This window comes from Cryptomeria japonica, chromosome 1 (genome assembly GCF_030272615.1).
Source record: "Cryptomeria japonica chromosome 1, Sugi_1.0, whole genome shotgun sequence".
Lineage (NCBI taxonomy): Eukaryota > Viridiplantae > Streptophyta > Pinopsida > Cupressales > Cupressaceae > Cryptomeria > Cryptomeria japonica.
The window spans coordinates 667,409,075-667,481,163 of NC_081405.1; the positions used below are offsets into that span (position 1 = coordinate 667,409,075).

The 72,089-nt window shown below is 36.8% G+C and overlaps 1 pseudogene; it reads left to right on the forward strand.

Annotated features, from left to right (window-relative positions):
* Positions 1–24,171: 24,171 nt before the first annotated feature.
* LOC131071943 (nucleobase-ascorbate transporter 1-like) lies at positions 24,172–27,891 on the forward strand (annotated as a pseudogene).
* Positions 27,892–72,089: the final 44,198 nt, after the last annotated feature.

Sequence of the window (72,089 nt, forward strand, 5' to 3'; positions counted from 1 at the left end):
CAGAGGCATTGAGGTTGATCCCGCAAAAGTAAAAGCTATTATGGAAATGCCTCCACCAAAAACTCTCAGATAATTACGTAGTCTCCAGGGAAAACTCCAGTCTGTCAGGCATTTCATTTCACAGCTAGCCAACAAGTGCCATCCATTTGCACATTTGTTACGTAAAGACACAAAATTCAAATGGGATTGCCTTTGTCAAAAGGCTTTTGAAAAATTAAAAGAATATCTAGCATCACCTCCAGTTTTGATGCCACCTACCCCTGGAAAACCCCTCATTTTGTACATATGTGCTACTACAGTGGCATTGGGGGCATTGCTAGCGCAAACAGATGATCAAGGGAAGGAACAAGCCATTTACTACATCAGTCGGACGCTAGTAGGATATGAACTCAACTACACCCCCATTGAAAGAGCATGTTTGGCATTAGTATTCAACACACAGAAACTACGACACTATATGCTAAACAACAAGACAAAATTAATTGCTAAAATTGATCCACTTAAATATCTCCTATCAAAAGCTGCTCTCATTAGCAGAACGGCTAAATGGGTCATGCTCTTAAGCGAGTTTGACATTGAATATGTGGACAGAAAGGCAATCAAGGGACAAGTCATTGTAGATCAACAGGCTGAAGCTCCAATTCCAGGCGACCATCCTCTTCTCACAGAATTACCAGATGAGTTCATTATGACTGTTACCACATCCTCCACATGGAAATTGTATTTTGATGGCTCCTACACTCAAAATGGATCGGGGGCAGGAATATTATTGGTCACACCTCAAGGAGATGGCATCCCCAAATCATACAAGATAGCCTTTGCATGTACTAATTGTGTGGGAGAAAAAGTGACACTAAGCAAACATGCCCTAATCTCACTTTCAATCACACATTTGTGGAATACGAAAGAGCCTAGAGGTATCACACAATTGGCTACTTCTTTTTGTGGAAGAGAGAGCCACGGGCTACCTATTAGGATTTCTATTCCTTTGTTGTAATTGAAAGATAAAATGATGCAAGTTCAATCCCAAACCCCAAAGTGCAAGTATGAACTAATAACAAGATTTGCAGAATTGAACTTAAATAATGGAAAGCTGTAAACACAAGGACAAGACAAGAATGTAAATGCGTACCCAGAGTTAAAATCTGACTGAAAATGTTCGGGACGGGGGTGTGGGCGCCACTGTCCTGATTTTGCCCCTGAAACTGCTCTGGAAACTGTTGTTTTGCAACCTGAAAAGCTATCAAAAATGCTGAAAACTGCTGTCTGTCAGGAGGACCAGGGCGCCCAGCGCCCCTTTCCTGGTAGGATCAGGGCACCCCACGCCCCTGTCCTGGTCTTTTGCTCTGAGATTTGGTGTGAAGTTCGGTCTCCGTCTACTTCTTCCGGATCTGTAACTTGCGGCGTCGTCCGAATTCCGAAACCTGCACTTATATCTGAAAAGGTGGGGTGGGCGGCTATATAGGGTTTTGCCTTAGTCAAACCCCCGCTTCGGTGATTTCCACCTCCACGAATAGCCAAGTTGTATTGTAAAATGTATTGTGTGTGCAGACCTAGTGTGTGTGCAAGGTCCTTAAATGCAAGAAAGCAAACTAGAGCAACCTAGAAAGTAAACCCTAATTGCTTGTAAATGATAATGTAAATGCTCTAAATCAAGATGCAAAGTGATCTAAAGCATGAATAAAGGATATATTGAAGCTTATGCAAAGACATGAAAACAACATGAAATCATACCCAACCCTCAAGGGAGGAGTACAAGCCAATCTTCAGTCGGTAATCTCCTATTGTTCTTCAATGTCTCCCAAGCCCTAAATGAATGAAATTGATGAATGCTTGATGGATGGATGTTGAATGTTATTGAAGTCTTCAAAGATCTGCTCTTTCGCTGCCTAGAAGGTCCTTGAAACCAAAATTCTCATCCCTTCAAATGAAGAAAGAGAGCTCTTATGTATGAAACCCTAGGTCTTAATTTTGACTTTTGGCCGACCTAGAGATTGAATATCCCGCCAATTTCTTGGGGTTAAGCTTTATTTTATGATTGGATCGTGCTCCTAAAATTTCGGGAAAAATGTCCGAGACCATGTTGCACTCCGGGCGCCATGGTCCTGACAACTTTTCACCAATTTTTCAGGGCCGTCGGATATGATGATTTTAGAGCGAATCCCGAAGTTACAGGTGATTTCGAGATGTTTTGACCCCCGAAATCAAGCCCACAAGTTCGAAATAGGACCTAATTAGGGTTTTTGATTAAATGATGTATAGGAGGAATAAAATGAAAAGGGCACACTTTAATGAAAGGGCCCAACTTTATGATGTGGGAGATGATAAAATAGAACCTTAGACCTAATTAATTTGATTAATTAAGTGCTAAAGGGGAAATGCAATGCAAAATGCAAAATGCGCCATGGCGGGTGCTAAACTAGGTGTGAAATTGTACCACCCTAGCAAGTGCGTACAATTTACGACGCTACATTTAGCCCCCACTTTAGTGGTCATATGAACACTACGTGCATATGCAAGCTAAAGTACAGAAAAGTAAACATTATTTGAAAAAGGATATATCCATAAGTCTGTCGAACGAAGCCCCCAGCGGCATCTGCAGTACACAGTTAGGAACCGCACCCTACAAAACACACGTTAGATCACAAAATCACCTAATGCTTACTATGGAAGGTGATGAAAATTCGAGGGTAGCTATATGCCCCCCCCTGTTTCGGCTTGCTAATTTTAGTGAGTTGAAACAGGGTATCATGTTTACCACTGCGAATTGTTAAAGAATATTGATGACAAATGCTCACAAGAAGATTTGATATGAGATCAAAAACTAATGGAGAATCATTTGGTAAGAAAGAGGACCAAATCTCAATTCCAACACAACAAAGAGTGTGAGGAATTGAGAGTTCTCTAACACAAGATGAATGATGTGAATGGAAACAAAATGCAAAGAGAAGAAAAGAAAGGAAAAAAGCATGAATACACACATTGGTGATCCATGAAAAGAATAGTGAGAGAGAAAACATGGACTTCTTCCCCCTAGATCTTGTCTAGGTGATCCATGGGACAAAGGACATGGAAAACTAGCCCCTAGAGTCTGTCTAGGTGATCCATGTAAGGGAGGAGAGTGAGAAAGTCTAGCCTTATGCCGCTAGTTCCACTCAACCTCGTGCATGTGTGTGTAAGGGAGGTTAGAAGCACCTCATAGGAGTCTATGCCCGAGTATGCTACAACCTGTATATGTATAGTACAAAAGCGTGACATCTCGCTCTAAGAGTCTGTGCTCTGGTTCCGAGAATAATCACCTTGCATAAAAGAAAAATGGAGACATCTCGCTCTAAGAGTCTGTGCTCTGGTTTCGAGAATGACCCATTGCTCAAAAAGTGTAATGTTTATGTCATAAGCAAAGTAGAACAAGGATACCTACCTTCATCACAAAAGAAGATACCCCAAAAATGCAACAATGTCATAGATCCAAGCAAGAGAGTTTTAAGCAAGGATAAGATAGTTGGAAAGGGATATCTTGTAGTATGTGTAAAGGAGATCCTTAGAAGAGAAGAGATCTTTGTACAAAAGACACCTATCCCCGAGAGGACAAATATAACATCTTCTAGAATAAGACAAAGAAGAGAATAAGAATGCAATACTTCCTTCTTTTGCGAGGTGAAAGTGATTCTTAATGAAGGATGACGCTCCTTTTAACCCAATTGGGAGAGTGAATTCATTATAGATGTATTTTACCAAGTGCAAAAGAGGTTGTAGTCAAGGACTTACACCTCTTGTAAGAGAGAATCCTTGAACAAACAACAACAAATGCATAGAAGGAATAACATCAAGTAATAAAGTTCACACCATCCACGAAATAGGAAAAAGTGGATCCTTAGATAAAAATAAGGAAAGATCATTGCCTCCCAAGGATAAGGTCAATGAGAAGGACTTACACAATCTTCCAGGGAGAGATTTAGACATAAGAAAAATGTACTACATACTCACATGAGTTCATGCAAGCAAGACATTAGTGTATGTAAAATGCTCCTCACAAGAAGTGGGTAGGATAAGAAAGAGAATACACACCTTCTCCCCTATCTAGGAAAAGAGGATTCTAAAGAAAATATGATCAATATTTCCACACTATTACCCCAAAGGGAAATTTTAACCAAAAAAAGAAGAGATGTATGAAATTACTCTTGTCCCCATAGGAACAAGAAAATTAGGCTATTATGTTGCTTCAAAAATATGATTGCACTTGAAATTGTACCATCATGAATGACAATGAGCCCCCAGTAAATGAGCTACCAATGTCACATAATGATGAGCAACATAATAGCCATTAATGTTATTTAAAGACATGATAGATTGAATGAGGTATTTGAATATGACATGCTAAATGCTCCACTATAAGTGAGATCAAAAACATGTATAAAATGACAAAAATTGAAGAAGAAAAGTCACAAGAAATCTTAGAAGAGGGATGAGTGTAATCTATTAGAGCCTTATCCCTAGAGGAAAGGATTTTATGATGAATAGGAGATAAAGATTCATAAGTGGGTTTAGAAATCTGAGGGGAGTCATAAAGAGATTTGTTCATCGCCAAGATTTCCTTATGAGGGGAATGAGAGTTGATAGAAGTAGAAGATGATTTAGTTGAAGTGAGATCATCATCACTACTAAATATAGCATTCACATTGAGAGATGGTCTTTTAGATGCTTTGGTACGTTTGCAGGGATTATAGCCAAGTCCAAAGGCATAATTGTGAAAATTAGTCTCTAGAGGAACTTTTATCCCTTGTTCATGAGCGCCACAACCATTTCCATGATACCCATGCTTAGCAAAAATGCGAAAGCCACGACCATAATGATCAGCCATTTCAGGAAGAGAAGGTGGTTTTTCATAAGACAAAGAATCAAACTCTTCATAATAAGAGGTGTGAGGAGAAGAAGTTTGAGAAGTGGCCACAAAATTATTGCTCATAGGTTCAAGTAAGATTGATTGATTTTTAGTTTCTTCCCTCTTTTTAACTTTAAACTCTCTAGGAGGAACCCTATACTCACCTACAAAGGTGGGATTAAAGTCAAGAGATCCCCAATCGTCTTCTGCAAGAACCTTCTCAGGATCAAAAGCCTTTTTATGCGTATATTCAAGTCGAGAAGGATCTTCTTCAGGAGCTTCAGACTCATCCAAAGAATTTTGATTATCAGAGGGTAAGGATTCATCCATAGGTATCTTGTTCAAAGAGTCATTACTAGAAGAGGAAGGCTTAGATGTTTGCAAACAAGCTTGGAGATTAGTGTCACCTATCAAGGTATATGTCTTATTGTTGTAAATGAATTTAACTTGTCTATGCAATGTAGAGGGGACAGCTTGCATACTGTGAATCCAAGGCCTCCCTAATAACAAGTTGTATGTTAGATTTCCTGACATAACATGGATAGGAGTAGGTAAAGTAATAGGTCCCACTGAGATGGGTAAGGTGATAATACCTAATGAAGACTTAGCCACATTATCAAAGCCTCGAATGGGATGAGAGTCAGGCTCAATAAGGGATGTATCCACATTCATCTTATGCAATAGATTAATGCTACACACATTAAGGCCAGAGCCATTATCTACCAGTGTTCGTCTTATAGCAGTGTCATTTATGATAACCACAATCATCAAGGGATCATATTGATGTTGAATTTCACTAGTAGGCAACTCATCTTGAGTAAACACAATTTGAGCTTTAGGATTCATCATAGAGTTAACCAAAGACACTATATTACTAGATGTATTAGGTGGAGGAACATTCAAATCTTTCAAGGCATCTTGTAACATTCCATGATGAGCGGAAGAAGTTTGGATCAAATCCCAAAGGGATATCTTAGCAGGAGTAGTTTTAAGTTGTTTTATGAGATCATATTCCTTACCAAGAACTTGTGAAATCCGAGGAGCTTGAGGAAGAATAGGTTGGGAAGGAGGAAGTGAAGTTGGGATAACTGGAGGAGGATTAGGTTTCCTATTGTTTCTTGTGTTATAGGTATGGGCAACCGCATGATAACTCTCTCTAGTCAGTTGCTTAGCATAATCATAAGGGCTCTTAGTAGAATAACCTCCTTGCACAGTAATAATAGGTTTCTTAGGAGTGCAAAAAGAATCATTAGCATAACCACCTTGAACCAATAAGATAGGCTTATTTAAAGGTTGAGAATTTTGAGAAGGACAAGCACCTTGGACAGTGAAGAGAGGTTTGTTAGGTGTCTCATTCACATGTATCAAATTGATTGAGGATGGTTTAGAGGAATGAACAAAAGTGTTGGAAGAATTATTGATAGTCTTCTCTTGCACTAAAATCTTATCACGGATCAAATCAATTTTAGGAGAGAGACAAGGGATAGGCATTGATGTTCTAGTAGGAAGAGTAATACTAGGAAAGGTCATATCATCCTTTATCATCACAGGATCTACATGGGGAATAAAATCTCTAGGAGAAGGATCAACACTACTCTCTAAAGTCTCACTTTTGAGAGGGAGATCTTTGAAAGAGATGTTAACCATCTTGCTTTGAACTAGGGTATCCTTATGAGTAGAACCAAATTGAGGAGAGGGAGATGCTTTATTTTTAGAGGGAGAATAATTGAGATTCAAGGAAGGTGAGAAACTATCAAGGGAGTTTTCAATCTTGATTTCATCCCCTTTGGCTAGGGGTAGAGAATAATCTATACCTTCTTCTAATGGTTCATCCCAAATAGTGAGGTTGTTGAAAGGAATGTTTGAAGTATTGTCAATTTCGGGAGAGGAGATAAAATTGTTTATTAATTCCTCATCCTTAGGAGGGAGAGCATCAATAGATGTGTTAAACTCATCCTCTTTCCTCAAAATATGTTCAATAGGGGAGAGAGAATTAAGGAAATTGCTTATTATTTCATCTTCTTTCTCTAAGGGATGCTTATGGGTAAGACCAACTTTAGGAGAAGGGTAAGCATTTATCATTAATTCATCATCTCTAGTGGGAATTTTGTTGGAAAAGGAAAGGCCATCACTAGGAAATGTAGGGATAATGTCATCTTCTTGCACAAAAGGATCCTCATGAAGGGAGTGTTTTCTAGGAGACACAAAGGCATCAAGGGCATCATTCAAAAAAGCATGATCATATCTATTAAAAGGTTTATCTTTTGATTCAAAAGGAGATATCTCTTCATAGAGGGGATCATTGAAAACAACCATGTTACTAGATTTAGTGGAAGAGCTGATAGGAATGTACCCTTGAGAGGAATCATTCGACTTATCTTTCTCATCACAACGAAATGGCATAGTAACAATGTTTATGAGTTTTTGGTAAAATGAAGGTTTGGTATATTTAGGTTTCAAAAATTCATCTAAAGCTTCATCTAACTCATAATCATCACAAATATGAACATCTTGCAAATAAAAATCTGACATTTTGAAATTGCATAAAATTTAAACACACAATGCAAAGAAACACACTTTTTTTTTTCTTTTTTTTCTTTTTAATGAAAATGAAATGAAAACACACTAAATCTAGATCTAGATCTAACAAATGCAATGCAAGAGGAAGCAATGATAGATTCACGTCGGGTTCACCAAAATGTGTGGGAGAAAAAGTGACACTAAGCAAACATGCCCTAATCTCACTTTCAATCACACATTTGTGGAATACGAAAGAGCCTAGAGGTATCACACAATTGGCTACTTCATTTTGTGGAAGAGAGAGCCATGGGCTACCTATTAGGATTTCTATTCCTTTGTTGTAATTGAAAGATAAAATGATGCAAGTTCAATCCCAAACCCCAAAGTGCAAGTATGAACTAATAACAAGATTTGCAGAATTGAACTTAAATAATGGAAAGCTGTAAACACAAGGACAAGAAAAGAATGTAAATGCGTACCTGGAGTTAAAATCTGACTGAAAATGTTCGGGACGGGGGCGCGGGCGCCACTGTCCTGATTTTGCCCCTGAAACTGCTCTGGAAACTGTTGTTTTGCAACCTGGAAAGCTGTCAAAAATGCTGAAAACTGCTGTCTGTCAAGAGGACCAGGGCGCCCAGCACCCCTGTCCCAGGGACCAGGGCACCCAGCGCCCCTGTCCTGGCAGGACCAGGGCACCCCACGCCCCTGTCCTGGTCTTTTGCTCTGAGATTTGGTGTGAAGTTCGGTCTCCGTCTGCTTCTTCCGGATCTGTAACTTGCGGCGTCGTCCGAATTCCGAAACCTGCACTTATATCTGAAAAGGTGGGGTGGGCGGCTATATAGGGTTTTGCCTTAGTCAAACCCCCGCTTCGGTGATTTCCACCTCCACGAATAGCCAATTTGTATTGTAAAATGTATTGTGTGTGCAGACCTAGTGTGTGTGCAAGGTCCTTAAATGCAAGAAAGCAAACTAGAGCAACCTAGAAAGTAAACCCTAATTGCTTGTAAATGATAATGTAAATGCTCTAAATCAAGATGCAAAGTGATCTAAAGCATGAATAAAGGATATATTGAAGCTTATGCAAAGACATGAAAACAACATGAAATCATACCCAACCCTCAAGGGAGGAGTACAAGCCAATCTTCAGTCGGTAATCTCCTATTGTTCTTCAATGTCTCCCAAGCCCTAAATGAATGAAATTGATGAATGCTTGATGGATGGATGTTGAATGTTATTGAAGTCTTCAAAGATCTGCTCTTTCGCTGCCTAGAAGGTCCTTGAAACCAAAATTCTCATCCCTTCAAATGAAGAAAGAGAGCTCTTATGTATGAAACCCTAGGTCTTAATTTCAACTTTTGGCCGACCTAGAGATTGAATATCCTGCCAATTTCTTGGGGTTAAGCTTTATTTTATGATTGTATCGTGCTCCTAAAATTTCGGGAAAAATGTCCGGGACCATGTTGCACTCTGGGCGCCATGGTCCCGACAACTTTTCACCAATTTTTCAGGGCCGTTGGATATGATGATTTTAGAGCGAATCCCGAAGTTACAGGTGATTTCGAGATGTTTTGACCCCCGAAATCAAGCCCACAAGTTCGAAATAGGACCTAATTAGGGTTTTTGATTAAATGATGTATAGGAGGAATAAAATGAAAAGGGCACACTTTAATGAAAGGGCCCAACTTTATGATGTGGGAGATGATAAAATAGAACCTTAGACCTAATTAATTTGATTAATTAAGTGCTAAAGGGGAAATGCAATGCAAAATGCAAAATGCGCCACGGCGGGTGCTAAACTAGGTGTGGAATTGTACCACCCTAGCAAGTGCGTACAATTTACGACGCTACATTTAGCCCCCACTTTAGCGGTCATATGAACACTACGTGCATATGCAAGCTAAAGTACAGAAAAGTAAATATTATTTGAAAAAGGATATATCCATAAGTCTGTCGAACGAAGCCCCCAGCGGCATCTGCAGTACACAGTTAGGAACCGCACCCTACAAAACACACGTTAGATCACAAAATCACCTAATGCTTACTAAGGAAGGTGATGAAAATTTGAGGATAGCTTTATATTGGATGTGTGAAGTTACAGGTGATTTCGAGATGTTTTGACCCCCGAAATCAAGCCCACAAGTTCGAAATAGGACCTAATTAGGGTTTTTGATTAAATGATGTATAGGAGGAATAAAATGAAAAGGGCACACTTTAATGAAAGGGCCCAACTTTATGATGTTGGAGATGATAAAATAGAACCTTAGACCTAATTAATTTGATTAATTAAGTGCTAAAGGGGAAATGCAATGCAAAATGCAAAATGCGCCATGGCGGGTGCTAAACTAGGTGTGAAATTGTACCACCCTAGCAAGTGCATACAATTTACGACGCTACTCTAATAACATAGCAGAATACAAGGCCCTCATCACAGGTTTATGCTTGGCTATCCATTGGAAAATAAAGGAATTACAAGTCTATGGCGATTCCTAGCTCGTCATACAACAAGTCAGTGATGAATACCAGACAAAAGATGATAAACTCCTTCCCTACCGTACCATGGTTGAAGATCTTAAGCAACATTTCACGGCAATCAAGTTTGATCAAATGCCATGAACAAACAATAGGGCTGCAGATGCAATGGCCACCATTGGCTCCCTCCTTCAAATGCCAGCACATAGTCAGAAGTGCGAGTTCTTGGTCGAGCAATTGTTTATACCGGCATATGACCTACCAGAATCTGAAATGGTGTGTGTTCTCGTTGGTCTAGAGTCCCCTTGGTACCAAGAAACCTTCGCTTTCCTCAAAGATAACACCATTCCCCCACATCTCACCAAAACCCAACAACAAACTTTCATCCGCCGATGTGCCCGTTACACCATCCTTGCAGACACCTTGTTCAGAAGGCATTTTGATGGTTCCCTTCTAAGGTGTTTAGATAAACAAGAAGCCAAATGGGCATTACGCGAAGTACATGAGGGCATCTGTGGGGCACACTCAAGTGTACTCACATTGGCTAAAAAATTTTTGAGAACATGATACTATTGGCCTAAAATGGAAGAAGATGCATACAACTATGTGAAGAAATGCATCCCTTGCCAGCAACATGGTGACAAGATTCATACACCGTCACAAGAATTGCAGCCATTCATTACACCATGGCCCTTCTCGCAGTGGGGGCTCGATCTCATTGGGAAAATCCACCCTTCATCTTCCAACGGACATAAATTCATTATCACCGCCACTGAATACTTCACCAAGTGGGTAGAGGCTATCCCTCTTACTTTCACCACTGGCAAGCAAATATCCAAATTCATCTTGAATTACCTAATCTGCCGATATGGCATCCCAAAAGTTATCATCACAGATAATGGTAAACAATTTAAAAACCAGGATGTCAAAGAACTCTGCCAAAAATTCAACATCCAACACCGCTTCTCCACTCCATATTATCCCTAAGGCAATGGCCAAGCTAAGGCTTCTAATAAAACCCTAATAAAAATCCTCAAAAAGATAGTAAATGAAGCGGGCCGTGATTGGCACCTCCAAATCCATCCTGCATTGTGGGCCTACCGCACCTCCATCCGCACCCCCACAGGCGCCACTCCTTATTCCCTAGTATTTGGTTCTGAAGCTATCCTTCCCCTTGAGATCGAGATCCCCTCTCTAAGGGTATCACTGCAAAACATCCTACCAGAGGAAGAATATAGAATTGCCCGCTTACAAGAGCTAGAATTGTTAGATGAAAGGCGCCTCAAGGCCTTGAATCATCTCCGGGTATATCAAAACCGTTTGTGCATGAGTTATCATAAAAAAGTCAGAACCCAAGAATTCCAAGTTGGTGATCTTGTCCTCATGGAGAATCAGAAAAATCTACAAGAACGAGAAAAGAAAGGCAAGTTCGAGCCTAACTGGCTTGGAACATATGTAATCACAGCAAAATATGGATCAGGAGCTTATCAGTTGGCTACTCCTGAAGGCGATCCTTTGGATGATCCGATGAATATCATGCACCTCAAAAGGTTTTATGCTTAGTCCTCAGAAAGTCTTAAATTGTCAAAAAAAATAAAAAAATGAAAAAAAAAAGATCCTGAAAAAATTGTCACTTTGGTGCAAACCTGGCAAACAGGCACCTTATGATACAAAAATTTTTTTTTTAAAAAAAAGAACAAAAAATCAAAACAAAAAAAAAAGAAAGAAAAACAATTTGTGGCGCTATGGGCAAGTATCTTGGTGAAAACCTCTGTGCAGGTGCCAAGGTAAATAACTAGATCCACTGTCTATCAGGTCGATACTAAAAATCATCTACCATCCAGCCCACCCATGCACAACATTCCTTCTTTTCCACCTCCCAATAAAACATGCGTATGATGATGAGTCTTCGCCTAAGTCATGAACAAGAAATGTCCAAGTGAAACTGAGCTTTCATGCCTCTGTAAGCTTCAAGAAGTCTTGAGAAACAATCCCAAGTCCATCCTAGTCCTACTCTTGGCAAGAGGTATCATTTGGTCACAAGGAAGAGACTTGTTAGATTTTGTTAGATTTTTTTTTTTTCATATAGGCTTGCATCTTTTGCCCTACAAATGCCACTATTTACGACTGCCTGGGTTCTTCCATATCTAGGTATGTTCTGATAGGTGCATACAGGGGGCATATTTCATAGTATGGCATGTTTTGGATCCTTCTTGTATAAACTGGTGACTTGGTACTAGTGTTTATCAACACTTACCTTCTCGTATACAAGAGGTATCAGTGTGTTTGAGGGTTTCCTTGCACAAACCCACAACTTTGTATTAGTGTTTCTTAACACTTGCATCCTTGTGTGCAAGAAATTCCCATTTGTCTACAGAGTCAGTCCACGCCCTGGGTTTCTCATGGCATCCTGATTTCTATAAGCAGTGGTGCAAGTCACTCAGGGCAACATCAAACTAGGTTGGCTCTCCACATTTGTTGTGCACAAAATCTCACCATCATTCCAGCAAATCCCAAACTCAATAATCTCATGGAGTTCTCAATTGCCCCCATTTTCCTCCGTGGTCTTGCATCTCTTATTCTCCTCTCCAAATACCTCATGGCTACTTCATATATCTTCCTCATTTATCCCTTCCACCCTAATTTTTCTTCCTCTATTTTTTTTTCCTCACATAATCAATTCTGATTCTAATCATGTCTTATACAGGATGAATCCTTCCTGAAACCAGACGTTGTGATCTGATCATGTCTTATACAGGATGAATCCTTCCTGAAACCAGACGTTGTGATCTGATCATGTCTTATACAGGATGAATCCTTCCTGAAACCAGACGCTCTGATCATGTCTTATACAAGATGAATCCTTCCTGAAACCAGACATTTGTTGTGATCGATCATGTCTTATACATGATGAATCCTTCCTGAAACCAGACGTTGTGATCGATCATGTCTTATACAGGATGAATCCTTCCTGAAACCAGATGCTCTTATCATGTCTTATATAGGATGAATCCTTTCTGAAACCAGACGTTGTGATCAATCATGTCTTATACAGGATGAATCCTTCCTGAAACCAGACACTTTGATCATCTTTGTCTTATACAGGATGAATTCTTCTTGAAACCAGACTAAATCTAGATCTTATCAATCGAATCAAATCAAATCTATCAGGATATCAATTTCGCAAAACTCCAAAGATCAAATACCTTAATTGATCTCCCGAGGGGGCATCACCATACCATAATTTAAAAATCAAGAGCCGAGGCATCCTATCAAACCAATATCAACATCAAAACAAGATTATTCTTTGAATCAATGCGTCATCACACCTCGCTTCAAAGAGGGGCAAAATGTAGACACTTAAAAATAATTATTTTAATTATTTTGTAATTCCTCACATAATTAATTAATTAATTATGTTAATTAAAATTCTTCTCAATATTAATTAAACATAATTAATATTGTCACTATAGCATATGATTGATTTATTTAATAAATCAATCCCTTTCTTTATTCTTCTAAAAAATCAAATCCTCACAAATCTTCCTCTTAGCTAATTAATTTCAATTAATTAGTTAACCTACATGATTCCTACAAATCATCTTCTTAATTCATCATTAACCTAATAAATTCTTCTAGAAACTCCCTAAACTCACTTAACATTATTCTTTTAGTCAAATTCTCCTACAAATATAAATCCCACCTAACATTTCCTCTAATTCCCCTCCTAATGAGTCGTTAATGGCTAATCATCATGATTCGCCACAAAGTCAACTCTTTGTCTTTTCATCCAGCCACTAGCTTTAAATGCTCTTTTTCTAGATGAATGTAAGATTTTCGAAATCTTACATTCCTCTAGGCATTTCCCTCTCCCAAGGAATTTTTAATTCCTTTTTATTCTACTAATCCCCATAATATCCATTTTTGGAGAATTTTTAATTCCTCCAATGCATCTTGTAGAGTGTGGAGATACAAAATGTCTGTAAGGCATATTTCTTGGTCTCCACACCCTCTCTTGGACCTTGTGTGACCTCACAAGTAAATCTTAGCCCTTCATCTTGAATTCATCCTAGCCATCCATTTTCTTCTCCTCTTCCTATAAAATAGGGTTCAATCCCTTCATTCAAAACTTCTTGAAATTCAGTAAGCTTATGCTGCCCTTTTGAGCCCAAGAAATCATCTTGGCAACTTGATCATCTCATCCTTATCATTCATCCTTATCATTTGTACACAATATTGGAGAGCCATCCACATCCAGCAATCAAAGGAGCACATCAAGTGGAGCATTATCAAGGGGCGCCTTCACTTCATCAAGCTCAATCCGAAGGAGAAGGTAAAATAGCAAGGTGAAATGGTCTTTTTATGATATTTTAACATTCTGCATGTTTATTTCATTGTGTTTTGATCAGTTTACCTTTCAAATCTATTTTTCCCTCTTCAGAGACATGTCAAAATCATGAGGTATCTTGGCTCCACTTTGTGCCATCATTTGTAAGAAGTATTGTCTATCCCTCCTCATTATTTCCTCAACCAATCGATTGAAATGAGGATTCATAATGGATTCTTCCACATCTGCTGAATGTACTGAAAAGTTGTCCATATTGTCATTATGTGTAGCATTGTTGTTTATAGTGTCCATGTTCTCAACATTTGGAATGTTTCTATAGGCATCCATGTCAGGTAATGTAGTATGATCAGAATTGAAAAAGATATCATTGTCATACTCATAAGAACTCATGTTTGCGGATTCTTGAGCCTCTTTAGTTTCTCTCCTAGATTTTTGAAGACGGGTTTCAACCATGAACTAGGTATTGACCAATATGTGTGAGACTGGATGAAAAATTGGAAAAAGTATGGAAGACCAAGAGTTAGATGGTATGTAAATGAATCTGAGGTGTACTTGCAATGTCCAAAGTGTAAGACCAAGTATGTATGTAGTAGAGTAGGTGTGACTTCCAAAGAGAGGATAGTTTCTCTTGATGAGGTAAGTTGACCTTGACTCTAAGTAAGACCAAATGAGACCCAAAGGTAAGAAACCTTGATGAGGGACCACTTTAGCAAAGTGTTGTTGTATGTAGTGTGTTGACAAAGTATGATGAGGACAAGCAAGTGACCTTTTGACTCAAGTTTAGACAAATGTGAATGTAATGAGAAGTGTAAAGCAATGATGGACTTCGTAAGACCCAAGGACAGGTTGAATGCTAAATGAAACCCTAGAGAAATGACCTAGGAAGGTCAAGAATTTTGAAACTGACTGTGTTTGTTTACTGGACTGTAACAGTTTTTTTCAATTCTAGACACAGGCATGGCTGTATACTTCACAAACGCGGTTTCCCGACATAGACGCTGCTCTGTTTAACACAGACATGCTTCTGAGATTTTTTTTGCAAAGTGTAATGTTGATTTTTGTGGACACAGATGCATTTCTACCCTTCACAGACGCAGCTAGACAACAAAGACACTATTATGCCTGACACAGACGCATTTTCGGCAAATTTTGTGCAATTTTTCCAATCTGTGAAGTTGTTTTTGTTGTGACCAAATCTGACTGTTTGACTGTTTGTGACAAGAGGACACAATGTTGATGAGGACTCAATGTTTGCAAGTGTCTAGACTCAAAATGACTCCAAGAAAAGTGTGTTGTTTGATGTAAAAATGTTTTGCATACACTTGAAGACACAAAAGACACAATGTTTTGTTGTTTGGTCTTGAATGTTTTGAATGTTTAACATAAGTCAAGCACAATTCTTATGGCTGGCCAAGACAATAGTTGTTGATCCCACATGGGGTTTTACCCCCGAGGCTACGCTATTCAGAGTGGATACTTAGATACTTGACCTCACTCACTCCACCCTCGGCACTCACTTCTCAGGTCAGCCAAGCATCAGTCCCCACGAAAACTCTCTGTGGCGAACTTTGTATCTCTACTAAGAACCATATGTGTGTGGGCTACTACCAGAGGTCCGACCTCCTGCCCCAACAACTAGAAGGATTTGGGCTTCTAAAACAAAAAGGTTCTAGTAAGGGCATCCGCTCGTGTGGTCATACATGCGGCACTTTCAGCTCTGTAAATACAGAAGGCTCCCAGTCGGTAGGGGTTACGCCCTACAAATGATCAAATAAATTTGATCAAACAGGTTTATGGGGAGACATAGTGTCGGTATGAACTAATCAGCACACGTTATCCTTAGTTTTCACCATGAATATAGTTGTTTATAGTGGTTCGGAAGAGGTGGGTTTTCCTCGCTACCACTTGGGTCGTTCTCTTCTCACTAGTAGTCCTAATGACCACACGAGAAGACAGGCCATCTAAAGATTTAAACAAAAAGAGCCTATTGCTCAAGACACAAAAGACAATGATTCAATTTTAGTGCACCAATTGAAGTGTTTGCTAGTCTATGAGAACAAGGCACACAATAAAAATCCAAAAACCCTTGCCAAGGACCTGCAACAAAGAGTTGTTAGTAGTTTGGATTGTTTCAAATGATCACCCCTTCCTACAAGCACACAAGTTAGGTAAATTTTAAACCCAAAAGACTTTGTGAAAATAGGGGCCTTCAACCAAATGATTTAGCGTCCAAGGCAAGCTGCACCAATTTTGTTAGCTAGATCTGAAAATGTTAGCTCAAAATAAACCAGATCTGAAACCCTAAATGCAAAATCCGAAAACTAAATCAATAAAAATCCAAAATTTAAAACTAGTAAACAAAGACACGATTACCCTCAACATAGACGCAGTTCTGTGAAACACAGACGCGACTACAGAACTCAGACACGCTTCCTTGACATAGAAGCGGATTAAAACAATGCAGATGCGACTTTACAACACAAACACGCTTTCCTGGAACCTGCAAAATAAAATATTGCCAATAACATAGACGTGATTCCAGAGGTCGCAGACACACCAGAAAATCAAAAACATGATCCAAAAGTGCACAGACGCGAAAATATCAAAATGTTGCCGAAAACATCAGATCTGCAACTTCAAAATACAAAATCTGCAACAAGATGTTAAATGCAAAAACGGACTAGAGTCCCACTAGGTGTGCCAAAATGTATATGGTGAAAATGGATAACAATAATAACAATATTGAAAGGCTAAATGAATTCAAGCACAAAACCCTAGCCTAACAACAACAAAGATCCACCATAACATATAAAGATTACCTAAGACAATGCAAATCAAATGAAATCATAAAGATTATACCATCACATGTCCAATAGGGTTTGGATCTCCATTTTTCCTATCTCCACTGATCTTGCTTGATATATTTGCTCTCAGATTTTATGTGTGCACAAGAGCTCAACAAAGAACGGAATGTGGCTGCAAGTAGGATCGTAGTGTAGTCAATTGATCAAGTCATTAGAATGCTTCATTAGGGTTTGATAATGAAGGAAGCATCTTCTTATATAGAAGACACTATATGAAATGGAGGGATAAGATTGAGAGGTGTAAAAGGAGGTCGGCTATGATTAGAAGGTAGGTAAAAGAAATAATAAAATAATAAAAGGGGTAGGTAGTGTATGAATTAAGAGATGAATGACATGTGTCATGGGTAGAAAAGGTTAATGAATTAATTAAATAAATTAATAGAAGTGGGATAATTAAATAAATAAAATATTTATTTAATTTAGGAAAAGGATAATTTAAATAAATAAATGTATTTATTTAAATGAGAAATAAGGCTAGAAGAGGATAAATGAATTAATTAAATAAATAAAGATTTATTTAATTAATAGAAGAATTAAGCTTAGATAATTAAATAAATAAAATATTTATTTAATTAGACATGACAATTTTGGGTGTCTACACCCATCATCTCAACCTCAATATGAGATGGGACTAGCTCAAAAGGAAATATTAAAAATAAACCAGATGATTGAGAAAAGAGTGACAGAAATAGGAGCACGAGGGCAGACAAGGAAGAAACAAAAATAGGGCATAAGGCCCCCTACAGCCCCACAACCCAAAACCAAGAAGGAGGAAGATCCCCCCAAGAACAAACCAAAAGGAGAATAAAAACATTGGAATTCAAGGTAGAACCACCTAGATCCCAAATAAGCCTGCTGCAGCCAAGCATGAACCCTTTTAAAACACCCCCTTCCTCAGCCACGAGCATCTCCATAAGAGAAGCAACCATTAGGCAGAACCAAGTCCTAGCACAAAAACACCTCCCCATGGGGGAGAGGAAGGAGGGTGGGAGCAACCAAATAGAAAAACCACCTCTCAAGGAGAGTGACCACAAACCTTCAAATCCATCGAGTAGAGCAGTGGAAAGCCAAGGAAGAAACCCACAAACTGCAAAAAGCACGACATAGAAGAAAACAAGCTACAAGACAGGCGTCCCCCATAGCACTGAGGTCTCCGCCCCTTGCCTACTCCCTACCCCCCCCACCATCTGCAGATGATAAACCCAGACACTACCACTGATCAAGAAACAAGCCCTGCAAGAGCCAAGGCACGTGGAAGAACACGACAAAAGAAATGAGTGCCTCATCCCTTGCATCATCTCCATCTGCAGAAGAAACCCTCTAACTCCTGCTCCCACTCATTTAGCAAATTAATTAAAGATGGTAAATGATTGTGACATTAGAGTTGTTATTACTAGTAACAAATACTCATAATTAAATGAAATACATTCCTTAGATCTCAAAAAGTAACAAATCATGTGGTGTCACATCAACACACCAATAACATATGACTTAATGTAGAACTAGTATAACTTATATTACACAACTAGTTGTCTTCCTTTTTCAAGGAGTCGCTTTGGATACTTTAACAAAAAAACATATTGATGTGGGCATCGTATTTGATGATGTGGACCTAAACATTGGTTATAAGTAGGGACCTTACCTAGCACACCATTGGAAAATATTGATAATGATTTGAAATCACTACATATGATTTTGAAAGGCACTAAGCTAGGGTTCTTAAGTATTGAACACTCCCCCAATATGATTTAAGAGAGAGTGATTCGTTGTGTTCTAAATGTTTGTTTGCACTTCATAATACAATTGTGATTAATGGCACACAAGATTTTTATACTTGGTTTATTTAACTGTTTGATGTGCTTCACCTAAGGGTATATTAAAATCCAGACCATGTTAAGTAGATATTTAAAAAAAATAATATATTATTAAATTATCATGAATAAATGATTAAATTTTGTTGCTAACATATATGTTGGTGGCAACTTTTACAAGATATGTCAATCATAATTTTTTTTTATAGTTTGTATTGACTATTATCAATATAAATAATTTTTGAAATTGATATCCTTTCAAACATTTCTTCACTAATTTTTCATTTCAAGTGTGATAGATAATAATTAACAATTTTTTATAGATTTAATTGTGTAATTTTATTTTACAACAATATTTCATACTACATTTTGTGATTGTGTGTCAAAATTAAGATTATAAATGCAATGAAATAAAAACTAATTATACTAAATGCTAAGAGAGAGAAAAAATAGAAGTAAAATTAAAATATGAAAAGATCAAAAGAAATAAGATTGGACAAGACTAAACTATAGTTGAAAAGGAAGGATAAAAAAGAGAAAGCAAGGGAAGTTGACTACACTTGAAAGTGTGATGATCAATGATTTATTAAATAATTTGTAGTGATTAACTTAATTTAGCTCCTATTTTATTACTATTGTAGACACCTAAATTGACATATTGGCAATTATCTAATTACTTGACTATTTCCTCCATTAGTAATTGAATAAATCTATATTTATATAATTAATTATCTCTTTTTTCATCCTTATATTAAAATTAAATAATATTTTATTTATATCCAAGGGGTTGAGCTTGATTGGTTAAAACATTGGGTCCTCATTGTGGAGACTCAAGTTCAATTACCCATAGGGACTTCAAAAGTGGAATTGTAAGTTGTGACTCTTTGTATTCCATAGGAGGTTGTTTCCAAATAAATGTGGATTTCTAACTAGTGACTCTTCATCATTAATTAATGGTCCTATTGTAATATAAAATCATTTACAAACATTAACCTTGATCAATCTTCTTTAAATTTTTCAAATTTTCACACGGGTATATAAGTATAGCTTTGTACATAAGGCATTTCCTCTTGTTCAACCCTATGTGGTACTCCAAAGGATCTCTTTTCCATCTCATCCATCCATTTTCTTCAGAATAATTTTCTGCCATATATTTTCCTTTAATCTTGGGCTCATGAATGGTCATTGTGTGAGAATACTTGTCCTTTCATGTTAGGATACTTTTCCTTTTCTCATCCTTCTAGAGCTTTCAACCAATTTGAATCTTTATTATACCAGAGGTGTTTCTTTCTTTGAGATTGATAGCCTATTATTTAAAATCAATGGTTGAAAGTTTACAAAGAGAATGCAATACAATTCAAACAATATGAACCATCTATTTTTTTTGCATTAAATCATTAACTTTTTCCCATGTTCATGCATGTTAGTCTCCATGCCATGCTCTGATGAATCCCATGCAGTCAAACTGCTAATTACCACCCTCCTCTTTCCTTGTGGTTTGATAGAATTAAATGATTGCAAACACTTTCTAGGATTCTTAGATCTCCATATACATCAAAGAATATATGGTGTGGGAGTTATTAATGACACACAATGCAAATTCATACTCTACAACTCATCATATTGGAGGCATCTCTAAATTATAGATTTTATTAAGTCCCAATGAGATGCTAATCATTAGTATATTATAGTATAGAATGAGTATAATGTATATTTTTATTTTTATTAATAATAATTATACTATAATATATAAACAATTAATTTTAAATATTGAGTGTATTGCATATATTTAATATAATTTTAAAGAAAGAAATGGGTCTCAAATCAATAAATTGAAATTTATGAATAAGAGAAATACATAATTTTTAATCATAAATTTCTATGAAGGTTAATACGTTTTAATGTATTTTAATTAAAGTGATCTATTAAGTGTAATGGTATTTATTTATTACTATCTTAAGTTATTAGAATTTTAAAAAAAGATGGTTATTGTGACCTTTTATTTTTATATAAGAAGAAATTTTGATAATTAATTGTGTTGTCAACTATAAATAACATGTTTTAGGTAAAATAAAAAATGAAGAGATAGATAACCATTAAGTGTTGTTATTTTAACACATCAACAAATTTAAACGATTTTTTGAATTACAAGCAGTATCGAGAAGGGAGGAGTGACCAAAATGGCTAGGGTTTTTTAATGGGGATGTAATAGATGGTTCAAAGGAGGATGATGGAAGATCTAAGGAAGAAGATGATCATGCTTCTTCCAAAAGCGGTTTTGGCCTATTTTTTGTGGTTTCCTTGCTTTCACCCTCAATCGATGTGCTGTTGGTTTGTGCGGGTTGTAAAGATTGGAAATAGCAGAGAAAAAAATAATAGAAACAGAAAAGCAATAAGAAAAGACAACACACGATTTATCATAGTTCGACAAATATGCCTACATCCACACTCAAAGCAGGGAATAACTTCTATTAATCAACTTTGTGAATACATGGCCTGCACACAACCATTATATAATCATATTCAGATATGAAATGAACAGTTGGGGGAACGCGAAGGGTCATGTGACCGTTGGACTTCACATTCCCAACAATCTCCCCCATGAAGGCCAACTGGCACAGCCATGCACTGGCATCCCTGCTTCCATTTTCGAAATTCACATTAAAACCAACCTACTAGATTTTAGCTTCACGAACTCTTGTTCACATACGCTTCAAATTAGCCTTTTCCAAATCAAAGTAGAGTTAAAAACTCTATCAGGCACAAACTCACCCATTATGCCAAAAACTGAAACACCACTTTGTCCCAGTTTAAAATACATTTCTTCATCACCATCACCTAAACTCCCCCGCAACAGAATATCTACCGATTCACAATTACTGGATTCTAATATCCAAACATAAAACTCAGACCTTACAAGGAACAAAACAATGACATTATTTTCATCATCAAATAACTCCATCAGATTGCTATCACGAGTTTGAGTTCTCTCACCGTCAGGTTGTTCATGATCGACGTTGGCACTATCATCCACATCCATCTAATCAGGTTGGTGAATGTCAATGCATTCTGGTCAAGATAAAACATCTCCTCCTCCATTAGAATAAGCATTAATAGATTCAATAACATTTTCATTCACTCCATGTGACACCTGAAACCGCTTGGAGCGATGCCCATTGTCCTCTGCTCCTGTCAATGGTCGCTTTCGCTTCAAACTAGAAAAATGACTTTTATCATTTACCATGTCATCTAGATCCATAGGCTCATAGGCTTCTATGAAATTATCTGCACAAAGGTTGTCATCATTATGGGAGTGCCTCTTTATTTTCGCCAAGGCCATGCCATCCGCAGAGCTCTTCGAAGCAAAAATTTCTCCTAGGCCTCCTTGCCCTACTACCTCACTCCAATCTGCACCCTCCTCATCCTGGGAGTCAACAACAGATTCAACTTGGGTCTCCAATGGCATACACTCTTCCTCCTGCAATCTCTTGAGTTCATCCTCTTCAACAACAACCACTTTTTCAACATCTTTCAGCTTAGAAATTCTAGCGTCTATACAGGGACTATCATGGTGTTCAACCTTCACCACACGAATCCCAACAACTTCTCGACCATTAACAATTTGGCCAATAAGTGCCAAGGCTGGCTCAAGGGGAGATCAAATAAGAATCCCAACATCCTTTTCCTTCGCTGGATTCTCCTCTTCAACTGAGTCCCCCTCTTTCTTCCAGCCATCCCACCAATGTACACGGCACTTGAAGCATAGTTTTACATGGCCATAGAAGTTATAAGTTTTACCTTCTCCTTCTTCCTCCATCTCTGCTCAAGCCAACATGGCTCTGATACCAATTGTAAAGATTAGAAATAGCAGAGAAAACAATAATAGAAACAAAAAAGCAATAAGAAAAGACAACACATGATTTATCGTGGTTTGGCAAATATGCCTACATCCACACTCAAAGCAGGGAATAACTTCTATTAATCAACTCTATGAATACATGGGCTGCACACAACCATTATATAATCATATTCAGATATGAAATGAACAGTTGGGAGAACGCAAAGGGTCATGTGACTGTTGGACTTCACATTCCCAACACGGGTGACGTGGTTGGAATGTGGTTGAGGACGATGGCTACTCTAGTTGGCCCTCATTTGGTGGGCTTCTCCCTAGCTGCTTCTTTGTGCTCTTCTCATGTGGCTGTTGCCGATGGGGAAAGAATCTTCAGGTCTGTCGCTTTCCTTTCTTATAGAGTTGTGAGGGCTGGTGTTGTTTCCAATGTAGAGGAGGATGACCTTATGGGTGCGCAGGGAGGTGGTGTCCTTATTTCTAGGTTCTCCTCAGTTGGGGTCGAAAGGTGGTTAGTGGATGTGTTGTTCTTTTGGGCTGCAGAGGCTTTTGGTCTACTAGATTGAGGTTCGTGAGTTCTCCTCTCCAAAAGCTTTCCTATTACTTGGTGGTGTGTTTTACCACTCTAGAGATAGATAGCGCTCTTTTGGTGGAGGTCTACGGTTGCATGAGATCCCATTTTGGGAGTTTCTTTTCTCTATTTCCCTAATCCTTAGTGTTGCAAGGTGCCTTCAGGGGTTTTCTGTTTTGCACTTTTGGTGGCGGTTTTTTTTGTACATCCTGGGGCTTGCCTCTAGGGTATGCATTCTCCATATGCTTATCTATTCATACCCTTTGTTGTTGCTCATGGCAGGGCTTTCGTTGTTTTCCCCTACCTTGAGTTGTTGGCTTTCACTCCTTGTAGAGCAATTTTTTTTTGTGGCTATTTGTTTTCGATTAAGGGATTTTTTTCATTTTGAGATGATGGCCGGCCTTGTGAGGTTTGTTGGAGCTTTGCAGTTTATTGTTTCTAGTTTTCTTATGTGAACTTGTGGTGGGCTATCCTTCGTTTTAATTCTATTGAGGTGGAGATTATTAGTTCCTACCTGCAAGAAACTATAGCGGAGGGGCTAAACATTAACTCCTGATTAATCTTTAACAGCTGCAACCAATAAGAGATTAGAATTTTGTTTTTCCTTTTTTGGTGCTATGTTCAATCTAAGAAACATGCGAGTTTTTTAAGTTTAAAATCTCAGAAAATTATTTTTCTGAGATTTGATTGGATTGAATACGGTCATAAGAGATTGTCAGAAGGAAAATGGGAAGTACGAGACGAGAGAACGCATGTTTCCCAAGGTCTCTGGCAGAGTGTTACAGACTGTAGATTTTGTAGAACCTCGAAAGAAAAGACCACAGGCTTTGGAAGGTGGAAATTAAGTGTTGTAGGTGGCACCTTGCAGGATGATTCACGTAGCCAAACTGCAGTGTGAGTGCCTTGTTGACAGGTACCTCAACTTCTTCCTTCGATTATCCTACATTTCTATTTCATACACCATTATAGACATTTTCTGAACAATGAGCTGGGTGCTTTGCTGCTATAGCCTGTCAACAGTCAATCACCCCACTGTGCTGCTGTTTTTTTGTTCTAGTAGGACCCGTGTTTTTAAAAGGAATGGATTAACAAATTGTAGAATATTTCAAGGTCTTGCAGGAAAGCCATATATAATTGAATGGATTAACAAATTGTAGAAAACTATTTATAATTGCACGGTTGTACCAGCACTTATTGTATTCATCGCCTTCGCTCTGGTATATCAGTGATCAAGGCTCAAGGGAGTCTCTTTAAATAAGTTTGTAAGGTTTATGAAATTACTTATCTGATTATAAGTTTTCACATAACATTTTAGTGATGCAGTATTTGTAGTATTTTGGTGATGCAGTATTTAAGGTATATGCGTGTAAAAGATCTGCTAGTTTTTGAACGTTTTGGAGTGCTTTTATGTGTGGCCCTTTTTTGGGCATATGCACATCTATTGACTGCGAGTGGAGCTTACAAGTGCAATTCTGATTTAACAAAAGTCCATTGCCGTACTGATCAATCACACCTATTATCATCCACTCCCTAGTAAGGAATTTTATGCTTTGATCTATTTAAAGGCCATGTTTGATGTCTTGATGAGTTTCTTCGGTATTTTATGAACTGCATTCAAACCTGTAATAAAGGTTTAAAATAAGAGTGACTTCAACAACTGCAGGGTGAAATTTCCCTACCCACTTCAATGGGGAGCCCCTACCTTTAATGCTGGCCATACATTTGGAATGATGGCTCCAGTTTTAGTTTTCATGATTGAGGTGATATATACTTTGCTTTGTATCATTTTTTCATAATTCATCACTCCAAAGAGGCTGGTCTATTCTATCATTTCTTAATTATTATTAGTCTCACACAAGTTACCCTTGTTTTATAATAATCTACTTTTTCAATTATAATTTCAGTCAACTGCAGCATACTTGGCTACATCCAGGCTTGCCAGTGCGACACCTCCTCCAGCATATGTTCTTAGTCGTGGCATTGGTTGGCAGGTATGAATTTAAGAATGTGATCTTTAGCTATATATCTTCCACTTTTTTCAAGTTTGTTGTCTTCCACACATGAATAACATAATGTTTTATACTATGGCTTCTAACAGGGCATCGGGATACTCCTAGATGGTCTTTGTGGAACAGGAACTGGTTCAACAGTTTCAGTGTAAGAAGGATAATGCTTTCATCTCTATTCTTTTAAATTCTAGAACGTGTTGTTTTTTCTAGGGCTTATGACTGGCAATCAAAATTTACAGCTTGGACCATGCCATCTTGTTTCAGTGAGAATGTTGGACTTCTTGGGGTAACTCAAGTTGGTAGCCGCCGTGTGGTGCAGATTTCTGCAGGGTTCATGATATTATTTTCAATCTTAGGTAGGGGGTGCTTTTGTTTGGGGATAGGGTGATAGAGCCCTAGGGGTATTTTAAAAATTTTCATGTGGCTTGCACAGGGTCATATGTATTGTTGTTTTGTCACATTTGTTACTGTATTTGTTTGCTGATACAATAAAATTTGGAGCCCTCTTTGCATCAATACCTTTCCCAATTTTTGCTGCTTTGTATTGTGCTCTATTTGGGCTAGTTGGTAAGCCAATATTTTTCAATCTCATTACCTAGCAATGGTCTTTGCACCCAGTTTTAAATATTTTGCAGCCTCTAAATATGGTCTCTGTTGCTGTGTTTGTTCCAGCGGCAATTGGTCTTTCCTTTTTACAGTTCACAAACATGAACTCTCTGCCGAACCTGTTCATTACTGGAGTTTCTTTGTTCCTTGGATTGTCCGTCTCTCAGTACTTTAATGAATTTGATACGGCACAAAAAGCCAAGTTGGCTATTTCTCAAGGCCTGATGGTATCTTCTTCTAAAGTTCCTTATCCTTTCCATGGACCTGTTCATACAGGGGCTAGATGGGTGAGTTTGACATGCTAATCCTAATCTGTCACAAAAACTGTATTCTAGCTCAATTTAGTAAGTAGCAAATGATTTTTCAGCTGCTCTTTAATGCTTCATTTGTCAGAGCAGTATAACTACTTATGAATTAATCTAATAAAGATCCAACACTGACAAGATCTTTCCTTTTTTTTAAATCTCCTGGTATTTCTTTCCAGCATATCAAGCCAAATATGGTTTTTTGGCTAATTTTAGTAAAGATAACCCATAAATATGTTAATGTTTGGTTGCAAACTTTCTGTAAATGGCATTGCAACAAGTTGGAAAAACTGATTTCTTTTTTTCTGTAATGATCTGGTCCTGTTTCTGTTTCATATGTACTACTAATGCCCTTTTTATGCCTGTGAGGAGTAACCATAACAAGAACATATCTCCTTAAATTGACCCCCAATTTTGAGTCCAAAATGAATATGGAAGAACAATGGACAATGATCTTATTTGTCCTTGTAGATGATGGCACTCAATGTATTTGTTAGATCCCTGCACAACCAAAGATGCTACTACATTATTTACAGGTAAGAACATGAATTCTTTGATACCTAGAACCAAGACCGGAACCATAAAAGTATGTAAACCTTCGACTGGATGCTACATTAATCCAATGCTTCCGTAACATTCCATACACTACTACATATTGTAGTCTAAATAAATGATTGAGATCATGCAAAACTTTGCACTTCATTCAATCTCACATAAATTATGACGCGTGTTAGACCCGTCATTACCAACTAGGTCACCAAGCCATCTTCGACACAAGTCTATGGTAGACCATGTGTTTTATTTTGAATTCCCTTCATTTTCTTGGATCGTAAGAGATTAAGTGTATTTTCTAAAATGGCAAATGATTCTCCATAATAATTTGTGAGGATGCCTGTTATTTGTATGTGGTTTGTGTATGATGTTTTTGAATTGTTGCTATGGGTAGTTAACAGTGCAAAATCAGCTCATAAATAGATGAAATGATGAATTCTTGTTGTATGTAATCCATTATATTGTAAAACTTAGATAACCACCTTCAAAGCTGTTTACCTTGGAATTCCTTGGAATGCTCTAATGATTAAGAACATTATCCCTCCCAGAATCTGCTATTTTAAGCATTATTTCAAGCATAATTTGCTTACACAGAAGCCGGAAGCTCGTCCCTGATTTGCAAAACTATCCTGCTGGCAGTTTGGCAGGAACTTCGCTGCAGTGCAGCTCTTGTTTCAATAGGCATGGTTGGGATTTGGTTTTCTCGGCTTCTTTTTTACCTTCTTGTGAATCCTATTGAGGTGGATGGGTTTCTGATTGAGGTGGAGTTTGGCTTCGTGAGTGTTGTTGTAAGTTGTCTTAAGGAGGCTTTTGTTGCCCTAGTTATGGTGGTTGGATACATTGGAGCTATTGGTGTTGTTCTTCTTTTTCTCTGCCCATTTTCTCATATGGAGGTGGAGATCTTGGTGGAGTTTGACATTTTGGTGTACATTGGCTTCATGTATATGGCTTTGGGAGCCTTTATAAAACCCATTGTTCCATATGAGATCCTTATTAAAATCCATTATTAAGGTTAAGGGAACCTTCAAAAACCCTTTACTCATGATTGTTTGAGTTGGCTTCGGTCTTCTATGTTTTAGCCGATTCTTTAATGCTTGGTTTGTAATGTTAGGGTATGGATGGGTTGCCTATTGCCTATATTTTTTTCTATTGTAGCGTTCTATTTGTGGGTTCTGAATCCTTCCAAAATTTGAAGGGTTCCAAGTCCCTTCAAAACCTTTTGTTTAGGTTTTGGGTCCCCTCAAAACATGCTTTTCTCTTAATCAAAAACCATTTAATGTTGTTATTTTATTGTAGGATATTTATTCAGTATTTTATTAAATTTGAAGAGGGAATCTTGTAAAATATCTCATTTCATTTACTTTGAGCTAGAAGTAACTTTTTAATTATTTGGATATTTCTATCAACTAAATATAGAAATTGAAAACTTTAATGTTATGGCAAGTCATTTAGGAAGTAGAAAAATTGATATAATACTATTGAATTATGTTAATAAGCATGAAATATTCAAAATTATAAAAGTACATTTTAAATATTAGTTTTGACATGGTACCATCATTTGGGATCTTAAAACATAATATTTTATTTTATTTTATTATTTGCATATTATATTTATTATTTTGAAACAAAAATTAATTTATATATTATAGCATAATAATTATTAAAATCCCCCAAAAAAAAATTAATATAAAAAAGATTCAAATGTCTACTATTTATATGAAATAATATAATTTATATATATCAAATAATAAATATAACTTATTAATTTTTTTATATTATATAATATATTATTTCATTTAATCTAATATACATCAAATTAGGACATTTTTAATTATTCTATACACATTTGAGATAATTTATTAGAGAAGGGACTAGTCATATAACAATTAATATAATTAAATATAGAATATAGACACATAATTAAATAATAAATATAATATAGTATATAATAGGAATAATAACTTTTCTATCAACTAAAAAGTTAATTTGTTTAATTTCTTATTTGGTAAGGAATAAATTATGTATCCATTTTTTACTAGACAAAGCAAACTATAAATACTTAGATACTATGCATTATTCAATATTTTATAAGACAAAGTTAAATTACACTGAATCTTATTTGATAATCTTGGAAAACACATTTATTTCAAGGTAAATGCAATTTAAAGAACACCCTATTCAAAATCTTGAAAGACTAACGTATTAGGGGAAGCATACTAGTAATCATTACAACTAGTTTATTGTACTCACAAATCTTAACTATATGCGACTTAACTACTTATAGCTATTGTTTTGGCTTCTATGTAGTAATGATGAATGTTATGTGCAAGGGTAAAAAAGTGGTCATTTCAAAGTGCCACCTGATACCTACTTAAAGATGTCTCAATAACTGTGCACTACTACCACCTCAAAAATGGCCAATATTATGCTAAAATGCCCTAGTAGTTGTGCACTATGGGAACCAATAAAGTTGCACAACTCCTCTTATTAAAGTTTAAAAATTCTAACTACTGGATATAAAGTGGGTGGCTATTGGTACATGTGAAATTTATTAATGGAAATTTAGTTATTATATTTCTAGTTTCTTTAAAAGTAGTAATTTTAAGGTTGGTTGAGCAAAGAATGAATGATAATGGAAACATATATGATAACTGATGCTCTTCCCACTATAGTAGAAAGACAAATTACATAAGATGAATAGACCCCTTTCAATAAACTATAATTTTAAATATTATAATAAAAATTTGATACTCTCAAAATATTATTTTTTTAATATTATATTTAAAACATCACTATTAATATTTTTAATCTACTTTACTTTGAACTGTTATTCTTTGAATTAAATAAATAATACTTTGAATAAAAAATTATTTTGTAAAATAAAATGAATTGAAACCTTTAGTAAGTTACAATATTAAATAGCCAGTCTGTATACACAACCATTGGCCCTCGACCTAATCCAAATTTCTCCAAGCCCTTTCTGACACGAACGTGTGGTAATTAAGGGCTATATGTTATTATTTTCTGTCAACGCATTTACTTACCAGAAGTACGTAGAAAGCCTTTTTCTTTTTACTATCAATATTGTTCTAGTACACAGTAAAACATCTGCTTCTAGATAACAGTATAAAGCATATAACTTTGAAAAGAATTATGGTGATACTAACTCTCTCGTAAAGAAGGGATGTTACATTAGTCATGAAAACTTAGTTTGAAGTGATTGCCTAAGTATGATTTATCATCAATAGATTTTAAGATTACATATCCTCTCTGAATTTAAAATATTTCAGAATTAACTATATGCATTGAATTTTTTTGAATTATTTTTGGTACATCTTTGTTGATTTAAAGTATTTGTCAAATGTGAACTTATTACTTGGTTTGAGGCTGAACAAAGGCAAAATGGCAGCACTGGATGGAAGCAGGATCGGAACTGGCGATAGGAGCAGGGTTACTGATGCACACTATTTCAGTGCTCAGTCTTCGAAGGTTGGATCTTGAAGCGATGAAGCAGACATTGCTTTCCCCATCGAGACAAGTAGATTGTAGGTTGTTTAGAAATCGCTTAATGCTGGGAAAGCAGATATGGTCCAGGGCAACAGACATTCCAGACCACAGTTAAACTTTGGAAACCCTTACTAAAATGGAAACTAGTGCCCGATTGACCCGCATAAGTGGAAGGAGAATGGTTTCATTTGCAATAACAAAGGCTAGTTTTGTAAGGCTAAGAATCCCGCATCTGAGGCGCCCTGAAATTGGTATCCACCCCCTGAACCTAGCATTTCTGTTGCGGCACCCGAGAGAAGCAATCCTCACACTGTCTCTTTTTTGGTTCCCTCAATTGATCATGGTAATCCCCATAAGCAGAATGGGCGCTTTAGGCAAGACAACTCTAGGGTAGACAAAGCCAGGTTCTGGAGATCCAATTTCTGCTCTAACAATCAAAACCCTTGGTCGAGCCAAGAAAGATGCCCTGACTATCAAAGAGTCGCCTCCCTCCCTCAACGACCCCATTTTCATAAACCGGTAATAAAAACCTCAAGACCCACCATCCTTTTGGATGAGAATAAAATTAATTTTGCTACGTCAAATTTGCTTGAGTCTTGCCTTTTCATCAAGCGGGGTGGTGGAAAGCGGGTTAAGGACAACTTTGAATCCTTGTGTAGAGCACAATGGGGTAAGGATATTAACATTAATATCCTCCCAAATGATTTCTATATGATTGAATTTATGAGCAATAAGGATAAATGGCTAGCGAAAAATAAAGGTTCATACATCTTAGATGGCATTGAAGTTCACACCATTGATTGGCAGCCCAATTTCAATCCCCGAACATATGTATTGCTGGACAACAAGGTATGGATAAGACTGTATAATTGTCCCTCGGATTATTGGCACATTGATATCATCAAGGATATATGCAAAGACAGTAGCACTTTTGTATCGGCAAATGATATCTTGGAGGATAAATTATGGGGAAGCTTCCTCAGAATTTGTATTAGAATGGATCAAATCACCAAGATTCCCCACGAAGTCAGAATTATTGGGTCAGGGAATATCTGGATTCAAAAGATTGATAGAGAAGATCAACTACACATTTGTCCTAAATTCTTTTCCTTAGATCATATCGGTATTAGTTGTGATGTTTTGGCTACGATACAATGAAGTTATTTCTATATGCAATCTCCTATTGAGGTAAATCTGCAATCGGAACCTCCTATTGCCTTTGACACTGGGGAAGCTATTTTCAACAACACTCTTGACAATGAGAATGTTCCACTTCTAGAAGCAACCCCTTTGATCATAATTGCTCCCTGCTCTGGTCAATGCGAGAGTCAACAAGATCTTCTCACCCTTTTGGAGAAGACCAAATCCCTACAGGCAGATATTGAATCCAAGTTAGCGGATTCACTTCCACCCTCCCCATGTGGGCCCAGGAATCAACTGGTAATTGAAGATGACAATCTTCACTCTTAGGATATGGAGACTAGCACTATTAGGGAGATGGGAGGGCAGATCTGCTCCTCGATAGGCATTGAGCTAGAAGATGGTGAAATTGAAACCTTCGCCTCGAAGGGGGAGGAAGACTTTGAACCAGACTCAGATCTTATACTGGAGGGTACTTTAAAAGGTTTTGGTAAATCGGATTCAACTATTGAAAAACCTAATTTTAAGCCAAAAGGTGTGCAGGGGCACAAGTCCAAAAAAGCTATGCTAGCAGTGGCTGGTGCTACCTGTGGTCAAACCAAACTTAATTTAGGGAAGGGAGATACCCTTCCCTAGGAGCAATGAAACTCTTATCTTGGAATGTCAGGGGCATCAATGCCCCTGACAAATGGTGCTTGATTAAGCGCCAGATTGATGACACTAAATGAGATATTTGGCTACTTCAAGAAACTAAATGGAGCAAGGCTGAGACTGCTGCTAAAATGAGAGTTTGGAAATAGTGGAATGAGCTTTTTAGGCAATCAGATGGAGCCTCTGGTGGCTTGGGTATCATTTGGAACCCCATGAATGTTAAGATCTCACTTGTAGGGGAAGATAAGTATTGGCAACACTGCTCGGTTACCATTCTTGGATGGAATGAGAATTTCAATCTTTTCAATGTGTATGGACCATCCACTGTTGGTGATAAACGGGCTCTCTAGGCTCTCTTATCCAACAAACTAAATAGTATTACCGATGGTAGTTGTGTGGTAGCCGAGGACTTCAATGCAATCCTCTCTAGCACTGAGAAAAGTGGGGGTATTTAGAGAACTGGTATGTCCCAGAAGGACTTTGTGGACTTTGTTGAGCAGAATCACCTTTTAGACATTGTTCAAAAAAATGGAGTAATGAAGTATCACTCAGCTTCCCAAGGTGGGTCCCATGGTTCTCTATCTTACAATGTCCCTCAAACCAATGTTTTTGCTCTCAGATCACTGAGCAAAATGGTTTAGGGATGGCAAATGCAAGAACGAGGGATGCTTTTGTGGGTTTTAACATGAGATGCATCCTAAGCTATGCATGACTCTAGAAATGCAATCAACTAACTATAAGATGACAAGGTTAGTAAACAAACTATCCTAGCATACTATATTAGTTCAATGATTTAAGCTAATGATAATAGAAAATATTCTAAACATGCATATTTAGACTAATTCCTTGTTAAAAGAGAGGTTAAATGATGAGCATATATGAAATGAAAGCTTGAATGTATTTGAGCATAAGTATGATACTACAAACTTGGATTCTTAAAATGGAGGGATGAGAGCTCTATTTATAGCAAAAATAGGGCAATGGATGGTCAGGATTGAAAGAGTTAATCAAGGGCTAAGGTTGAAAGTTGGGAATCCATGTTTGCAATTTGCACCAATGAAATGGTGACAAATGTCAACATAGGGTTGGTTTGAGAGAAGGGGTTGAAGGCATTAAATGCCTGAGAAGACCTTATGGTCATCTAGAGATAAGGGTTAAGCTTAAGTTAGGCTTACCCATTGGATTAAGAGTTAATCCAAGGATAAACTCTTGTGCAAATGATTAAGAAATAATCATGGTCAAAGCATTAAAGGCTTGAAGAGACCCTTGGGTTGGATGAAGGTTAAGTTAGGCAAAAAGTCTCTAACCATGTAAGAGGGTTGAATTAACCATTAATGGCTTGGGAGACTTTGGAAAATTAAGTGGTTGAAGACTTGAAGCCTTTAATGGTTATCAAAGACTTTAAGGTTTTGAGAAGTGACCTCCCCTTGTTTAGGGATGTGACAAAGTTTAGAAAATGGGTTAGGTTAATTTAGAAGTGATTAGAAGGGTCTAGAAGAAATTAGGAAGGGGTTTAAGAAGCAAGTGGGAGATGTAGGAAAATGCAAGTGGATGGAGGGATAATAGGATTTAATTGAAATAAAGTTAATTTAATTCAATTTGGTTGTAATTTGAGGAAATTAAATAAATTAGATTTATTCAATTTAGGATAAACTTTTTAATTAAATTTGAATTTAATTAAAAGTGGATAGAAGGGATTTAATTGAATAAAATGATTTATTCATTAAATGGTATAGTGAATTTAATTTAAATAAATTAAGTAATTTACTTAATTAAATAGAAGAATGTGGGTAATTTAATTAAATTGGATTTAATTAAATAGAGAAATGAACATAAAATATTCATTTAGGAATATGGTCATTTTTATACGTCTACATTTTGCCCCTCTTTGAAGTGATGTGTGTGCACATTTTATTTCAATGAAAATGATGCGTTATCGTGATTTATGATGAAATGAAATATTTGTGTCGCTCTTATTTCTCATGTCGTGCCCCGGATTTGATTTGATGCGTGATGCCCCCTCGGGAGATGAATCAATATTTTGAAAATTTTGTTGGGATTTGATGATTTTTGTGTGGTATGTATGATTTTGTCTATGTGAAATATTGAAATTGATTCATCTCCCGATAATGTACATTATGTAGGGTATAGGGGAGACCACGACAACATTACATGTCCGGTTGGCTACCCCTAATTTCATTTTCCTTCTATAAAAGGGGAAAAGTGTTTTAATTTGATTCATTTGTGCATTGTTGACTTTGGAGAAAGAGAATTTGGTCTAAAGTCAAAATGCCTATCCTGTATTCTAGGCACCGTTTTGAGCGTGTTCGGAGGTACCGGAGACCTGCCGCATATGGACCACTAGTAAGTTATTACTTTTGACCCCTTTTTGATTTTTGATTTGGTCGTTTTTGGTTATTTTTTGATTTTTGAAATTTGGTTTTAGCGTTTTAGCGCGTCAAAGTCACAAAGTAGCGCATACAAAAATTTAGGTAGCGCATGAAGCTGATTTTTAGGGCTGCGTCCGAAACAAAATAGGGTAGCGCATACGAAGTCAAGGGTAGCGCAGGGAGTTAAAATAGTGCATGCCGAACGTAGGGTAGCACGTACGGTCAGCAGGGTAGCACGTAGGGTAGACCTAGCGCATGGGGGTCGTAGGGGTTCGCATGGGTAAGGGGTTTTAGCACGTAGGGTAGACCTAGTGCATAGGATCAAACAGGTAGCGCCCAAGAGACATAGGTTAGCACATAGATAGGTTTTAGCGCATAGGGTAGGTTGGGTGGCGCATGGGGGGAAAAGATTAGCATGTAGAGTCAGTCTAGCGCATAGGGTAAATAGATTAGCGCGTAGGAAAAATAGCCTAACGCGTGGGTGGATTTTAGCACAACGAGAATCTGTTTTAGCGCATCCGAAATTTTTTTGCGAGATGTGTTGATTTGTGAAATTGTTGTGTTTTGCTGTCTTGGTTTTTATTGATTCATCCAATATGAGTGTTGATATAACTTGTTGTCATTTGCTATATGTCAAGTTATGCATAGATATCAATGTGTTGTCTAGATCAAAAGATGATTTGTTTTTGCACTCTGTTTTCAAGTTCAAATGTGTGAAGCCTGATTTGTGTGACAAGCTGATATGGGTTGGAAACTTGAGTTGTTTTACAAGCTGATATGGGTGGGAAACTTGAGTTGTGTTACAAGTTTACGTGATTTTGGAGACTTGAGTTGTGTTACAAGTTTTGATATGGTTTTTGATAACTTGAGTTGTGTTACAAGTTGATATGAAATGATAGGATTTTGAACTTGATGTAGATGAGCAAATTGTTTCATGCTGTTGATGTGAGTTTGATTGTGATATCTTTGTTTTGATGTGGAAAATGATATTGGACTTGTTTTGCTTGTTGACAGGAGCGATTGGGTGTGGTTCAGTCACGGGAGCGATTTTCGAGGCCATGGACATTGATACCGCGGTTGACTCGGGCCGACTTGGATATCATAGAGAGATGTGGGTTGACGTCCCTATTGGATATGCCTCGGTTCACTGTGAACCGGGGGCTACTTATAGCACTAGCAGAGAGGTGGCACAACGACACGAACACCTTTCATTTTGCCACAGGTGAGATGACAGTCACCCCAGAGGACTGTTACAAGATCCTGTGCATACCAGTAGGTGCACTACTACCATATGAGTAGTCAGAGGAGGGTGGGACAGAGGCACTTCACCGCATTTTTCACGATGAGACAGTCTGTGGATATGAGATCCCATGGCAGGAGTTCCTAGACCTAGATTATGCACCACTTCCATCATTATTGGTAGGGTTTATTGGTGGGTTCCTTTGTCCTGATCATAGGTCAAAGGGATTCTCTGTGGGATGGGGGCTGGTTTTAGAGGAGATGGTTACACAGGGCCGTAGGTTTTCATGGGGATCGGCTATGCTAGCCCATCTGTACAGGGGCCTGCATGATTTGGTATACCTCGGTTATGGCAGTTTATTAGCTAGCGTGACGTTGTTACAGGTATGGTGCTGGGAGCACATTTCGGCTGCTAGGCCATTAGCAGACAGAGATAGGCCCATGGGATGTGCATATATATATGGATACAGGGGTCTGGTTGTCTAGCGGAAGTTGGGCAAACTAGAGCATTGGAGGAGAGTGCTGGATGACATCGATATGGTCACATAGCGACCGTATACAGGGTGTGAGGTGTGGGTGGAGGACGAGCTAGAGATGCCTTAAGTTTTTATGATGAGACACCTGATTAGGAGGACCCCATTTGTGATTGAGAGGTTTGTGGTGACTAGAGTTTTGAGATAGTTTGGTCGACAGCAGGGTATGACTCAAAGGGCTTGCTTATATGCACGGCTGAGGTAGGACGTATTAGATTGGGGCTCGACTATTGATAGCGCAGTGGTGGTGGAGGAGTTTGTCAGTTTGGTGGGTCAGATATGGGATTATGCCCTAGAGATTTTGGATGCGGGCATGACGGATGAGTTTGCGAGATTGTTTGCTGCAGCCAACATTTGAGGATAATGATGAGGAGGGAGAGGGAGATGATGAGGATGATGGAGATGATGGAGGAGGACGACGAGGGAGAGGAGTTAGAGGGAGGCGGGGAGATAGAGGGAGGAGAGGAGATAGAGGTGTGGAGAGAGCAGTTAGACAGGCGGTGATAGACAGGGGGAGAGGTAGATTAGCTATTGGAGCCGGTGGAGAGGGGAGAGTGGGGGAGGTGCTCACTATGGTGGGAGGTACTGATGAGGTGATACGACCAGCGTAGAGGAGAAGGACAGATGTGCTCCCACCTTCAGCACCGAGGACAGGCAGAGCTAGAGGGGATGCCCCTGCATAGGTACCGCTATGGGTTCGGGTCCCTACTCATGTTGAGGATGCTCAGATTCGAATCCTGTAGGTGACTGTACAACAGCTGCAGGCACAGGTTTTGACACATCAGTGACAGATTGCGTAGTTGACCACTGAGTGGGATACAAAGATAGAGTGGAGGGGGCGAGCGGAGGAGCTTGCAGCCAGTGTGTAGAGAGCAGCGGCAGGTGGTCCGATGAGAGACACCCTGAGAGAGCTATCATTGAGAGCTCAGGAGGCGGAGTACTACCATCGGCATTATGAGGCTGCGGTACCTAGAGATCATCGAGTACAGAGCTTCACATAGTCAAGATCCACTCGATCTCGAGATACTGGGTCGCGGTCCGAGAGCCGAGGTGTGATAGGGCCATCGAGACAGGACCCCCCTGGAGATCTAGGGGTGGGGACATCTGGAGCTAGACCATCTCCATCAGGGGATAGCCATACTTGAGAGACGTGGTCTCTGTTGTATTTTTGATCATTGTATTCTTTGTACTAGACACAGTGATGATATATTTTGTACATTTTGATCATTTTTTGGAGATATAAATATATATATATATATCTATATATATATATATATACATATATATATATATATACGACATCATTATCTTTGATCATGTGGTGTGTTATATGGATGGATGTGCTTATGTGTTCTTTTCGATTATGTGATGATGTAATGCTTAAATATATGATATAATGTATGATGCAGGATGTATGCTATTAATATGTTTATGAGATGTATCGTGAAAATGAGATGTATGATTTTATATGCTATGAAATGTATTTTTGAGATGTATGATAATGTTATGCAACTAATTGTAAAATGATATGCAGCTATGTTAAAATGATATGCAATTAATTGTAAAATGATATGCAGCTATGTTTTTGGAGCATCCTCATTCTGTATTTGTCATCCGATATAGCCATATGTTATTTGCTTTCTTTGTAGGTATCATCATTGAGCATTGATTTGTTGAGGATATGTTGAAAATTTATACAAGCATAATGGTATAATTGAACCATGATGACCTGAGAAAAATTTACATGATGTTTTGATTTTGCAAGATAGCACAAGCGTCAAGGTATAATTGAACCAGGACGACCTGAGTGCGGTTTGCGTATAAACAGACAAGATTAAATCATTTGTATGCATGAAGTGGAATCATGCCTTCAGTGATATTCGATGTATCACGTCTCGAGGCAAGTATTCACACAGTACAAGTGATCGCCTCCCAGACAGAAGACTAAGAAAATATTGGAAGTTCCTCATGATCTCTAGCTTTGAAGCATTTAGTGAGAAAAGGAAGAGAATCCAATAATTTTAAAAAGTTCAAAAATGCAAAAATAGTCAAGATTTTTATGCGGTAATTCAACATTCAGTACTTCAGAAAATCATCCATCCTTGGTATTTCTGTGTTTCTTTGTTTTGCTTTACGATGAAGTGTAGTTTTGGTTGTTGGATGTAATGTTTTTGAGTGTTGCTTCTAGTTTTGACATCTTGAATGTTCGCAAGTTTTGATGATTTTAATGCCCCTAGCTGAGGGTGCCTCTTGATGTGAATATGTACAGTGATATCCAAGCCATGGTGGAATGTGGTAAGAGGATATATATGAATAAACCAAGATAGTGACTACGCTAAGTATGTCCTGAATGGATATGTGCCAAGTGTCGGGCGATGGCCAATAGTGTTGTTAAGGATAAAATGGTATGGAGATAGATAGAGGAGCCGTTCTTTCACAAAAGCACCTGTTTACTAGGTTTTCACCATTTGTTTTTATTGTACTTAGTGTTTTTGCTTTTTCTGGATTTTTTTTTTTTTTTGCATTTTCCATGTACTAGACTACTTAAGTGTAGTACTTCTTTAGATGGATGCTGTTAGTTGGTTCGTCGAGCACATCTCCTTCTGAAGTTGTTAGCTGATAGGCACCTGATCCATAGACTGATATGATGACATAGGGATCCAACTAGTTAGGTTCAAATTTCCCTTTCTTTTCTCGATCCGGCTGATTTCTTGGATTTTCTTTGAGGACTAGGTCACCAACTTTGAAGTTGAGAGGGATGACTTTGTGATTGTAGCTCCTACACATGCATTGTTGATATGATTTGAGATGAGTGTAAGCATGCTGACGTCTTTCATCTAATAGTTCAAGTTCTTGCTTTCGGTTAACTCGATACTCTTCATCTGGGATTAAATCTTTCAAAGAGACTCTGAGAGATGGGATTTCTACTTCCAGTGGTAAAATGGCTTCTGATCCATATACCAATGAGTATAGTGTTGCTCCTGTAGGTGTGTGGATATTGGTTCTGTATGCCCAAAGTGCTGGGTTAAGTTGTACGTGCCAATCTTCGCCGGCATCATTCACTGTTTTCTTTAGGATTTTCAGTATTGTCTTGTTAGATGCTTCTACTTGACCATTTCCCTGTGGGTAGTATGGCGTAGAGAACCGATGTTGGATTCTGAATTTTTCACATAGTTCTTATACATCTTGGTTTTTGAAAGGTTGTCCGTTATCTGGGATGATTGAACTTGGAATACCATATCTGCAAATTAGATAATTGAGGATAAAAGAGGCAATTTGTTTCCCAGTCACTATGGTCATTGGAACTGCTTTGATCCATTTGGTAAAGTATTTTGTTGCTGTTATAATAAACTTGTGTCCATTTGAAGATGAAGGATGAATTTTGCCGACCAAGTCTAGTCCCCACTGAAAAAAGGGCCAGGATGTTGTAAATGGCTGCAGTTCCTGTGTTGGTGCATGTATCAGATTGCCATGGATCTGACATTTAGGACATTTCTTGGCGAAGTGGTATGAATCTTTCTCCATTGTAGGCTAGTAGTATCCCATTCTTAGAAGTTTTTTAGCAAGAGTAGTACCACTTGAATGTGTTCCACAAATACCTTCGTGAAGCTCGTGTAAAGCAGAATCAAAATCATTACGATCAAGACAATGAAGAAGAGTACCGTCTAGACCTCGACGATACAAAGTATCAGTGGTAAGGGTATAACGGGTAGCTTGTCGGATAAAGTTACGTTTTTTATTACAGGATTGGTCAATTGGTAAGATATTGTTCTTGAGGTAGTCGTATATTGGTCCATATAATGGAGAATCTGAACCAGTCAAGGCATTGATAACATGGGATTCAGAGTGGTCATAGGCTGGGGAGAACAGTTGCTCTACCAAAAACTCATAACGACTCTGTTGCTCTGGAATTTGTAGTAATGAAGCGATTGTAGCCATTGCATCGGCTGCTTTGTTGTTCAACCTTGGTATTTGCTCGAAGGTGATGTGCACAAAATACTGTTTGAAGTCATCTACCATGCGCTTGTAGGGTAGTAGCTTGTCATCTTTTGTCTGATAGTCGTTGTTGATTTGATGGATGACTAGTTGTGAGTCTCCATAGACCTTTAACTCTATTATTTTCCATTATACTGCCATTTTGATGCCTATAACCAATGCCTCATATTCAGCCACATTATTTGTGCATGGAAACATGAGCCTATATGATCTTGGTATAGTGTGTCCTTCAGGAGTGATGAATAGAATGCCAACACCTGAACCATGTTCTGTGTAGGATCCATCAAAGTATAGGGTCCATTGTTTGGTAGAAAGAGCAAGAACATCCTTGTCTGGAAATTCAATCTCCATGGTTTGTTTTCCTGGTAGCGGTGCTTCAACCAGCTGATCTGCAATTGTTTGTCCTTTGATGGCTCATCTTTCTGTGTATTGAATGTCGAATTCACTGAGAATCAAGACCCATTTAGCCAATCGACCTGTAAGAGCTACCTTGTTGAGTAGATATTTGAGAGGATCAATTTTTGCGACTAGCTTAATGGTGTGTGCTAGCATATAATGTCAAAAATTTTGAGATGCGAAGACCACTGCTAGGCAAGCCTTTTCAATGAGTGTATAGTTGAGTTCATAGCCATTCAATGTCCTACTAATATAATATATGGCTCATTCTTTCCCTTGTTGATCTTCTTGTGCCAATAGTGCCCCTAGTGATATATTTGTTGTTGAGATATATAGGATAAGTGGCTTTCCTGCGACTGGTGGTATTAGAACTGGTGGATTCATTAGGTACTGTTTGATTTGGTAAAACTATTCTGCACACTTGGTCTCCCATCTGAATGGTACATTTTTGTGTAGTAAATGGTTAAATAGTAGACTTTTATCTACTAGCTGAGCGATGAATCACCTGATTGATTGAAGTCATCCTTGTAGAGATCTGAGTTGACTGATAATCTTTGGTGGTGGCATGTCCATAATGACTTGTACCTTTGCTGGATCTACTTCAATACCTTTAGCTGAGACTATATAGCCTAGTAACTTGCCTGATGTAACCCCGAAGACACACTTCTTAGGGTTGAGCCTGACTTGGAATTTCTCCAATCGATCAAAGATCTTTGTCAGAATGCTGAGATGTTCTGCTTGGGTGAAGGATTTAGCTAGTAAATCATCCACATAGTCTTCCATGAAGGTATGCATCATGTCATGGAATATTGTTGTCATTGCTCTTTGATAAGTGGCTCCTGCATTCTTTAAGCCAAAAGGCATAACATTCCCACAGTATGTTCCCCAAGGACAGGTGAACACGGTTTTATCTTAATCTTTTGGGGCTATCTTGATTTGATTATAGCTTGAGAAACCATCCATTAGTGAGAGCATTGCATGGCCTGTTGTGAGATCTACAATTATGTCGATACTGGGTAGAGGAAAGTCGTCTTTTGGAAAAGCTTTGTTGATGTCTCTAAAGTCAGTGCATATTCTGATACTACCATCTGATTTTGATACTAGAACGATGTTGGAAATCCATTCTGCACAGTCAATGGGTCGGATGAATCTGACATCTAATAGTTTCTTTAGTTCAGTTTTGACCATGAGTGCTACCTGTGGATTCATCTTTCGTAGCTTTTGCTTGACTGGTTTAACTCCTGAAGAGATGGACAAGTGATGCATGATCAAGTGTGGATCGAATCCAGGCATATCAGCATATGACCAAGCAAAGTTAATTTGCTGCTCTTTAAAGAAAATGATGAATGTTGATCTTTCTTCCTCTGTTAGAGATTCTACAAGGTGTAGGTTTCTGACTGCTTCTGTGGTACCAATGTTGATTGATTGAGTGGGCTCAATCAATATGGGTGATCGCTCATGAAAGTGCTCAGGAAGAGTGTCAAGTCTCCCATCGTTAGGTGCCTTAAAAAGGTTTTCACCTTCAGATGCGTCCTTTATTTTTACTTTTTTGTGATCCAGAGCTACCATTGACTGGTTTTCAACATTAGATCTTTCTTGTGATTTATTTTTGCGACTGAGAGACTTGGCACTCCCTGATTGGCAGACATCGTTATTTTGTTCATTGGTAGAGCCTGTTTCCGGATCTACAGTACATAGGTAATGGATAATAGATTCATCATCTGGGAAAATTGGTATATCATGGATTTCAGGGTCATCCTAGTCGATGAGGTCAGGAAAGACAAGCGGTAAGGAATCGTTAGGTGGATCAAGTTTTGCTACTGTAAGTGTTAAGACAGAGTTTTCATTGTGATTGTTCTTGGTTTTAAAGAAGTCCAGGATTTCATCGAGGTCTTTGATGGTATTATCTTCCATATAGACTTGTTCATAATGTTTCTGTTCGCTTTCCTTAGCGTCATAGATATTTTGTGGTCCAAATTCAAGAGGTCTATCTTCTGCATTATGTTCTTCTTGAGAAAGGGATATGGAATCAGTATCATCAGGGATATCTGTAATAGCATTGGAGCAGGTACCTCATTCGTATTCATTGGAATCAGTCTCTGAGGCATCATCCCAGATTCTATCAGTGCTATAAATAGGTATGTTGTATGGTGAAAACAAATCTTTGATGATGGATACCATTTTAATAGTTTTTGTTGATTCTGTGTCAGATCCTGCTTCTACTTTCTATATTTGTTCATAGACTGTGCTTCCTTAGGAAGGAACAATGGTATCCAGAGATGATATTATTTGTTCTTGAGATATTGGTGTTTGAATATGAGCTACTGTTGCAGATATAGCCTTCTTGTGACTTAGAAGCATTCCCTGATGTAACTTCTGATCTTGACGTTCCCGTGCCTTGCGGATTGTTTCTGCTGATTCAAAGAGTGTTTCTTTCCAGGATTCTTCTTTGTACTTCTTCTTTTCTTTCCATTGAGGTTTTGCAGTTATGCGGGGCAGCCTTTTTAATAGGAAAGTGAGCTCACAACCCAATCCTGATTTGTTTCTACTGGGTTGTGAAGGAAGATCTATGGGTTCAGTGACTCCTTCTTTGTGTTTCCCAATAGGTCCTTTACCATCATATCCCATTTGCTGCATGATTAAGTATCCTTTTCCATATAGATGTGTTGGTAGAACAATGTCTAGAGCAGCTACTGTGTTACCTTCTTCCTCATCTTTGTATAACCAGCTAAGAACATCCTTGTCTTCTGATTCATGCGCTAGAGTGCCCAACTGGATGAAGGTACCATCAAAGTTACCAGATGCATTGATGTTGGCAATTTGGCCAAACATAGGGGCTCCAAAGAGTATTCTCTATGCCTTGGTCTTTGATTTGCATTTTCTGTTTGAAATCTCCAAATAAGGAGTTGGGCTTTGCTATTTGGAGATCTGATGTTGAAGATCGCTGCTTTTCTCTATTATGAGGAACCAAATTGTCTTGGGCTGCCCCCATTGCGTTGCAATGTTGAAATGGATTGTGATCAGCATATATGGAGATTTCTTGTCCGTCATAAGGAAATTTGACACACTGGTGATACATAGAAGGTACTGCTTGCATTTCATGTATCCAGGGTCACCCTAACAAAATATTGTAGGTGAGATCTATGTCTAAGATCTGACACATAGTATCCTTTTGCACTGGTCCTACTTGAATGGGTAACATCACAGTTCCTTTAGAGGACCTTTCCTCATCATCATATGCCTTTATGGTAATCTTCTTACAAGGATCAATAGACTCTTCTGAAAAGCCTAATGCACAGATAAGCTTTAAAGTACATATATTAAGTCTAGCTCCTCCATCTATTAAGGCTCTTTTTATTCGGTGTTTGCAAACAATGAGTTCGATATGGAGAGGAGTATTATGTGGATGGCCCAAGGAAGTATTGTCATGCTCTGAGAAGGTGAGGTTATGAGGTCCAGTCATATGGGCGACCATGGCTTGAAATCTGTCTGTATCCAGATTTTGAGGTACATTGGTTTTTAATAGCGCTTGCTCCAATATGTCTTTGTTCTTCGGTGATAGTTTCAGTAATTCTAGTTTGATATCTGAGTTGGAGTTTTGCGTAGTTGGTTAACCAAGTCATATTGGATTTTTGGTGGGGTAGTTGTAGGCAACGTATGTCCTTTTAAGATATATTTCTGAGTTCGGGTTGTTAAATTGACAAATTCATGATCACGCTGATCTCGGATGGTGATGACATTTACTTGATGATCTTTAGCTGATATGTGATTTATGGTGTTGTTGTAGATATGGTTGATACGAGCTCTGCATGTATCATCCGAGGTTGAAGCTCCTTCTTTGTTATAATTTGGGAGAGGATTTTTAAAGGCTCCATGATCACCATTTGTTTTGAGACCATCTACTATTAAGTCACCTCGATCAATCATATCTTGCACCATGTGTTTCAATCTCATGCAATCATTCATCTGATGAGCCTTGTTACGATGGTAATCACAATAGTGTGAATCATTCCACCAAGGTGGTTTGATTTGGGGTTCATAGTTGCTAATTGGAGGCAAAGAAAGAATCTTGTTTGCCAAAAGTTCTTTGAATGCTGATTCTAGTGATTGTCCTAGTGGTGTGAAGATACGCTTTTGGAAATTGTTCATGTTGTTGCAGGAATTGTTGTTAGGTCCTGGATTCATGTTTTTTCTTTGAGTATCATCGGTGTTGTTTGTGTGGAGTTGTCCTTGATCAGTGTTTGGTGCATATGTGTTAGCATTTGGATTAGTACTTTTAGAATTCTTCGTAGCTTGAGAATTTCTAGATAATGCGAGCACTGGTTGCTTAGATTTTGGATCATGCGTTTCATTGTTTCCTTCATTTTTGTTTCGAGTCTAGAATCGAGACTTGTCCAAGTTATTGTTGTTCTGGTTATTGTAGTTTGATGAGTTTGTTCCTTCCTTTTAGAATTTGAGTGTTCCCTTTTTGATACATGCTTCCTCTACTTGAATGCCATTTTCAATCAATTTAATGAAAGATGATATGCATTGAAGTTTTAGCCTGTAACTCATTTCACCATTCAAGTTGTCGATGAAGATTTCCATTTTTTCCTTTTCGGGAATATCTCGAGGATATCGTGATACCATATGTCGCCAGCGTTGAAGGAATATCATAAATGTTTCGTTGTTCTTTTGTTTGGTGTTGCAGACATCTAGCATGGTTATGGCATGTTGGATGTTATAAGAATATTGGGTTATGAATTTGTTAACCAATTCATCAAATGATCTGATAGGTGGTGTAATTTTGGATAACCATTCCATTGTTTGCCCTCCCAGGCTTCTTGGGAATAACCTCATCAGATAGGTGTCATCATGAGCAAATTCAAGACTCATTGTGCAAAATTCTTGAACATGATCTCAGGGATCACTTTTCCCATCATATTTATCAAATTTGGGAACGTCTGAGTTTGGAGGAAAAGGCACCATGTTCAATCTTCTATCAAATGGATAAGGACAGATTTCGTTTAAAGAGTACCGCACTGTTGTCCCTTGTTGGATGTCATGTATTTGTCGTTGTAACATTTGTATTTGTTGAGTAAGAGCAGCCAAAGGTATATTGTCTTGTCGAGGGAAGAGTTCTTCCCTTGTATTAGTTCCAAGCTGAAAAGGTGTGTTAAATGGTATATTTTGCTGTAGAGTTTCTAGCTCGAGTATATGCATTTCTGGTATGCGTTGTTCTGAAATATGTTGCTCAGGTATGTGTTGTTCAAAGTTACGAGCTTCTTCTTCTCTTTTTTGTTCTTGATATGCATATTGTCGAGATCCGGTTTTAAAGATGTTTGTGTCTAAATCTTCGAAAAGTTTAACGCCTTTACTTGTGAGCATGAGCAGATACTTTTCTTTATCATTTTCCATAAGCCTTTCTACAAGCTTTTGGAATGAAGGGTTTTCCTGACATTCCTGAAGAAGTGCTTCAGAAATTTCAGTCTCTTTTAAGTGTGGAACTTCAAAAGGATTTGACAACCTTCGATTCATACTAGACTCTGCATGTGTCTCACTTTGTTGGTTTTTTTGAGAGCAAGTAATAGGCATTTTAGTAGAAACTTTCAGTGATGAAGGGGACAAAATCCTCTTCGATGTATTGCTCAGGGGTGGGTCGTTTTGGTTGAGATGTGTTATAAGTGATACACTCGTCGAGCAAGAATGCCAGATTGATTTTTCTTCTACGGTTTATGATTTGATTAAAAGTAGATTTTTGACAGTAGGCTCTTGGTTTTAAGGGCTCTTTGTCAAATTCGTTGGATTTGTTTTAGATATAACGTTTGACGTGATGAAGGAATACCCGATGAGATTTGAAGAGTTGACGATTGATGTATAAAAACTTGTTTCTCTTGATGAATTTGGAAAAACTAGGTTGTTTCTTCAACGTGATGTTATGATAAAGGTTATTTCTTCTCAGAATATGGGGATTAGTCATGCATGAGTGATCAATGGTTTCCTTTGATTTGTTTGGATTCAGTTGATCTTGTTTGAAAAATTTCAAATCTTACTCTATCAAAGTGAAGGTTTAGATGCCCCTTCACGACAAAGTGTGTCAAATGATATGGATAAAAGCCTCCCGATATGGAGACTTGATTTGACAACTTGAAAATTTTAAACAAGTGTTTTTGAGATGAAATCCGTAAGATGGTAAAGGATTCTATTGATACTGATGATAAAGTTTCCAGATTATGATAAGATAGATATGGTTTATCATGCGATCAGTTTAGGATTTTACAACGTTTGTTTTGACACAAATTTAGCTCAAGAAATAGTCTTTAACAATTTATTTTTGCCACTCTGCTTTGATGAAAAATGATGTTGATGGAAAAAGGCTTCTGAAAATGTTTTCAAAAATCTTGAAATTCCACTCTGTTTTGCCTCCTGCCCTTTTGATTTTGGTCACGCGCTAAAACAGACACAGGATGCGCTACCCAATTTACTTCACGCGCTAAAATAAGGACCACACGCGCTAGGCTGTCCCCAAACACGCACTAAAGTTTTGACTTCTCAAAAATTGTTTTCTATCTGTTTAAAATGTCATGCGCTAGCCTGGGCCTGTAACGCGCTAACTTTTAAGCCTGACGTGCTAACTTTTAAGCCTAACACGCTAATGTTTGGTTTCCACGCGCTAAGCTGATGCTTCTACGCACTAGACTGTTTCTCTGATGCGCTAAATGCTTCAACACTGATTTGATTTTGGGATAAAACGCTACTGTTTGGAAACAATGCGCTAACTTGATGGTTAGATGCACTAACAAAAGTACCTTACGCGCTAAGAAGTTGCTCTTATGTGCTAAACTGCCCTGATTTTTCCTTTGGTTGGTTTTTTGTAAATTTTGGATTTTTGTTGTGAATTTTTTAGGTTTGATGGATGATTTTCTGAAGTAATAAATGCAAGCACGACACAAAAAGTACAACCATTTTGCCTAATCTAACAAAAAAGTGTATGTTCTGTGAGGATGTGTTCAAATCCCCAATGTTTTAACAGGTTTGGATACAAATAATACACTTCAGAAAGACTCTTTATTCAAAGGTCATAAATAACATCATAGCCCACTAGTCTTGATACTCTGTCAGCTCAAACAGCTGTGTCACCCCCTACAGGGCACCCATTTTTTTGCCTTTTGTCAGAAATTAACTCAAAGTGAATTGCGTCACAGTTGAGTAGTTATCTTGGGAGATATATGGTGAGTAATCTTGGGGGCAGATTCTTCCCCACCCTTGCACTATGATATTATAAATGTTTGGTTACTGACTTGGTTCAAAGCTTCTATTTCTATGGTTTTTAATCAGGCTTCTTGTTCGGCTGTCACTGATAAAATCCCTCAAGAGGCTTCCCAACCTTTAGAACAAAGGCTTTACGTATCTCAAGGATACTGGGGGAAGGCTAATCACTACGTGCAACCGCTAAAAAGGACTTTCGTCACTTTCCACGTTTGATTATAGTGGGTTGGAATACTTGGCGTCAAAGTCGTTCCCCACTTAGGTCGTTCCCTTCACACCGGCCATAAACGGCTTTAAGAGTTGATTCCAACTCCTTGAGAAGGAAGACCTGCTAAAGGTTTTATGCTTGAAATACAGAAAGCTTAAGAGTGGTTTGGCTTTTTGATCACCCAGTTAAGGGGAGAGCATATACCTTCCACTTTCGAGACAAGGCAATCAAAGTTCTTTTTAAGCCTTCAATTCAGTGATTTGCTAATCTCTACTTGGAGATTTTGCTCCAAAAAAAAGCATGGTGTTCTTTTTAGTTCCTCAAAGCAATGATTATTTAATCTAGTGAAGGAACCTGGTCAACAAAGCAAAATTTTCAATATGGTCAACAAAAGAAAATCAAAAAAGGGGAATAACTTCCCTCTTTTGATTGTAACAAAACTTCATAAGTGAGGTTCTTTCCTTTACAAAATTTGAAAATGAATCCTTTTATACACCAAAGGATAGTGAGGTTCCTTTTATATCTACTTTTGCAAAAAAGGAAAGTTTGTATTGTTCGTTTTATAGCCTAAAATAAAGTTTTTCTCCTATAAAAGCAAAAAAAATTTCGATAGTGGTTCTTTTTATAGCCCAAAAGAAATAAGTGAGTTCAATTTTAAGAATAAGAGACGTTCAAAAATTTAAACTAACTTTAACTAAGTTAGTGAAAATCCTAACTATCTAAATATTCTAAGATTAAGCTCCTTTCTGCAACAAATTTGTTAGAATCCTACAAGAAAACCAAAGGAAACATGTTAGATGATTTGGTGGACTTCCACAGGTCTAATTTTTAACTTTCGGTTACAATTTTTTGTTTTTTTTGTTTTAGTCTGTGATGCGCTACAGAACAAACTGTACGTGCTATAATATAACAGTGATGCACTAAAATAAGGTTTCCACACGCTACACTATTTTTGGGATGCGCTACTCTGTGCGCCGAAAGCGCTACTCTATTTTTCTCCCACGTTGAGACCTACAGGAAAAGATTAGTGGAAGTCATGCGCTAATATATGGACTTCACGCGCTAGATGATGGACTCCACGCACTGAACAGTGAACTGAATGCGCTAGGTTGTTAACCGAATGCGCTAAACTGTTAACTCAATGTGCTAATTCAATTTTCCTGCATACTTGCAAAAGGGGTTAAATAAAAGAAATGATTTGATATATGGGGTAGAGCCCCATGGTGGGCACCAAAAATGTATGCGCGAAAAGCGGGTCGATAGAACTCAAAATGTGGAAAATGGAGCTCTATGGAGCCTTGCCCACACACCCACAGGACTTCTTGGTGCAAGCTATGGAGTAATGAAGTATCACTCAGCTTCCCAAGGTGGGTCCCATGGTTCTCTATCTTACAATGTCCCTCAAACCAATGTTTTTGCTCTCAGATCACTGAGCAAAATGGTTTAGGGATGGCAAATGTAAGAACGAGGGATGCTTTTGTTGGTTTTAATATGAGATGCATCCTAAGCTATGCATGATTCTAGAAATGCAATAAACTAACTATAAGATGACAAGGTTAGTAAACAAACTATCCTAGCATACTATATTAGTTCAATGATTTAAGCTAATGATAATAGAAAATATTCTAAACATGCATATTTAGACTAATTCCTTGTTAAAAGAGAGGCTAAATGATGAGCATATATGAAATGAAAGCTTGAATGTATTTGAGCATAAGTATGATACTACAAACTTGGATTCTTAAAATGGAGGGATGAGAGCTCTAATTATAGCAAAAATAGGGCAATGGATGGTTAGGAATAAGAGAGTTAATCAAGGGCTAAGTTTGAAAGTTGGGAATCCATGTTTGCAATTTGCACCAATGAAATGGTGACAAATGTCAACATAGGGTTGGGTTGAGAGAAGGGGTTGGAGGCATTAAATGCCTAAGAAGACCTTATGGTCATCTAGAGATAAGGGTTAAGCTTAAGTTAGGCTTACCCATTGGATTAAGAGTTAATCCAAGGATAAACTCTTGTGCAAATGATTAAGAAATAATCATGGTCAAAGCATTAAAGGCTTGAAGAGACCCTTGGGTTGGATGAAGGTTAAGTTAGGCAAAAAGTCTCTAACCATGTAAGAGGGTTGAATTAACCATTAATGGTTTGGGAGACTTTGGAAAATTAAGTGGTTGAAGACTTGAAGCCTTTAATGGTTATCAAAGACTTTAAGGTTTTGAGAATTGACCTCCCCTTGTTTAGGGATGTGACAAAGTTTAGAAGATGGGTTAGGTTAATTTAGAAGTGATTAGAAGGGTCTAGAAGAAATTAGGAAGGGGTCTAGGAAGCAAGTGCAAGATGTAGGAAAATGCAAGTGGATGGAGGGATAATAGGATTTAATTGAAATAAAATTAATTTAATTCAATTTGGTTGTAATTTGGGGAAATTAAATAAATTAGATTTATTCAATTTAGGATAAACTTTTTAATTAAATTTGAATTTAATTAAAAGTGGATAGAAGGGATTTAATTGAATAAAATGATTTATTCATTAAATGGTATAGTGAATTTAATTTAAATAAATTGAGTAATTTACTTAAATAGAAGAATGTGGGTAATTTAATTAAATTGGATTTAATTAAATAGAGAAATGAACATAAAATATTCATTTAGGAACATGGTCATTTTTATACATCTACACTAACAGATTTCCATACTGGAAGGTGCCCTTATTTTCAACTTTAATCTTTCCTAAATTGATCACTAACTCCTAAAGATCAAACTTGATATTTTCTCTCATCATTCTATTGTTAGAGTTATCTTGTATTAGCTAATAATTATTTATTTAATTATTAGTCTATTAAACTCTACACTTAAGCTAAACTTAGGCATTTAAAAAATATTGTAGGTATTTAATAATTATTCTAATTATTAAATACACATTATCCCTTTAGGGTTTCTTTAGGGTTGCATATCTTTAGGGTTTCTATTATCCTTTTATAAGGATTGTATTGTACTTTTTCATTAAAATTGATTCTCTTTATGAATGATAATCTTCTTCTTTAGAGCATTTATGTTTTTTTGCTTTATGTGCGTCCATTCTTCTCTTGTGACAGGTATTTTCATGTAGGTGTTCTTGGGATCTCTGAAGTTGTATTTCGTCAACTTATTCATCTATAAGCGGCCAAAATGCATGAACTGGAAATTGAATTCAGTCGGTTAGAGTGAGTTACCTTGTAGCCTATGATCATGCTTCCAAATTTGATATTGGTATCAGTGATAGTGCTCACCTTTATTGATCTCTTGTCTGATGTAGCATCGATGATCTTCCTTACGAAATCATTTGATACTTTCTTATTCGAATTTTGCCTTGTTGACGGTAAACCATTAATTGCCCAAATAGCTTCCTTAGTGATTTTGTAGGGTCGGTCCAACCATATGAACTCCCCATGTACTCTTCTCAGTACATATCTGACAATCTAATCCTTGAACTCTAAAATATCCATAGTATCAGTAAACCCTAGATCTTCGATGTGCTTATATGCTGGTTTGATTTTACCAGATTCTCCCATGAGTTCATTCATATACATCCCTTTCATCTTTGAAGTGCCTAAGTCCTCTATATGACAATGAATATTGGCCCTAATATCTTCTACCTATACCACTCCCTCTGGGATGCGAGAAAACGCTCCAACCGAATCTTCCTTGGTAGCCACATGTGGATACCGTTTGAAAATTATCTTGGGGCAGTCCTTAACTTCTACTACAGTTGGATATGAAATGAAAATAGGAGTTGAAGATGATCCCAATTCTATGATTCAACAAAAATACCTTTAGAACGCTGCAGTGAAAACCTCTAACAAATCCTTCTAGATGTCGGTCTGATAGTTCAAGATGAAATTTGATTGCCTCTTAATAGCTTCTGATTGCACTAAGTCGCTGAATCGCTCTGAAATCACTTTGAATGTTGGGTGAATAATAATTAAGTGTAATTGACCTTTTATCCATCGAGAAAACCCTAATTTTTTGTTGACATAAATGACTGCCGGTGAATGATATCGGATCTCACTCTGAATAAATCAATATCGGCTAATCCTCTCCAATATCTATAACATCTTCTAGAATCTCCTCCAGGGGCATATGCATCATCTTCCATGAAATTTTCCTACCCCTAAGGCATCTGCCTTAGTTACCGAATGAGCTCACTACAAGTGTAGGAGCAACCTCTTCTGCCCGATAGGTAACCGGGACATTCCCATCTGATGATTTCTCTCCAGTCTTTCCAACCCATCTTTGATTATGATCTTCCCGGATTTCACTAACCTTCTCTTTGCCTTTATCATTTGATCCTCCATTGCCAACTAGTGGATTTTTGCTTTTGCAGAACTTAGTAATATGTCCAACTTCATTACAAAACAATGCTTGAAAAGAAATGCGGAAGCTGGAAATACTCAACACCCAAAATGTGCTTGTTAACCCAGAATGGGAGAGTAGCTACCATAAGGCGGAGGTCAATTAAATACAATATCAAATGCTAAAAGTAAGAAGAGCATTACAATTTGATAAAGCAAGATTATATTTTGCTATCAGTACTACTGCCAGCTTACACTATCAAAGATGAAATCTTGCAAACAATACGTATCAGCATATAAATAGAGAGGTACAATATTAATGAATTCCTTTGCTGAGAAGTAAGATTAACGGAAATGGCAATAAACAGATCCAACCTTTTCTCCAGACTTGAATAAATATTCAATGAAGCATTCCCATCGCTTTCAAAGAACTCTCACCACCATCGAATAAAGATATTGCAGATTTCTCCAAACTGATTTAACAGACCTGCACCTTTCAACAAATAACCAGCAACATAGGATTCCTTTGAAATGCTCGGAACTCACTCTTTACTCATTGAAAATGCTTGATATCAATTGCAAAACTCTAATAGAAAGGAGGCGCTCAGACTAAGAACAGAAAATAGACTTAAAAAGCATCTAACACTCAATGCATAATTCCCAAGACAACAAAGGTACAACCCAGCTGAAAAGGGTGATTTCTCTTTTAAAAATCTGATGCTTCACAAATAAATCTACAAATTGGCACACATGGGCGCCTTCCCTATATGGAAGGGAATATGCAATACCCACAACGCATTTCTTTGTCTTTCTTGATTTATGAATTAAACATCTAGTCTGCTGAAGCTAACATGCAAAAACCAGGAACTTCTAATATGCAAAAATCAGAAACTAAGAACTACAATGCTGATTGCAATGCACAAATTTCAAGGAACTCACAAACTAGACTAGAATCACCACTAGTTGTTGTCTTACAAACAAGAAGTGATGCTCGAGCTAGGAGGCCTTCATTCCTCGAAGCAAACCCAGAGCCAAACCGGCAACATAATAGTACTGTAGACCAAAGATGTGAAATGATGCTCAAAGTCTTCCTTTTATAACTTCCTGTTGACTTCACGAAACCCTAAAATCCACTTCAATATCCAAACCCTAATCCTTTCTCCAAGATGGCGTCCTTTTCCTTTCAAGCTTAATATTGATATTTTAATTAAATTCAATACCTTGATAAATGCGCCCACATTAAGCTTGCTTTGACTTTGGAAATTAATAAAATAATCTTTAATGAAGGCGCCACCCTCAAAAAGCCCACTTTTCAAAACAACATAAAGTCAATAGACTAGGCCAAGGGGTCAACGTTCGAATATAATATTAAAACGTGACCTTTTAATTAAATATATCAACTTAACTCTTCAATCGTGCCCTGAAGCCAATAATGACCAAGTCAACTGACCAAACTGAAGTAGGAAGTCAACCATGCTGAACCCAACTGAAAAACTGCCAAAAATAGAATTTACTAAAAATAGTAAATTCCAGAAAATGCTCTGAATGCCGAAATGAACATACCACTGCGAAGCTCTCTGAAAACCCAGAAAGAATTTGCCATTGAAACCACCAACTCTGAGCAAAGACATCCTCAAAAATAGGAAACTCTAATTTTACCTTCCGACTAGCCTTCGGGTTTCCAGAAAAAAGGCTAACGGTCACTGGAAAGATCAGGTCTAAGAAGGGGACATTACAATCATGAACTTATATAGCTTAATCATGCTATTCTTGCTAGATCATGCATCTTAACCATTCAAATCCTCCATCTAAGTGTAGCCAAGTCACTGGAGTTTGCATGAAAAGATCTGAGAGCAAAATTCATACTCACATTTACGAGCAAGATGGTTTTAGGTTTGTTTGATTTAAATTCATTGACCATGCTTGTAATGATTTATTGAGTGTTTTGTGTTTGCAGGTAGAGGTACACTTCACAATACACAACATTTTGGTGCTCACCATGAGGCAAAAATCATCATTTTCGGCCTCTCAAGCTTCAACAAACATCCATCTCTGTCAGACCTGAATCAGAATGTCGTACGAGTTGATTTTCCAACTCGTATGAACTACCTTTTAGTCTGGTACGAAACCTCATCCTGTGTCGTACGAGATAATTCCCTTGTCGTACAAGGTCTAAATGCATGTCGTACGAAATTTTGACTAAGTGAATCCTATGTCGTATGAACTAATTTGCATTGTCGTACGAATTTATGGCTGCTAAATCCTATATCGTACAAGTTAATTTTGGTCTCTGTACGAAATCTAAAGTTCTTCCGTACTAAGTGGTAAATTTTGTCGTACGAGTCTCTGACTTTATGATTTTTTTAACAGACTGCATGTTAGGGTTTTCTGATTTTAATCCAAACTTCACTAATGTTAACCCTGATTTGTTTGTAAGATTTTTGGCAGCCTAACTCTTTTCTGCAGAACGATTTATGAAGATACGCTTATCAAAAACATAATGCAAAAACACAATCAAGACTACTGATGAATTTATTTTGCAAGTTGCCTATGAATTCAACTAAACTTGGTGTATTCATTAAATTTCTAGGCACGCTTGTATCTTTGGGATAAAAATGAACCATCATGTATTTCATGTCTTTGATGATAGGTGAGTATGCTCTCACCTTTCTTAGGTGATCAGAAAGATAGACTCATCTTTTGCTTTCATTAGTGCATTTCTTTAGCATGCTTGCCCTCCTGAGGGGCTTAAAAACTCTTAAAGCCATTACGACCGGTGTGAGGGGAACGACCTAAGTGGTAATGGCTAACACCAAGTAATCCAACCCACTATAAAATAAATGTGATTTAATGAAAATCAATTCAATGACAGTTTTCGGGAATAGCTATCCTCCGTACCTTCGGGTATATCAAACCTTGGTTTTCAAGGCTGGGAAACCTCTTAATTGAGTATTATACCCCGACGTGTCGAACAGATCACTTACTAGCTCCGGTTAAATTAGAAGCTACCCGATTCACCTCCAAAAGACTGATAATCTTTGTGCAAGAGAGATAGTAACTCTCCCAAGACACTTGCCATATCGTGCCCCCATTAGCATTTGGAGTCGAATAATACGGCATTGAGAATCCATTGCATGAGACTCAGCGATAGTATTCTGATTAGCTATTGGGTGTGTACTTAAGTCAGCAAGCAAAGGTTTTCATTCTCAACCAAATTCCTTAGGGTTTAACGTGCTTGGAGTCATTTATCATATCATGTGTTAACTGTGTATTCATCCCCAAATTGAAAAATTAAACATATAAAACTAGAAAACACAAGCAAAACACCAAAATTCACAAATCCAAATTCGGCAAAACAAACACTTTTTATCTCTGCTATGTTCTCTTTCGTACAAGTCAGGTTCTTTGTCATACGAGTTAGGTTCTTTGTCATACAAGGAAGTTGTTTTGTCATGTGGTTCAGGAAGTTCTTTCATACGAGATTCTGCTTTTTCAAAGGAAACTTTTGATGTGTCATCTGGTATTGTATCTTTTGTCGTACTATTCAGAAAGAAGTGTCGTACGAGTCTTCATTTTAATCAGTCCAGAGCTGCTACTTTGCATGACATTTTTTAGGTCTGTCAGTCTACTTGATCAATTTACAGTATTCATAAACACCTATTATCTTTTGTTCTGTGCTTAAATTGTCACGTGTATGCCCGTCTTAACTAGAGCTCAAAAACAAAAAACCGCAGAGATCTAAATTGAAACATTAGAAATAAATATAATCATGGAAAATGAAGATGAAATACAAGTTGAAGGAGAAATAACAGAACAAAATATCAGAGACATAAAAAAGGACCCTCAATTCGACAAATTTATGCAAAAATTATTAGAGGAAAAAAATGAAAATATTTCCTAATGTTAGCCAAATCTGGTGCTACACTCCCCCAAGATTTTGATGTAAACAAATTGACACAAAAGAAAAGTGATCCTCCTCCTAATAACGAACAATATGAGGATATCTTTGGTCTCAAAATGAATGACACGTCAATTCCTCGTAACACCAGAACCAATGAAGAGACTTACATTCCCAAAAGAGATGATGAAGTAGAAATCCCAAAAAATATTCAACCCAATGAAGATACAATAAGGACTAGGGATGAACCAAGAAGAGATCATGCGAGAACAAATCATGTTAATAATCCTATCATGACCCTCACACAACAACTACAAATGATGCAAACACCAATTCTAGATATGCAAAGAGGAAATGTTAGAGGATAATCACTTCAAGAAATATGTCCTTATCCATTCGACAGAAATATAAACATGATACCATTTCCTATAGGTTTTGAAACTCCTAGATACAAAAAATATGATGGAAGCACTGACCCTCAAGACTATATACGATAATTTTGCACAATGAGTATGGAGTTTGCACATGAGGATACCTATTTAATGAGATTATTTCCAAAAAGCTTAACTGGACTAGCTATGGAATGGTTCTCCAAACTTCCACCTGGAATCAGATCATTTTCAGAATTGGTGGATAATTTTGTTTCACAATACTCTTACAACATACAACATGAAGTAACAATGCTAGACTTATGTAACGCTAAACAAAAGAGTCGAGAACCCTTCATGACATTTTTACAATGATGGAGATGGTTAGCTTCGAGGTATCCTTGTACAGTGCCAGAATACAAAAAAATGGACATATTCATCGACAACTTAAATGATCAAATGAGTTATTACTTAAAAATGTAAGGAAATCGAAGTTTCGGAAAAATGGTTGATAATGGAATGAGAATGGAAGAAGCCATGATAAAGAAAGGTGAATTGAAAATATACAAAGAAGGAGTCTATCCTCCTAACAACAACAATAACAACAATCACAATGACAAGCCAAAGTTTTGGAATAGAAATCAAAATGTAGTCAATGATGGAATAGTAGATAATAACAATGTAAAAGCAAAACAACCATTTTTTAATTTATCTACTCATTCAATAGCGGCACAACAAAACAACAATCATCAAAGAGCAACTATCAAAACTTTCTTTTGAAGATAATTTACAGACATTGGTTAACATTGGGGTCAACATTAAAAATGCTTATCGCAAACAAATTGGTTTCTTTACCAGAAGAAAAGAACTACAAACCTCAAATAAAACCACCTTGGTGGAATGATAATCAATATTGTGATTTCCATCGAAACAAGGGACATCTCATAGATAATTATCAGAAGTTGAAACATGTCGTACAAGACTTGATTGATAATGGAGTAATCATTGTGGATGGACATACAACAAATGAATCTCATACAACTTTTAAGACTCTGCTTCCAAATTATGAGAAAGTTGAATAATCAACAACAAATAATGGTAAGGGTAAAGCAAAGGTAAACTACGCTCATACATATGACAATGTGGTAAATGTGATTGTAGTTAAAGAAAAACAAAATCAAGAACATGCTCATGCTATAACAAGAAGCAAAACCAAAGTTGTTTTGTTGGGTCCTACAACAAACACATCATCCACCAATGCAAAACAATACAATCTAGTAGAACAATTGCAGAAAACACCTGCACAAATATCCATCCTAGAACTTTTAAAACTTTCACCGGCACATAAAGAAATTCTTGAATGAGCATTAGTAGATACCACCATATCTAAAGATCTTGATATCGATCGATTCCAAACCATGGTGGGACATCTCACAACCCCTCATTGCTTGTCATTCACTGAAAAAGATGACATGTCCTTGCAACATCCCCACAACACTCCCTTACACATTGAAGTCCTCATTCACAAAACATGAGTTAAGCGTGTGCTAATAGATGGTGGAGCTGGCCTAAATATTTATTCATTAAGTCTTGTTCGTGCTTTAGGATATTCAAAAGATGCAGTTGATGTGCAGAAAAGGATCACCATAAAAACCTATGATGAAGAAGAATGTTCCTTCAAGGGAATTGTGATACTACCCATCAGAGTGGGACCTCTACAAAAAGACATAGCATGACAAGTTCTAGACTTGGACTTATCATATAATGTACTCCTCGGGAGACCATGGATGCATGACTTGCAAGCTATCCCATCAACATATCATTAGTGTGTCAAATTTTCCTATGAGGGACAAGAAATCACAATCTCTGCAGATGCAATCCATTCCAATACTACAACAATCTAAAAATGGGTCAAGAAGTAATTGTTCCACATAATAGGGAGGCAACATCGTCGAACACACAATCCAAGGAACAATCATTTGCATCTATTCTATCAAGTATGAAAAAAATGCAGCTAAGAGATTGAGGGAATGGAGAATACTCAATATTATAATTATCACTTTCTCCTAAATCCTTTGGAAAACCATCAAACTATAAACAACAACCAATTGTGAAGCATCTTCCAATATTTGGTGGGGCATTCATTAGTGCTGGAACCTTATCAGAGGAGACAAAAGACAAAGATGTGCTACAATGGCTATACAAATATGAAGAAGTTCAACAAAAGGTCAACAATGTTAGAATACCTACAGAAAAATATGGAAAAGGATTCAACGTTCTTTGAAGGATGGGATACACTGGAACAGGCCCTATAGGAAAAAGAAAAGAAGGTATCTCAGAACCTATTCAGCCTCATACTCGACAAACTACAAAAAAAATAGGTTTAGGGTATGGACAAGCCACTCTACCAGAAAATGTATCTTTTAGTTAACAACAAGAGGAATATGAAAACAAACAAGAACAATTGGAAATTGAAAGAGAAGAAACATTAGCTAAGCAATAAGCACAAGCAAACAAGAAATGGAAAAATGAGCAATCCTCAAATCAACAAGAAAAACAAATTGCAGATATCTCTCAAGAAATGTCAAATCTCAATCAAAACAAACATGAACCTAATACTGATCAAGGAGAGCTCATAGCAAGATTGACACAACTCAATCTTAGTCCTGAAGAAGTTGAATATGAAAGAAGGAAAAATATAGCCAGAAAAGGAGAAGAAATGCTATATGATCAAATCTGTAGATTACAGGATGCAAGTGATACAGATTCTAATGAATGAGAATGGGATTCCTATCACTCTGAAGAATTAACTGAAGAAAATTGCTTTGAAGAAGATGTAGGAGTCGATGTAGTTCACATGTATGCAGGACAAACGTCAGGAACTAGCTCACTTGAATTAGAATCACATTCGGCTAACTTGGACTTAACCGAGGATGATCAAGAACTTGTTATACGAGGTCATTCTGATGAGAGTACCATTCTAGACATCGAAATACATACTGAAAACTTTGATACATCAATCATGACCCTAAACACCCTTGAAACATCCCAACCTGAAGATCCCTTACCTCTAATCCACCTTGAGCTTATTGATTGGGAAAATGAAGGACATACGGCTATTAATACCTTTCCAAATGACCATTCCATATCTGTTTATCTTAACGCAATCGAACCCATAACAACTTCCACCAGGAATCTTAGCAACACATCTTCCAGTCAAGTGGGTGCCAAATCTCCTAGTCGCAAAAGTGAAAATAAAGAAAATAATATCAAGTATAATGTTGAAAACCATTTATTGGCAACATTGGACCAAGAAAAAGTAAAAACAAAGGATGCATCTAATAGTGAAAACCTCCTTGAGGCATCAGAAGATGGGATATTTGACACTTTACTTGAGCATTATCAAGAAAGATCATCCATCTTGATCGAACCAACAAAGGTAGTTAACATTGGCACAATAGAGCAACCAAAGATTCTTCATCTAGCAATTTCTTTGTCAGAAGAAGAAAGGCAACAATATATGGAATTCTTCAAACGACGATAGATCAATTTTGCCTGGTCATATGCAAACATGCCAGGGTTAGATCCAGAGCTTATTATGCATCACTTAAATGTTAATCTAGGAGTCAAACCAGTTAAACAGAAATTACAGAAGATGCACCCTCATATTGCTCTTCTAGTCAAGGCAGAACTAAAGAAATTATTGTATGTCAGATTCATTAGACATGTAGCTTATCCTCAATGGGTATCCAACATTGTTCCTATTTCAAAACTAGATAAAAGGATCAGAATATGCACAAACTTCAGAGATCTTAATAACGCATGTCCAAAGGATGACTTTCCTTTGCCTAACATTGAAATCATTGTAAATTTAACTGCTGGACACTCCATGTTTTCTCTAATGGATGGTTTCTCTGGATACAAACAGATCAAAATAGCACCCGAAGATCAAGAAAAGATAACTTTCACATGTCCATGGGGTACTTTCTGCTGGAACATCATGCCTTTTGGACTAAAGAACACCGATGCTACATATCAAAGAGTTATGACAACTATATTTCATGACATGATCATACATTCATGGAAGACTATGTGGATGACATATTGGCTAAATCATACAATAGAGAAGAACATATAGAGATACTAGAAAAGATCTTTGACAGGTTATAACAATACAAGCTACGACTAAACCCTAAGAAATGTGCCTTTGGTATAACTTCAGGAAAGCTATTGGGATACATTGTTTCAACTAGAGGTATTGAAGTATATCCAGCTAAGGTTAATGCAATCATGGAAATGACATCTCCTAAGAATATAAGTCAACTCTGATCACTACAAGGAGGACTCCAGTCAATCAAAAGATTTGTGGCTCAACTAGCAGATAAATGTCATCCATTTACACATCTATTGCACAAACATGTTAACTTCAAATGGGACCATCAATGTGAAGAAGCATTCAGCAAGATCAAAACATATATCATGCAACCACCCATTCTAATGTCACCAATTCCAAGAAAGCCATTGTTCCTCTATGTATCAACTACTGAAACATCATGAGGAGTTTTGCTCACACAATAGGACAATGAAGGAAAAGAAAGAGCCATCTACTACATCAGCAGAACACTAGTGGGATACGAGATCAACTATTCATCAACAGAAAAAGCATGCTTGGCAGTAGTTTTTGCTTCTCAAAAACTATGACACTATCTACTATCTCACTCCATCAAGTTAATAGATAAAATCGATCCTCTGAAGTATTTTCTCAACAAGGCCACATTGATAGGAAGACTAGCAAAATGGATCATGATTCTAAGCGAGTTTGATATTGAGTATGTTGATAGAAAAGATATCAAAGGACAAGTCATTGCAGATCAACTAGCATAGACACCACTTTAAGATGATCATCCTCTACACATTGAGTTTCCCAATGCTGATATCCTAATAGTCACCGCAAAAACATGGCAATTATACTTTGATGGCTCATATACACAACATGGATCAGGAGCAGGTATTCTATTAATCATGCCACAAGGTCATACAATCCCCAAAGCATACAAATTAAGCTTTCCATGCACCAACAATACAGTAGAATATGAAGCTTTGATTATAGGTATCAAAATGGCTATAGAATGGAACATTACACAACTTCAAGTCTTTGGAGACTCTCATCTCATCATCAATCAAATCAATGATGACTATCAAACAAAGGACAAAAAATTGATGCCTTATAAAAATATGGTTGATGATATCAAGAAATACTTTGTAGAAATAACTTTTCAGCAGATTCCAAGAAATGACAACAAAGCAGTAGATGCCATGGCTACACTTGCTTCTCTCCTTCAGACACAAGAAAATCAACAGCGTTATGAATTACGGGTGGAAGAATTGTTTTACCTTGCTCATAATTATTTGGATTCCTAAACTATCTATCATCTTGTTGGGCACAATTTCTCTCACTATGGCCAAACTTACACATACCTAAAAGATAACACCCTACCTCCTGACTTATCCAAAAACCAAAAGAGAAACTTTATTTGCCAATCCCCCCATTTTACTCTCATCGTGGATACCCTGTATAAATGATGTCTAGATGGTACTCTCTTAAGATGTCTCGAACAAGAAGAATCTGAGAAGGCCTTACATGAAGTCCATAACGACATTTGTGGCACTCATTCAAGTAGTCTTACCCTTTTGAAAAAACTCATATGTTTGGGCTATTATTGGCCGACTATGGAACAAGATTACTTTTAGATAGCTAGAACATGCAAACAATGTCAGATCCATGGGAACTTGATTCATGCACTAGTACAAGAACTTCATGCTTCAGCAACATCTTGGCCTTTCTGCCAATGGGGTCTTGATATGGTAGGAAAGATAAATCCTTCTTCATCTAATGGACACAAATTTATCCTTGTAGCTACAAAATACTTTACAAAATGGATTGAGGTAGTACCTCTGACAAACATCATAGGAAAACAAATTGATGTATTTATCTTGAATTACATCATCTGTCACTATGGAATACCCATGACCATTATCACTGATAATGCGCAAACATTCAAGAATAAAGATGTACAAGAGCTCTGTGAAAAGCTCAAAATCCAACATAGACTCTCCACACCATATTATCCATAGGGAAATGGGAAGGCAGAAGCATCTAACAAAAATATTCTGAAAATTCTCAAAAAGATAGTGAACGATGCTGGAAAAGATTGGCATGTTCAACTGAACCCTGCTCTCTGGGTCTACCGTACCAGTATCCGCACACCAACAGGTGCCACACCTTTCTCTCTTGTATATGGATTAGAAGCCATATTGGCAATCGAAGTAGAGATACCTTCTCTACATGTATCCTTAAAAGGCCTTATTCCAGATGAAGAACAAAGAGTATCTAGACTGCAAGAGTTACAACTGATCAATGAAAGAAGAAAAATGCCTTTGATCATTTAAAGGTATATCAACAAAGAATGTGTTAGAGCTATAATCACAAGGTTAAACCAAGAGTATTTCAAGTTGGAGAACTAGTGCTAAAAGAAAATCCACGCAATCAGGAAGATCGAGAAAAGAAATGAAAATTTGAACCAAACTGGTTAGGTCCATTTGTGGTCACAACAGTATTTGGATCAGGAGCATATCAACTATCAACACAAGACAAAGATCAGCTTGAGGAACCTATCAATAGCATGCATCTGAAAAAGTTTTATGTCTGAAAAAGTAGAAAATAAAAAATAGTGAAAAAATAGAAAAATCAAAAATAGTGATAAAGCAGAAAAATCAAAAACAATGAAAAATCAGAAAAATAAAATATTAGAAAAAGTGCAATAAAAACAGATGGTGAAAACCTGGCAAACAGGCGCTATCTATCCGCTAGCTCTTCCATCTATTAGTTCATGCATCTTTCTACATGCATTCATTCATTTTCCATCAACGCTGATCATAAACAAGCCTTTGTATATACACAAGCATCCTAGGTTTGGATCATTGGATATATCATAACAACTTTGTTTCTAGACTTGGGGCAAAATCCTACACCTAGCTGGGGGCAAACTTTTGATTATTTTGAGCTTAATCAAATAGGTAGAACAACAGTTAGACAACTCCTATCAAGCAGAAACTAAGACACATCCAACATTGAACACAAGATCAAACTACCAATTATCAAGCTATCATGAAGTCAATCTAAGCACATCACACTTTTCAGTGGATAATATCTTTAGGATAATGATTGTAATATGATTGTTCAACTTTTCTACATTGCTTTTCGCTATCATGATTTCTGAGTAACTCCAGGATGTCATTGACTAGAGGAACAAGGAAGGAACATGATATTTTCTTGTCTGTTGTCTGAAAATTAACCATAAATATGTGCAAATTTGTCTTGAGACATGATCATTGGAATATCATTGAAGACATTTCCAATTTGCATATTGAAATGATTAATACTGCATGTTTTATGCAAGCAACACTCAGGTCATCTCAATTCAATTATACCTTGATGCTTGTGCTAACTTGCTATATCAAAATCCAGGAAAGAAGTGCTTAGGTCATCATGGTTTAATTATACCATCGATGTTTGCACTCACTTCCCACATTTCAAAAGCTCAATGATGACAAAAATGCAATAATCCAGTGACTGGTCCGGTCATAGGTTTGCATTCCATTGCATTTTCATTTTCATTTTAGCTTGCATTTCATTCTTGCATGGGATCCCACAAGCTCCTTTTATCCAAGGTTAAATCTATCACAGGAATCATTAAAGTATCATCATAAGTGTATACACAATCAAACGAATGACTCATATATTTTCAGATATTGTCGACCCAGCGAAAATCTTATGCTATCTTTCTCAACAAAATTAACATCAACATATCAAAAAAAATTTGCAACTTGCTATCAATAAACTTTTTGTTCTTTATCTAATCAACCTTATTAAATCAAATCAATCAATCAAACTTAATCAATTTTATCATGTCTTATAGAGGATGTATCCTTCCTGAAACCAGACATTATGATCATGTCTTATTCAGGATGAATCCTTCCTGACCCAGTGAAAATCTTATGCTATCTTTCTCAACAAAATTAACATCAACATATCAAAAAATTTCTGCAACTTGCTATCAATAAACTTTTAGTTCTTTATCTAATCAACCTTATCAAATCAAATCAATCAATCAAACTTAATCGATTTTATCATGTCTTATAGAGGATGTATCCTTCCTGAAACTAGACATTATGATCATGTCTTATTCAGGATGAATCCTTCCTGAAACCAGATGCTTTGATCATCTTTGTCTTATACAGGATGAATCCTTCCTGAAACTAGACGTTGTGATCATTCATGTTCTATACAGGATGAATCCTTCCTGAAACCAAACTGAATCTAATCAATCAAGATTTTTCAATCTTATCGATCTAATCAATCAAGCTAATCAAAGAACTCGCATTTTCATCAAACACAATTGCAGAAATCAAATCGAATCTATCGTGATATTAATCTCGCAAAAACTCCAAAGATCAATTATCTCAATTGATCTCCCGAGGGGGCATCATCATACCGGAATTTAGCAATCAAGAGATGGGGCATCCTATCAAACCAATATCATCATCAAAATAAGATTATTCTTTGAATCAATGCGTCATCACACCTCGCTTCAAAGAGGGGGAAAATGTATACACCTAAAAATGGTGTGAAGATAATTAATTGAATAAGCAATTACTCAATTAATCTCTCTCCCCAATTTAATTGAATTCATCAACAATTTGATTAAATCCCCTTTTCATCTACTTATTAATAAATCTAAGGATTTATTAAATAGGTTCATCTCAATAATCCCCTTTGATTAATTAATTCAAATTAATTAATTATTCCCCATCAAAATCATTCTTCTAATCCTATAATTAATTAAAACAAATCAATCATGAGTTGTTGAAATTAATTAACCTTTTCCTATTAAATGAATTTCTAAATTCAAATTCTCCTAACTTTAACCACCTAACACATTCTACCTACCCCCATGTCCCCTTTCATCTAGCATCTTCTAAAAGCTTTGTGACACTTGTCACTAAGTGTTCCCTTCCATCCAACCTCTTCTAGAAGCCTCTTGACACTTGTCACCATAGAGATGATAGATGTTCCCTTTAATCCAACCCCCTTTGCCAACCCCTGCCAATTTAACCATTGATATCTTCAGATCAATCTTGACCATTGATTCCTACCACCTCACCCCTAGCCTTGAAAATCCTATAAATAGACCCCATTTTGGAGCACAAAGGGTACCAAATTTGATTCATCTTATGCATTGTTATTATAGGAATCTAGCTTATAGTTTATCATTTTTAGCAATGTTATCATGCTCAATTTTAGCTTAAATCTTAGCTTAATCATGCTAGATGAATCATGAACTCATATAGCTTAATCATGCTATTCTTGGTAGATCATGCATCTTAATCATTCAAATCCTCCATCTAAGTGTAGCCAAGTCACTGGACTTTGCATAAAAAGATCCGAGAGCAAAATTCATACTCGCATTTACTAGGAGGTGATAGATTGCTTAGTTATGGTTTTAGCTTTGTTTGATTTAAATCTATTAACCATGCTTGTAATGATTTATTGAGTGTTTTATGTTTGTAGGTACAAGTACACTTCACAATACATGACAATGAGAATGCTATATTTACTTGGGCATAGTAAATTATAGTTGGTGATGCAAATGAAATAGGTGTAATTTTTTTATGATAGACAAAGTTTAGATATAATCATACTATTTTGGGGCAACAATCATTAATATAGTCACCAATAGTGGCAATCAACGACTAAGACAAAATGATGGATGTAAGGACAAAACCATCAATTAAATAAGGATAGCTTGAAGGGTGCACAAGCAATGACATTCTATTATCACTTTAGAGTTATAAAGCCCTATGCATGTAGAGGAATTTCATAAGGCACAAGTGGTAGCAGTGATAGAGGTTGAACAAAAGAAAGAGACAATAATCTATTGAAGGATAGTCATTAATTGGAAGGAAAGAGATCCTCATATTCTTAAAGAACATGATGTCAAGGCCATAGTCCAAATAACAAGGACAATTTTCTCTTGTCCATATAAAATTATTATTCATTATAGAGCATCGTGTGCAAGTAGAGTTTCATTGAGGCAAATTTGACTTTTCTTTTAGATAGACAAGACATCACTAATCCAAGCTTGTATAAGGAAACATTAGTGGTTATTCAAATAGATGGTTCTAACAAGTGGCATCTCATATCTTAAAAAACCAGTAAATTAGTGTGGAGTTCCTAAGGGAGAAATATAAGGCATTTTTTCTTAAATAGTCCATATTCTACTTCCACTATCTTACAGAAATAACTTTTAAAATCAAGATGAAATTTAAACAATATTTGAATCACAATATTTTATTCTTTCAATTGTTAGTAATGACAATTATTGGAATTCTTGAAGAATCCTAAATAGAATTGAAATGGTTTAAGCCATATAAAAACTAGTAGATATGTGGCTTCATTTTATACACAGTGGTGGATTGAGGGATTGTATAGATTTTCTACTTCATTTCATCATCTTATCTATGAAAATACATTTTTACAATTGGATTTGTTTTAGGATGTGTAAAGTCAATTTGGTGGTGGAATTGTATGTGAAGTAAGCTTATTTGGGGTTGTTGATAATGTCCACATAGTATATGGGAACATGGATATGATTGAAGTTTGAGGAATATTTTTGGGCTTGTTTTGGTATATGTGACATTAAATGCCTTTAACAATTCAAATGAAATCTCCCATGTCTCATAAAATTGTTTAAAGGCGCTCATATTTTTGTGGTACTTGGACACATATATTATAATATACCAAGGATTTAATTTTAGGATCTACAACTTGAATATGGAATGCTTAAATATTTTAGTGTTTCCCACGATTAACAAGAATTTGTAAATTCTTGAAGTGAACATAAAAGCTCTATGTGGGAAAATACATTTAATTTTATGAACAAAGATTTCCACAAGAACATCATAGTTTTCTTGTCCATTATTGGTTTTAAGTACTTTTGTGTGGAAAAATTGTAGGAGTTGAATCTAGCCCCGAAATATTTTAGATTTTTTTTGGATTCCATCTTGCACTATCATTTTCTATCTTCCGTTTTGTTCTACAAAAGATTTGTTTTCAGCCATCTATACCACTTTGTACAGTTTACCTCTAATATTACGTTGATATATTAAAAATATGATTTATAATTTTCACTACAATTTAATTAATTTCTTTCATGTTCATCAACTTCTAAAAGTAATTCTATTAAATTTATCTATTCTATTTAAAATACAACTACTAAACAATCTTACTATTCAACCACAATTATTCAAATATCTTCTTGATGCATAAACATACATATGTACATACTTAAATTGAAACAGAAATTGACTAACAAGATAGGTGTACCTAATATTTCTCTCTCTATATATATATATAAAAACTACTCCAATATTTTTTTGAAATTAAAATGTTCAACATCGACTATACTTGTTTGTATATAAAGATATTCTGTAAAAACGATTCTAAAATTACTCAAACATGCAATATCTAATTGCCCATGGCATAAGAAATTATTTGGTACAGCTAATACAGACCATTAAAAATTATTTGTTACAGTAATACAGACTATTCCAAATTATTTGGTTTGTCATGGTTTGAGTAAAATAATTGCTATAGGATGAATTGAATGCTTTTTTCAGGGTAGATGATGTGGAGCTTGTCTATAGAGAGAGAGTAAAGTAAATATTAATAGATGACAAAAGGATCTTATTAATTAATGTTTAATAATGAAATGATATTTAAAAGAATGCATTGTAATGAAGTTAAATATATAATTTAAATATACATTTAGTTTTATTAAATTAATGATATGATATAAATTGTATATATGAAAATTATTGATATGTCTTGTAGTTCATTTTATATTATTATAGATATTGTAAGTCACAATTATTTGATTCTATATATTTTGATAGATTTGAAAACTATTATTAATAATTAATTATTTTTTCTTTGGTGGTGTGTCTTGTAATCTATTTTGCATTGTTATATGCATTGTGCATATTTATAATTATAAGACACAATGGTTTGATATTATATAATTTTGATAGATTTGAAATCTATTATTAGTAATTAATTTATTGTTTTTTCTTTGTGCTATGTCTTTTACTCTATTTTGCATTGTTATAGGCATTGCACATATTTTATAATTACAAGACACAATAATATTATATTAAATAAATTTTATAGATTTTAAATCTACTATGAATAATTAATTTTATTGTTTTTCCTTAGTAGTGTGTCTTGTAGTCTATTGTACATTGTTGTAGGCATTCCAAATATTATATAATTACAAGACAAAATGATTCGATATTATATCATTTTGATATATTTGAAATCTACTATTAATGATTAGTTTTATTGTTTTTTCTTAGTGGTGTCTTGTAATCTAGTTTGCGTTGTGATAGGTATTTTATTTATTAGATGGTCTAATAGAGGCATGATATTACTACAAGTTTGATGTATAATATTGTTTTGGAAGGGTTATACCTTATTCTATAAAATACATAAGACTATTAATAAGAAGACATCTATTAAATACTTTCATTAAATTAAATTTCTAACACATTAACTAAATTTGCAATCTTAAATCTATTTATCCTAATTTCCTCAAATTAGCCGATGGAATTCAATTATATATTGTAGTATCCAATCAACACAACCGTACAATTCAAGAAAAACTTATGTATTGGCTAAGATGCCTGCAAAAGAAAAATAGTTTTTATCAATTTTTTTCTAATTTTCATGGAGTTATTGTTTCTTTCATTTGTCACATCATTTTTGATTGTACAATAATGCAACATGGGAGATGTGACTATGGGAGGGATGCGTCTATTCTGGCTCCAAAAGTGACCTGTCGTACAAACGACATGCATCCAGAGTCCACTGACATACATCCCTCCCATGCCCTCCCATAATGTGATGAGTCACGTTCTGGGACCCACCATCAGGCTAATCTAGAGACATGATGCCATTTTCTGGTTGACAGAAAGGCTTAATGAATGCACTCGAAGCGTTGACCATTTAGAGTGGTTGGTGTGGGCCCCTCTTACCCATCCGCTTCGCCATTACCGGTTACCATTTCCATCATCCATAATCATGCTCAAAGTTTGATTTTTCCAAACTCTTTTCTCTCGCTCGTAAGCCAAAATGGGAGCTTTCAAACTAAATTAATATTCCCTCCATAATTAGAAAGAAAGTAGTCACTTCGTTTGTGCCACACAACCCATGAATCAGTGAAAGCGACTAACATGCTATTTAGTCGAATTCGTTGTTTCGCGAGGAAAAAGAAATGGAGGCCACGCGGTCTGCGAATCAGCGAAAGCGACTAACACGCCATGTTACTCTAATGCACAAGTTTTGTAGGGCAAAAGAAAATGGCGGCCATGCAGCCCACGAATCAGCGAAATCTACTAACATGCCATGTTAGTTGAATTCGCTGTTTCGGGTGGCATAAGGAAATGGCGGCCACGCGGTCTGCAAATTAGCAAAAGTGACTAACACACCATGTTAGTCGAATCTTCCATCAACACGCTATTTGCCTAAACAATGTTCCATGAATCTTCTCTCTCTCTCTCTCTCTCTCTCTCTCTCTCTCTCTCTCTCTCTCTCTCTCTCTCTCTCTCTCTCTTAAGTCTCTCTCCCTCTCTGCCTCTATCTCTCTATCTCACTCTCCTCCTCTGTCAAGTGTATCTTTTTCCCACTCTCTCCCTACCTCCCCCCCTCCCTTTCTCTTTTTCACTTAAGTCTCTCTCTCTCTCTCTCCCATTCTTTATCTCTAAAGTCTCTCCCTCTCATCCTCTCTATCTCACTCTCCCCTTCTCTCAGGTGTATCTCTCTCTTATTCTCACCCTCTCTCCTCCCCCTCCCTCTCTCCCTTTCTCATTAACTCTCTTTCTCACTCTCTCCCTCTCTCCCTCTCTTTGCACCAATTAGGGTGACCTCCAATGGTTAAATTGAGACACCAAGATCCAAAATCACCAAGAAGGGGAAGTGCACTAACATATTTAAATTGAGACAACCTATGACCCCTTAGGACTCCATATGACATCTTATGTATTGTTACAAGTCATATGGTGTCCTATTACCCCATAGGACACATGCATGGATCCCTAAGATACCATCTGAACCCTAAGAATACCATATGTCCCTAGAGAGGGAGAGAGGGGTAGGAGAGCAAGGGAATGGGAGAGAGACACACCTAATAGAGGAGGAGAGTGAGATAGAGAGATAGATACTGAGAGGGAGAGACAAGAGATAAATGAGAGAAAGAGAGATGGAGAGAGAGAGGAGGGGAGACCGAGATAGACAAAACATAATATTGATGAATCAACACCTTGAGGTCAACATAATTTGTATTCTGATGATGTTTCAAAATCATTATTGAGTTATTATAGATGTATCTTCTTCTTCATCAATAGCATACAAAGGTAGCTCATTAAACAAAACAAGCATTATCTCATCATATTGCTCAATATAACTAGGTAACTCATTAAACAAAACAATCAAAAACTTGTTATCAACACTTTTTCCTTGCACTCTTTAACCTATTGTTCTATATCATCATACATATCATTTTATTACAATAAATTTAATTTTTCTATTTCTACATCATTTGCAAGTGTATTGACAAAAGATAACTTTGTTTCTACCTAAAAAATGTCTCTCTTTTGTTCAACAAAATAGCTCTTTAGATATATAATAGGACCTCTTGGACAAAGGAAAATGATGCTAGGGCATGAAAGTTGATTTGCAAAAGGACTTTGATAAGATTTGGGGGTTCCTTGAGGTGGAGACATCTATTTAAAGGGTTTCTCTTGGGGAATGATGACCTAGTTTTCTACATACATTTAACATCTTGCATGCGTTGAAAGCTTCTAAATATTGGGATTTTAACTTTAGAAGAATCACTTGAAGGTTGAATAGGCTTCACTTGAAGGTTGAACCTCTAGTCTCTTCTTCTCTTTCCATCAACCTCTCTCTCTCTCTCTAAACTCGTCCCTTCCTCCACCCCTCTCTCTCACCTGGGATCTTTCTCTAGTCTCATACTCATTTTCCATCCCTTCCTCCCTCTCATTTATTATCTATCTGTCTCTCTTAGGTCTCTCTCTTAGGTTAGGCTTGGGAGGGAGAGAGGGAGAGAGAAGAGAGGATGGAAGGAGAGAGGGAAAGAGAGGGTGAGAAGGAGAGAAAGAAAGAGTGTTAGAGGGAAAGGGAGAGAGGGAGAGAGGGAAAGAATGTGAGAGAGAGACACTTGAGAGTGGGGGAGGGAAATAATGGGAAGGAGAGAGGGTGAGGG